This window comes from Trifolium pratense, linkage group LG2 (genome assembly GCF_020283565.1).
Source record: "Trifolium pratense cultivar HEN17-A07 linkage group LG2, ARS_RC_1.1, whole genome shotgun sequence".
Lineage (NCBI taxonomy): Eukaryota > Viridiplantae > Streptophyta > Magnoliopsida > Fabales > Fabaceae > Trifolium > Trifolium pratense.
The window spans coordinates 72,333,247-72,405,335 of record NC_060060.1 but is presented as its reverse complement, the minus strand read 5'-3'; the positions used below and the strand labels follow the sequence as shown (position 1 = coordinate 72,405,335).

The window sequence follows — 72,089 nt, the reverse complement described above, 5'->3', positions numbered from 1 at the left end:
CCATCATCCTCATAATTGAATCATTAATAGCTCCATTGAAAGAATAAGAACTGAATTTTCTATTGAAGAAAATGGACGGATGTAAAATGAATAAGTATGTGGATGTCATTCTTGAATGATCGTAATGTTCTCCCATTTATAAGAATGTTCACCATTGGAAGGAGCCATGGTATATGAAGACAACTTGTACACTCCTGTTCAAATAAGAAGAAATGAGTTGATCCAAGAAATGTTCATTGAAAGCTGAGATTATTAAAGGAGTACAATCTGAGAACGTTCTTGCTGCTATGGTAACAATTGCCAAAGGAAAAGGACCTCTTGTTGGGCGTACTGAATCTTAGTCTAAGTCTATTCCCTTTGTGGACCTTAATGCATGCATCACTGCATTTTGACTCAAGTAAAGACATTGGTGTTGATCTCACTCCATCACAAAGCTTTTACAAGAGTTCTTGGAGATTTTTCAACCATACCTCATCCTTTTGACCACTCTTTATTTTTTCCCATCTGAGAATCACTATCAAAGATCTTTTGATTCAATTTTTAGCTCTGAATTCCTAAACCAAAAATTGCTCAAAATACCAAGCCCAAAAACCCCAGAATATTTGTTTCCATATTCTCTACAACCGCTGCACCAGTTTGAGATGAAGCAAACATTAGGCCTAAGCGTTTTAAGATGGGACTTTGAAAAAGAAAGCAACTTGGATGAGTTACTTTATATTGTGCTGGATCCAGTAGATTAATCTTAGAACGTTCTTCCTGCCAAGTCAACAAGTGAAAAGGCAAAGAAGATACTTGAGAGATGATGAATTTACTCAACATTGGAGAATGCTCTAAAAGATAAAACTTTTCTCCTCAATCGTCAACCAAGTGTTCTATATATTTACAATGACGAGCATGTGGTGAAATTTCAAACAATTGAGACGCTCTCATCATTGAATCTCAAGTGAGGAAATCCATTATATAAGGTACACAAAATTCTAGATCTTATAACATTTGCATTATATTAAGCTTGAATACATTTATGCAATGTTATTATGTGATTGATTTGATGATCTTGAAATCTAGAATTCAGTATGAAATTTTCTCTATGCAAGTATATGACTTTAAAAGCTTAAATTGCATATCATTGCTTGTTAATGACTAATATGTGCATATGCTTAATTCATATCTTTAATGCACTCTTTGTTCTTACACTTTTTCATGATTTTTGTTCATATTATGTAAAATCATCTCTTTCAAAATATCATGCTAAGTGTTAAATGAATGAACATTGTTGCTATGCAAAATCATCTTTCTACACCTTTGTAAGCAATACTTTTTCAAAAATGCTATACTCATATTGCTATCAAAGTTTTTGTTATATTTTATAAAGTTAGATTTTCTCCATATGTCTTAGTCACATTTTTCAATGATCAATTTTATTTTGACATACCAAAAGACAATTTTATTTTAAATTAACACTTGTCTTAATTTATTTTCATGATCTCGTAATAAATATTTTAAAAGTTCATGATCACATTGTTGATAAATATTTTTAAAATACAAGTCATGTTATGTGCTTAATGAAAAATTATCCTTAATTATCAATGAATAATTTTTGGAGTTAGTCTCTTAATTATCCTTCGTGATAGACCAAAACTTTTAGAAAAAAAAAAATGACAAAAACTCATAATTTTGATAATCAATTATATGTCATATTTTGTTCTTACATAAGTCTGACTTATAGTATACTTTTTATGAAAAACATTTTTTCTATAAGTCTTTTATATGTGCACCGCTCTCAATATAAAACTTTGGATGAATCCATTTTTGTTGCACATCTTGATTAAGCCTATAGTTTGCTTAATTGATAATTAAGTAGAACTTTTTGAACATGGCTTCTCAAAAATTGAGATTTTGTTATAACTTATGTAAAAGATCATCCTTCAAAGGTTTTAAATGAATATCCATTTTTTGTTGGATTTATTATTTGAAGGATTTTAACAAGAGAACATATGATTGGTCTTCATGAGAATAATTTGTGTGTCTACTCTCCATAAAATTAGAATTTGGTCTAAGAATAATAATTCTTGAACATTATGTTCATAAACTCATATTTGACTTTTTCTCAACATGAAAGAATTTTTTCTACACTTATGTGTTATGATAGAAATACGATCAGATGTTTTAACATAAGATCCTATTGAATATTTTGCTATAAAAAGGAAACATCTTCATCATAGAAGTATTTGGAAAAGAGAGAAATTTATTTTTGAGATATTGTCAATTTACTCTGATTTCAAAGTTTTTCATATGCGCAATTTTCTCTCTAATTTCAAAGTTTTTGGACAATTCTAAATTATATTTTATTGTTAAAATGACCACAACATAGTCTTGTCCATCATTTTTTTTTGGAATGATCATGTTTTAAAAGAAAAAAGTTACCTCTACCCAAATTATTTTGAAACTTTTAGAGAATATTCATCTCATAAGATTTAGGGAGAGTTTTTCTAAATTTTGAGAATATTTGTTTCTTTAGAACTTGCAATATCTTTGAGGTCAAAATCCTTTTTTAAATTGAGAATGTATAACATTATCTTTTAAAATCAAATATGTTTACATGTGATTTAATCATTATTCATGTTGTGATTGCAATATTTGATGATCATACATGCTATGTGCTTTAATGTTTAAATGCAAACTTGATAAGTTTGATATATGAATGAACTTCTCAACTTCATGTATGCAATGTTTATTACATTTGAATCCTATCATTGCACTTCATATTTAAAATTACTCCCAATACTTTTTGATAGATGACAAAAGGGGGAGATATATATATATGATGGGAGAGAAATGTTAGATGAAACTAATTAATGAAGAATGTTATGAATTAACCTCTTGCATGAATTTAGGGGGAGTTTAATTAGAATGATAAGAATTAAACCCTTGCATGTGTTTAGGGGGAGCTTAATTGCATATCTACGAACATTCTTGCATTTGTTATTATTTCCATCCATAAAACATAAGATTTATTCAAAAGGTTTGTCATCATCAAAAAGGGGGAGATTGTTGAGGCAAAATCCATTTTAGTGTTTTAATGACAACAAACCTTATGGAATAAATGTTAAGTTTTATGAATGGTGATCTACTGATGTTTGCACTTGAGTTTTTGTTGAAAGATAGGTAATGATAAAAGTGGACAAGCTAGAAGCCACTCACATCAACAAGTGCATTTTATATACTCAAACAATGAAAGAATCGGAGTAGCATCAGATGATCATAACAATAGCATCACAAGCTTCATGAAGATTTTTAAAGGATGTTGTTTGAATCATAAGAGGTTTCATTTGAAGATTCAAACAAGAAAGCAAGTTTCATGGTTAATAGTCTTCCTCATCACCACAAGGTTCACAATGAGTATTAAAGATTCAAGGAAGAATATGAAGATCATAGTTGATGGAAATACTTGCATCACGAGCTATAGAAGAACATATTTGATGTTATCATGTCAAAGCTCACATTGAGTTTTGTTACATGCTTTGAGAATTTACTACTACAATTAACATCAATGCAAATGATGCATATGTTGAAGATCTTCAAAACCTACTCAAAGTTTCATCTTAGCTTCTCAAGACAAGAATGATCTAAGAATGATTTTCCATGAATTTACAAAGGAGTTTATGCACCACAAGGCATAAAAGTTTCAATCATTGTCTAAGCTAGAAAATGATAATCCTCATGATGAGTACTCCCATGCCTCCACTAAAAGCATCTCAAAGTATTCAATGAACAAGCAACAATGTGTGCAAAACATCAAGAGGAATTGTGGAAAGTTTTGCAGCAACATGAAGATCCCTCCTTAAGAAAATCTTGAGATACTGTTTCAAGAATGATATGAGAACATTCTTAACAGACAGACTGCACTTTTGAATATAAGCACATTTTGGATTAAGTGCTTTCTGATTTTATAAGTCAACTTTGGACAAAACAAATAAGCACTTTACAAAGGAAATACGGATCAAATCTCTACAGAAGATAATATCTTTTTGGATCAACACTTTTGATGGAAAATGAGCATATACCTTTCCTAGTCATAATTCATGCAATGAATTATAAGTTTGATCTTTTATGATCTTTTATGGTATTGATCATCCAATGAAAATACCTGATCATATATCATAGGCCAATCAGATTGCAACAACACATTATGAACTATGAGTTGTGATGTACTTGCAAAATGACTATGTTGGAACATTCTTCAATGGTGTTGTCATACAAGTACATTTTTGTCTCACATGCCTTTGTACTAATCCAGCTGGTTTATTCCCAAGCTAAGGCTATCTCTGAGTTGTCCTTGAGCCTACTGAACAGCTGCATATCACAAAGGAAATAGAGATGAAGCTTCATCACACTTGCTGATGCAGTCAAGACTGGTTCAAGACTGATTCAAGAATAATCCTGCACACAGTTTTTCAAAACCATTTCCAACTGTCATGAGTCCTTTTACTGAGGTTCCAAACGGCTATATCTGACCTCTGACATTTGAAGGAAGCAGGAAACAACTCATTTGTACTTGCCAACAGCTCACACTTCTTTGGCTCTTGTGGATCAAAGCAAAATTCAGTTCAAGACTGTTTCAAGAATGAGCAGAGAATCTGGCAATTTTGCAGCAGCTGTCTAAAGCATCTTTGGCACTGAGTAACAGCTATAATTTGCTCTCTAACTGATATACTTGAAGGCCAAGACTCACACATAAGGTTGCATCTATAAAAGGCAAGCAAATCCAAGAGAAAGAGCGAGAGTTCAAGCTACAAATCATCAATTACTTGTTTTTGTCTACAAGTCCTAAAACTCTTCTTTCATCACTCAAACTCAGGCTCTTCATTCACATCATACTTCTGAGTTTATTGAGTGTTTCTATTTGCTTCTCAAACAACCTTTGAGTTTCTACAAGTAAATTTCTCAAGAGACCACTTTTAAACATAACCCACTTTTAAGTGGTTATATCTTTGTCTCTCAATTTTACCACTCACACTCCAGCTCTCTATCAACCTATTGGATCACAATATTACTGAGTGTATTGAGTGTATTTTGTATAAGCTTCTCAAACTAGTTTTGAGTTTTTGTATAAGCTTAGATCCAGAACAACTTCCCTTTGTAAAAAGAAGATTGGCTCAAGTCAATACGTAACTATTGATTGAGTGACACCTCTGTAAGGCTGAGGTAGATCAAGCTTGTAGGGATTGGAGGTTTCTGATCGTGGTTTAGATCAAAGAAGATTTGTATTTGAGATCGGTAGTATCTCGAGATCATAGTGGAAAACTCACAGGCGTGGGGACTGGACTAGCCCAGGATTTGGGTGAACCAGTATAATTTTTGTGTGTGAATCTCTCTTACCTTTAACTATTTATTTACTGCAAACACACATCACACAAACCACTTAATCTACATTCACTTTGAATTCTCACGCAGCAGAAAACATTCTCAGAACAAGCTCACGCAGCAGAGAACATTCTCAGAACAAGCTGTTTTATATTCCACTAACATTTATCCAAGTATACACTTGAGATTAATTTTGTAGAGTGCAGGATTAATTTTAAAAGGGTCACAATTCAAACCCCCCCCCCCCCCCCCCTTCTTGTGACTATTTCTTCCACTTCAGATCATTGTGATCATTATATGAAGATCACTTGTGATATAGTTTTTGAAGAACTAAAACTTTAATATTATAATAGATTGCTCAAAGAATATAAATTTCTTTAACCACCGTTAATGAAAAATGATTTGTATAGTTCTTGTAGAACTTAAAATTCAATATTAAAGCATTCTTGTAGTATCGCTCAAAAATAATTTTTCATAATCAATTAATGTTTATGAATATACTAGAGGTATACTTTTTGAAGAACTACTGATTTAAACATTCATGAAAGATTGTAAAATTCTGATTCTCCAGCCATTCTAAATAGAGATTTGTTGGTGAGATCCTGAAGAACTAAATTTTTACAACACGATTAAAGTCCATATGATTCATTTGATCTTAGTATAAGTGGGACTAAAATTAAAGGAAATTAAAATGATGCTCAAATGAGTGAGTTCGAAATTTCAAGAAGCTTACCAATTGGAGAAAGTCCAATGCCCCTTCAAATGATGTTTCGAGATGAGAAAATGATACCTTTAGCTTCCTTGATTTCCCAAATCCCAGGCATGTAATGGTATAGCCACTTTTAGGGGTGCATAAAATAACCGATTATAGTGATTAATCTATAACTATATCCAAATTCAAAACCAAAAAACCGGTTAATTCTAAAATGAAATTAACCGGTTTATTGATATATGGTTGAGTTATCCAAATATAAAAACCGATTATTTAACCGGATATCCATATCCAAAACCAATACTTTTTTTTGTTTTTGTCAAAGCAATTTTTTTGCTCTTGTTCAATTTTCTTACACTAATTCCTAGTTTAATTTTTTTGTCAAACCACACATAATCTTTTTTTACAATTAGTTAAATTAATCTCTATAAATTTGTGTCAAAATCAAAATTCCTAATTTAATTTCATATTTCCTAAATGTCAATTTTTCAAAAGATCCAAATAGTCCATTTTTCAAACAAATTAAAGCCCAATTTTTAAAATTTATTAAATTATTTATATAAGTTAAATTATTAATATTTTGCTATTTTATATTTTAATAATTATTATGATTTTATTTAAAAAACTTTCTTATTTTAAAAATAATTAAAAAAGACAGATTTTTTATTTTTTAAAAAAAAAATCAAATCAGTATTTTTTTTCTATAATAAATATCAGTATTTTTTGTATATAAAATTAAGTTTTTTAATATTTTATTTAAAAAAATATTTTTCAAATAATTAAAAAAAACCGATTTTTTAATGTTTTTATTTTTTTAAAAAAATCAAATCAGTATTTTTTGATATTTTTTCCTATAATAAATATCAGTATTTTTTGTACATAAAATTAATTCAAGCAAATAGAATTTATTTTCAAAATTAATCATTTTAAAATGAGAGGTAATCAAATTTAAAATGAAATTTCGAAAATATCTGGTTTTAAATCTAATTTGATAAATATCCAATTTAAAGTCCGGTTTATAATTCTAACCAGTTATATAACCATAACTAAATTTTATAACCAGTTTAATAACCAATTTTTAAAAAAATGAATTTAGTTTTGGATCCTAATCCAAATAAATGATTTATGAATGGATATGGTTTGGTTTGGATATGATTTGGACCATAAACACCCTAGCCACTTTGCCTTGAAACCTTCTGAATTGTTATACCCAACTCAAGTAAAAAGCGACAAAAAATGGAAATTGGGAGATGATGATAGAGGTGTTTCAGTTGGTGTTTAATGTAACGACCCAAATTTATTATTCACTATTTAAGTGTTTAATTATTTGGTGACGTGGTTTTTAAGTAAGATAGTAACTTTAAGTTATTTATCGAGAGTTTTAGTTAACGCGCAAGTTAGTGAGAGTTAATGCGAGTTGGGCCAAGCTATTGGGCTTGAGGCCCAATGGGCCTTGGACTTAAGGTGAGAGGGGCGCTATATGAAGCCCATTAGAGAGAGAAATATCATTATTTCTCTTGTTCTTGTGAAGTAGAGAGAAGGAAGAGAAGAGGAGAACTAGGGCAAGAGCTTGGAGGAGAGATTCGAGGAGCAATCGTCGAACTTTCGTCGGATCTAAGGTAAGAGAGTAGATTTCATATTCGTGGGTGACTCGAGGAAGGGGAGAATGTCGATTTCTCCTCACCCGAACTTCCTCCACCCCATTTTCGTTTTAGTTTTGGATGGATTTTCTTAATGGAAATCGATTCTAAGGTTCATAACATGCTTAATATGCTTTTAACATGATGTATGAATGAATTTAATGGATTTTCCTTTTGTGTTTATATACATGTTATATGCGTGAAAACAAACTTATTTGGGATTTGGAACATCAAAAATGGGATTTTTGGGTGGATTTATGCTCAAACCCGAAAACAGAGCACCTGTGGCTGGCGTACTGGCTGGGCCAGCCTTGCAGCGAGGTCTGGCTTTCTCTGGCTGAAGCCAGGAAGCCACGGGTTCCTGCTAGCTTTCTCTGGCTTTCTTTCGCTCAGCCACCATGACAGACTAAAACTTATTTTGCTGATGTTTCTAAGTGCAATTAAAGGTTTGTAACATGTGATTAGAGTATTAACATACAATTAGGTGTTTATAACCATGATTAATTGTATTGTGATGATGTGTCGATGAATTGTTGATTATATGTGTGGAATATAATTGTTATTGATTGTGTTGATGATGTTTGTTTAAATATCAAAGAAGTATATTAAGGTGTTAATCAACTTAATAAAGAAGGATATTAGAGTATGTTATTCTAATAAAGAAGTATATCGAATTATGTTATTCGATAAAGACGTATATTAAGGTATAGTGTTATCTTAATAAAGACGAAATGTCGGATAGTGTTCCACATTATAAATGACGAGCAAAATGCTAATTGTGTGAGTGTGAATTCATGAATTATATACATGCATTCATGAATTGTTGTTGTATATTGGATATTCCAATAAAGACGGATATCGGATTATATTTATCCGATAAAGACGAATATTAGAGGTGAGATACTCTAATAAAGACGATGGTACCACATGGATTAGATATGTCTAGGGGACATAGCATGAAGATTGTGGCATTAGATTGCATTAGGATATGTGTACATTATTTGATATTTGATATGTGACACATATGTTTGGAATTTGTGATAATTGTCTATGTGTGTTAGACTTGATGTATGTGTTGATTGGCCGATGATTTTTAAATGTAATTGGCTTCAATATCTTGTGAATTATGATTGATATTTGGTTATAACCTTTCGTAGCTTATGATTGAATGAGATTAATGATGTATGCTTGTAAATGAAGAATATGCATGAATGATGGTGATGTATATGTATAATGTATGATTATGCATGTTTTTATGAAGAAGTGTTTAAGTACCATTTACTTACACTTGTATATTTTGAGTATGTTGTCTAACTCTCTTTTATGTGTTATGTGCTGGACCGTTGGGGGTCCAGATTCACAGGTTTTGTGGTATTCGATGTCGAGTCGTCGGTGAAGCTCTGCTCTGATTGTGACACGGGAAAGGGTTGTATTTAGACTATAGAGTCTTTATGGCTTTCGATATTTATTTGTAAAACTATACATTTTGATAAATGATTATTTTATATAAACACTGTTTTTACTAATTAATTACATTAGTATTATTATGATTGAAGAATGTAATGTTCGAACCATGACTTTTATAATAATAAACTTTGATTTTCCGTCGTGTATTTTGAAATAGATTTATAAAGGTAGAATTACTTAAATAATGGGTTCGGGTGTTACATTTAATGCATACAATAGCTTAGTTATGATGTATGGATGGTTTTTTAATGAAAAAACAACAAGAACTTGAAGGATTTAAGGAATTCAAAAATTTGGTTTTTGAGCTTCTTTAATGGAGTTTTTTGTTTTAGAGATTTTTGTGTGTATGATCTGAGTGTTGAGATTGAGTGTGATCAGAAGAAACAATTACAAAGCTCAATGCTTGAGTTGTTGGATAAAAGTAAACTTTAATGGAACTTTTATGCAAAAGTGTTCCATAAAGGACATTTCACTTGGACAATGTCTCAATCACTTAAGTAATGCACCAAAGGTTTGTGTAAAACATAAGTTTTTTTGAGGTTTAGAAGCAAAATAGGCATGTAATCACTGATCACAAGGTTTGGGTTTGTTTTGAGCAAGAACTTGACATGGTTTTTTGACCCATAAATCTGCTTCATCATAGCTATTTCTCCTCTTCGAACCTTGCTTCTCAAGAAAAATAAATTCATTTTCTTGGTGCCAATGGAAATAGCGCATGGCATGATACAACGCTTATGTTTAACACCTGAGCTGAATCAACTTGGATCATATAGAAAACTGGCCATCCAAAATCAAACTTGTCACTGAAAAACACTTTGAAAAAATTTCCAAGTTCCTGACCCCATAAATCAGTTTCATCAGGGCCATTTCTCCTCTTCGGACCTTGTTTATCAAGAAAAAGACATTACCGATCTTGGTAAAAATGAAAAGAGGGCATGACATACTACAACTGTAATGTTGAATCAATTGTAAAATTGTCACTGAAAAACACTTAGAAAAAATCTGGCCATTTTCACAACTTTGAAACCTCAACTTTGTCACTTCATATCTTCCGATTCCCAAGAGCTTTAGATTCAATCTTTCCACAATAATGAAGCATGTCATGTCATCTTCAAATAAATCCCTCCGGTATGAAACATTATTACTTGTATTGATCACAAATTGGCCATAAACTCATGCACTTGGTAAGGACAAAACACTTAAAAAAATCCTGAGTGTCAACAACGTGCCCATGAGACAAAACACTATAATGATCCTTTCAACCTCCGATCGTTTCACCATATTTAAGTATGCCATGAGACCTTGAGATAGAGCCCTTGTTTGCAAAATTTAATGACTTGAGGAGCAAGCTACAACCATGAAAAGTCACATCCATGAACTTGAAATTTTGTAACTTGGAAAAAATTTCAAAATGATCAAAGTTGCCCCTTTTGCAAGTTATCGGAAAAAATTTCAAATGATCAAATTAAGTTGCCCCTTTTGCATGTTATCTTGAAATTCGTGTTTTAACTTGATCAAATCCACCCATAAGCAATGTTTTTCATGAAATTTGACTTGATATGATCATGGTTGACCAAAAACCTCAAAAGTCAAAGGTTGATTTTTGCAGTTGAACCCAATGACTTCCAACCAATTGAAACCTTGTGATCATGAAGTAATGTTGAACACCTTGAGATCTTTTGAATACCATAAAATGATGACCTTGATGAAGTCAAACCCTAACCTTGATTTTATCTGATGAATCTATTGGTGAAACCCTAGCACTTTGATGATCATGATGATGACAAACCCTTCTCCTTTTAAATGGAAAACCCAAATCACAAGTAAATATGTGATCCCATACCTTATGTGCATGATATGAAATTATTGACCTAATGGATAGATGCAAATGAATGCAAAGCATAAGTCAAATATGATTGCAATCAAAAGGGCAAATTTTGGGGTGCAACAAAATTAGTATATAGTATTTACATATAAAGTTAACATACGAATAATTAAAAATGAAACTTCCTTCTATATGTTATATGAGGTCAGTATTTTATTTCTCTTACAATAGAAAAATGTTACTCCCTCTCTCCAGTTCCTTTTTAATTATTTTTTTTTGGCTTAAATGCAGTTTTGCCTCAAGTTTTGATTAAATCGGAATTTTACCCCCTGTTTTAAAACGCGGACTTTTACCCCCTTGTTTTATAATTTTTTAGATTTTGGCCCCATAAAATTCTGCTTTCGAGTCACAACTTCAAAGTTTCGCACACAACTCAATTTGAATCAATAATTCACCAAAAGGATACCGAAATGACCATAATCGAGTTATCTTTCCACATAATCAAACCCCACTGAATTTGGAGTTACAAAGAGAGATTAATTACCGTTTTAGTGAAAGTATGTCTCCCAAAATTCTGCAAAAAATCTGTTTTTGAGTCACAACTTCAAAGCTTCGCACACAACTCAATTTGGATCAATAATACACCAAACCGATACCGAAATGACCTTAATCGAGTTAGCTTTCCACAGAATCAAACCCCACTAAATTTGGAGTTACAAAGAGAGATTAATTACCGTTTTAGTGAAGGTCTTTCCAATTACTAATTTTGTAGAAATGTACTTCTGACCTTCAAATTCAACATCGTCTACCAAACATCATCGTAACTCCAAATTTGAGGAAATTTAAATGACAACAAGGGTGCTTTTATTTTATTTTTTTTCTTCCTATTTCTATGAGTATAGATTTTTCTGTTTTGTTTCTATCTATAATTTCTTTTGTTCCTATTTTTATGCATAACATTTTTTTTTGTATTTATATTTTTTTCTTTCTATATATTTGTTTTTTGTATTTATCTTATATTTTTTTCTATATTTTTTTAATATTTTTTTTAGTGAAATTACAATGAAGAATATAAAACTTGCAACGTGGTTAAAAGCAATAATAATAATTTAGGAACTTTGGTGGTAATTGATTTTAATATATTAGTAATAGATTAAAGTTTCAACAAACTATGACTTCATCTTATTTATTGAATTTTAACTTTTCATGGTACTATTATTATATGTAATAAAATTTTGTTTAAATTTGAATATAACAAGAAAAAAAATTGTTTTTTAAAAAAAAAAACTTTGTTTAAAAAAAACTTTAAGAATGCTAAATCCGTCGTTTTCAATTTAAATAAATCTAAATAAATCTTCATTCAATTTACCAAAAAAAAAAAAAAACTTCATTCATAAATCCTAACGTGACAAACTATGGTATCTTTATTTTGAGAAAACGTACTGCTATATAATTTAGGAGGAGAATCTGTTTCATAGATATGCTTTGATTTATATATAATATATATGTCATTGTGATAGGCAAATTTATATGAATTTGTTTTAGCTCTACAATTCGGATCTTCATCGTGAACATTCTTGTGTTTTTTTTTTCACTCATCTCTCCAACTGGGTCTAAGTTAGCAAGGTGCACCTTTTCAGTTGGACCAAAATACCCATTCTTTTTAATTAATTAACCAAATTACCATCAATGGACGCGGATCCAGTGTCGCGCGCGTACCGCAGGACCATGGTTACAGGCCGTTGATTTCCATCAGACAGCCAAGCTCTGATCTCATCAACACTGTCTGATCAATCAGACAGCCCAGATCATCCGAATCCATCAGATTCCAGCGCATGCACCACACTGGATTACACACTGGAGAGAGAATAATCTACTTTTTAAAAGCAGGACACGTGTCGCTGTCTGATTGGCTGGGCGTGATTTTTTTCCATTTAATACTTTGAACTCAATTATTTCGTTGTAAATTAATTTTTTATTTTTTATTTTTATACCAAAATTCATAATTTTTTTTTCTCTACAAATAGAGACTTGGTTCGTTTGATTTGAACACAGAAAAAAAACCCAATTTTTCACTACCTTAATCTCATTTTTCACTACCTTACATCAACTCACTGAAACCATTCTACCAGGAAAATGGTTTCAGAGTACAAATCTCTGAAACCATTCTACCAGCTAAATGGTTTCAGAAGCAAATAACTAAGAATCAACTTACTGAAACCATTCTACCAGCAAAATGGTTTCAGAAGCAAACACAATTAATAAATTACTCACTGAAACCATTCTACCAGTAAAATAGTTTCAGAGTACAACTATGTGCAACCATTCTACAAGCTAAATGGTTTCAGAAGCAAATAACTAATAATCAACTTACTGAAACCATTCTACCAGCAAAATGGTTTCAGATTACAACTCTCTGAAACCATTGTACTAGATAAATGGTTTCAGAAGCAAACACAATTAATAAATTACTCATTGAAACCATTCTACCAGTAAAATGGTTTCAGAATACAACTATGTGCAACCATTCTACCAGTAAAATGGTTTCAGAAGCAAACATTAGTTTTTAATTACCGTTTTATCTCATTTAATTAACTAAAAATAGTTTCAGGTCTTCAAAAATTTCATAAAATATACCAAAAGTTCCAGAATATTATCTACTATTTTCCTGGTATAATGGTTTTAGTGAGTTGGTTGAGTGGTGCGTGTTAAATTACAACACACAAGTAACGTATTTAGTAGACAAAAAATGAGATTAAGGTAGTGAAAAATTGCATTTTTTTTTCGGTGTCCAAATCAAACGAACCAAGTCTCTATTTGTAGAACAAAAAAAGTTATGAATTTTGGTATAAAAATAAAAAAATAAAAAATTAATTTACAACGAAATAATTGAGTTCAAAGTATTAAATGAACAAAAATCACGTCCAGCCAACCATTGTGTGACACGTGTCCTACTTTTAAAAAGCAAATTTTTCTCTCTCCAGGTTATAATCCAGTGTGGCGCACGCGCTGGAATCTGATGGATCAGGATGACCTCGGCTGTCGGATTGATCAGACAATCTTGATGAGATCAGATCTTGGCTGTCTGATGGAAATCAACGGTCTGTAACCATGGTCCTTCAGTACGCGCCCGACACTGGATCCGCGTCTATTCATGGGTATTTTGGTTAATTAATTAAAAAGACTGGGTATTTTGGTCCAATTGAAAAGGTGCACCTTGCTAACTTAGACCTAACTAGGGTCTAAGTTAGAAAACCCCTATATATATATATATATATATATATATATATATATATATATATATATATATAGGTTATATCATCACAACACTTAGTATCACATCCCATAAAAAAAAAACAACAACAATGACAACAGTAGAGGAACGGTTTTTGCCAGAAGAATGTTGGGAATGTATATTGAAAAGATTCCTCAATGAATGCGATGACTACAACCGTTATTTACAACCTCTCTCCATTCTCTCTAAACAGTTTCTCTCTGTAACCGACCGTTTTCGATTGTATCTCATAATCTCTAATGAAACCATCCCTCTTCTTCCTCGGCTCCTCCAAAGATGCACCAACCTCACTTCCCTCAACCTGACGCGCTTCCAAGGTGACCTTGACCGGCTTCTTTGCCAAATTTCCTGTTTCCCATTGAACTTCACATCGCTTAACCTCTCCAACCAACATACGATTCCCGCTCATGGGTTACGAGAGTTTTCTAAAAAGATTACAACTTTGACCTCTCTCACATGTTCCAACATTGTTTCTCTCCACAACAATGACTTGGTTCTTATTTCTGATTGTTTCCCTTTCCTTGAAGAACTTGACCTTAGTAACCATAAAAATATTCATGGTAAGGTAAATTTTATGTTTTTGGTGCTTCCTAAACTCCGCAAGGTTAATCTATCTGGTTGTTACTCTATAAACGACCGAATGCTTTTACATTTGTGTAAGAATTGTGAGTTTCTCCAAGAGATTGTGATACCGAACAATTTATTCGTAAACCCCAATGGCATTGCTTTTGCCATTCGCCAGAGACCAGGTTTGAGGTCTTTAACCTTTTCGGGTACTCCCGGAAGGGTAATCCTTGTAACCAACTTTCCTCAACATTTCATTGACTCATTGGTTAGTTTGAAGGGTTTGACTTGTCTTGAATTGTCGTGTTTGCATATCCCAGATGATCTACTCTATTCAATTGCAATGGAAGGTCTTCCTTTGAAGAGGCTTGTGCTCGGCCATTGCACCGGCTTTACTTCTGATGGAATTCATCATTTGTTATCAAAGTGTCAATGTATACAACATTTAGATCTTCAAAAAGCTACGTTCCAGGATAGTTTCGTATATCACAAGTTATCTTTGTGTCTTGGTAATTTAGTGTCTATAAATCTTAGTCATTGTTACCATCTCACTGAAATTACCTTGTTTACACTTGTTGGGAGGTGTCCTTTGCTCAATGAGATCTATATGGAAAACACATGTATTGGACAAATGGTTTTACAATTACATAAATATAGTTCTTTGTTGAATTTTGTTATAAACCCTCAAATGAAGTCTCTCCATTTGGCTTCCAATACATTGCTGTATGACAACATCAACAATATTTTTGCTTCAATGTGCCCAAATTTGGAGCTGGTTGACTTGAGTAATTGTGTCTGCATATCTAAAGGTATTGTTCAAGTTTTAAGACATTGTAAAATTATGCATTTGAATTTAAGTTCTTGTCCAAAAGTGAACCTACTTGGGATGAACTTTGAAGTTCCTAAATTGGAGGTGTTGAACTTGTCAATGACAAACATTGATGATAAAACACTCTATGTGATCTCAAAGAATTGCTCAGGGCTACTACAATTGGATTTGGAAAAATGTTATAATATCACAGAGAAGGGAGTAAAGCAAGTGGTAAAAAAGTGCACACGACTGAAAGAGATAAATTTGCGGCATTGTTGCAAAGTATCTACTGATGTTGCTTTATGGATGGAGATGGTATTGTCAAGTCTATCATTGAGAAAGATTAAGACTCCCCCTCATTTTTGTCCTAGTCATAGGAAGTGGAAACCCTTATTGAATCATGGTCATGGATGCATTCTTTGTTAGTATTTGGAAAGTGCCAAAGCAACTATTGGTGATTTTATCCTTATCCTTATTATTACAACGATTCAATCTTTATTTGTCCCTAAACTTTATTTCTATGACATCTGAGTGAGAGTAAAATTCCTACCTGCTCATGTATATATTTTCCCTTTTTTTTAACAATAAGCACACATTCTAGTTTTGATGTTTTTCTTTTGTAGTTTCTCTGAGCTTAATCTATTTGTAACCATCCATCTCAATTTAGTTTCCAACAATGAAAACTTCATCTCCTTCTTGTGCTTTGCATTTGCAATTTAATATGGCTATTGTTAAAAGTAATATTATTATGAAGACAATTTAATAAAAAATTTCCACCATGAAGCACAAATCATTGTTTTTCAAAATACAGTACCTCATTTTAATATATGTCAATGCTTGAATACAAACAAAGTAGTAACTTTGTGTAAGGATTGTTAGATAAAATAATATTTAGAAATTGACATATAATACATGAGCTCTACAGTTTGTTTAACGCCTAGTAAAAATAACTATGAAGTCGATATAGTGATGGAGTAAGGTTCGATAGTTTTGAATAGATTAAACTATACTCTGTTAATTGTAATGACATGTGAAGCTTCCAGATCAAGTTTTAATTTTCATAATTATTAGGAAATAAAGAGTCAAATAGCTGTTCAACTACATAGGCATCTGTTATGTTTTGAATAGCAGTTTTTATGTTCTTTGGTCTTCTTATTGCTCTTTAAATATGTATGATGAGCAATTCAATAAAATATAACCTTCCACAAAAATAAAACTATGTGTTCTCTCTTGTTCTATACATCTACATTCCTTTTAATAACCAACATACTCCAAGTAGTTAATACTCATCTTTATCACTTCGATAAGTTGTCATTTAAGGATTTCGATACAGAGGAATAAAATAATCATCCATGTTACATGAGATTAGCAGCCAATTTTTTACTATTTGAAACAAATCAGATAGAACACTTTGATTGTATGTTATTCACAGGAATTAATTCACTTTATACTATACAATGAAGCACCAAAATTCAGACAAAACACAAATACTAGTTCTGTGTAAGATTGTAAGACAAATTTAGATCAATTTTATTTTTGACTAAAATTTAGATCAAATTTTGGTTTAGCTTTATTCTTCCAATTTTATTATTCATTTAAAAACTCTTATTTTATTTTTATAAGAAACTAATTTAGAGACCCGTGAATCCACACTGTCCATCCACTGTTATTCGATATTTAAATTTATCTTTATATTAAAGGTAGAAAATTTATTTAAAAAGAAATATTTAAAAAATTTGTTATAAAATATTGTTAAAATATAATGAAACTCTTGTGATCTTTCTTGTAAACTTTTTCAAATCAATAAATTTATTTTATTAAACATATTGTCTCGTGTATATTTTTAAAAAATTAAAATTAATATATTCTAATTATTGGAATTTTTATTTTGAAGATATCAAAAAGTTAATAAATTTACCTTTTTCTTTTTTTTTTTTTTTATAAATGCATGTCCGGTAATAAATTATTATTATCAATGACAAATATTTATTCAATTTTATATATGTTCAAGTGATAAATATTTGTTCCGTATATTTTTTATATATATTTATCATCAATGAGAACTAATTCTCTGTTGCTTAAAAAAATTATTTGTTAATGCACAGACCTTTGATATTTTTTCTTTTGATATTTAAGTTTTTTTTTAAGGTAAAAAGATATTATTAATTAAGAGGAGATTACATAGTCCATATCTTTTTGGATAATGCAGAGAATACATTGAGGAGCTGAATGGGGCCAAAACTTGTTGGGCTCTTGCTCAGCCCAAGAAGCTAACACACGAGCTGCTTGGTTACAACTCCTACGAACCCAATCAATACTAGATCTAGGGTTTGTTCTAAGAAAACTCAATCACCACCTGCAAAATCCTTAACTCTTCAAGGCAGTCCAAAGTTGCGTTCAAACCCATAGCTTCCCCCATGAGAACATCAGCTGATCGAGTCAGAGCGCGAGTCGCAGCTCCAAAAGTGCTACCGTCTGAGAAGCATTCCTGAAAACCAATGGCCAACACTGCTTAGGTGAGCATCCACATTGATTTTGTGGGTGCCCCTAAGCGGTGGAGTCCAACGATTATTCACTACTAGAAAAGCTGTTTTTAGCGTCGGACGAAAACCCACTCTAAAGGGCTAAAAACCGACGCTAACACTCCTTTAGAGTCGAATTAGCGTCGGTGTCGGGTTGAGGCTAAACTCTTGAAGCTAAATCGTAGCGTCGAAAAACTGCCATCCGACTCTATATTAGAGTCGGCTTAGCCGATTCAAAGCCCGACTCTATTACTATCCGGCTTATAATATTCATTTCTGAAAAGTCAATAAAATCATGTAGCCTCGGACAGGCCGACTCTAAAGTCAACATATTAAAAGTCAACAAATTTCGTAGAGTCGGATTAAGCCTACGCTAAACTGCATAATTTCGTAGAGTCAGATGAAAGTCCTGACTTTTTCATTGCGATAAAATTGAATCTGAACATGAACAATGAAGAAGAGTAATAGCAATAGGGTTGAGAGCTTCGGTTAGTTGGAAATGGAATATAAAGGTGTAAATAAGGACATCAATAAGAGTACATGATTTTAAGGCACTAAAAAGATATCATTGAACTTATATGTGTAAATAAGGACATCAATCTTTCAACAATATGAGATCAGTCAACTAAAGAGATTATAATGATCCCTCAGTCAAAAATATAATCTCACATTACAACAAGTCAATGTTATATTACTAATTTTAGAACAAAATATGATTAAAGAATCAATGATATAATTTTTCTTACCCAAGTATTTTTCGATCTATGATTGACCCAAGGGGAGTCCTTCTTGGTGTGTATTTATACGAAGACCTTATGCAACATGGGGTCTCTACCCGACTCTTCAGCCTTTCGTAAGCATAAAAACAAGACAAAATTTAGTTTTGTGCCAACCGCTTAACTTATTTTAAAACACTTGATGTAATTAAACTCGGGATTAAGAGAACATTCTAATTCTAATTCTAATTAACCAATAAAGTCAATCAGTAAATCATACAAACTCATAATTAATTCAATCAATAAAGTCATACAAACTCATAATTCATAAGTTCTTTCAAAATAACTTCCATCTTAAAAAGGGTCACTATATTAGTGCTTTTAAAATTCCAATTCACTCATCCTATAAACTTTGAATCAGGTTCTACTCCTGGTTGTAAGTGCCTACAAACTTTCTTATAAAATAAAGAGAAACCTTTCGGTTATTATATATTCATGAAACTTTGCCAAATATTTGTTTTAGGCAATCTCAATATATTGACTCTAGGTTCAGTTTTCATTTCTATCAAGGTAATTTGAGCCAATAATAAAACATGATTCAATCAAAATTGCTTAGAGAAACAAAAACAACCAATAGTTTAATCAAAAGCAGAAGAAACAACAAGCTAGGTAATAACAAACTCAGATAAACTAATTCCATCATAATATATACATGACTTCCTGTCAAAAAAAGAACTTTGGAACCATGTATTAAACCACTTACAAGTATTATCAAAATCAACCATAAGCCAAATGAAAGAGCTTTGGAACCTTGTATTTACCCTTAAGCTTGTAGAAAAGTTCTTCATATACAAGTGCCCCAAATTCAAAGTAGTCCATAAGCCAAATTAAAGAGCTTTGGAACCTTGTATTTACCCTTAAGCTTGTAGGAAAGTTCTTCATATACAAGTGCCCCAAATTCAAAGTAGTGTCTAGTGGAAATAGATTTACATAAAAGCACTCCTGGAACCAATATCCAAATGTCAAATTCACTGCAAAAATCAAAGTACTATACATGCAAGATGCACAAATTAAATGAGCCAAGTTTCTAAAGTACTAGAACATAAATTTGACACAATTTCTTACTTCAATAAAATTTGACAACAACTTATATGGTTAACATTCTTATTCCAATCACATTAATAACTTCTTAGTTTCGTACATCAACAAGTATCTTAAACAAGCTTTAATTGTAGTTGCAGCTGTAGGTGCCACCATTAAAACAAATCAAAATCATGATTAAAACTAACTCAAATAAGTTAAGCACAAAAGTATAATGTTATGTAATAGGGAAGCAATTCATAAGTAAAAAATGCATAACGACATTCAATCTAAGGTATGGAAGTTAACAATATTTTTAAGATCCAAAAATAAGACAAAAAATCAGTAGGTACAATTAGGTGGCAAATTTAGTATCATTAACCTATTTCAAACTTGAATAAAAGTATGAGCCAATGACATACCAGAGCATAAACACATACTTTCCTACCTAATATCTTAGTCCTTGTCTTTCCATTGCCTCATCCAAACAAGCAACCATATATATTCAAATAGTGTATAGCTAATGAGTGCCATAAATATATACTGCCAAAACAGAGGACCTCAATTTTAAGCATATACCTTATCAATGTTGTTGTTAGAACAATTAGACTCGAATTCCGAGAGCCGATTTAAGCCAAATAAGAGGTATGTTATTCTTCAACTTTGAAAGCTATAAGATAAGCAGCCTATAACTCCTTTCAAAATTCTGAGTGTGACAATTAGCTCCCATTAACTTCAAATTTGTACCTAACATGCTTAAACTTTCAACAAGGCACTTTAAATTTAGAAGGAAATTGGATTAATTTAGTATACATGTTAAATTTGATTCAACAAGTGTGTTTCAAGATTACATGGGGCTATTTGCTAGATAGTCAAAGTAGAAGGGGTTACTTGCATTTTAATGAAAGGCTGTAACACAAAATCACTCCAAAATGTATTTCAATTATGTACCTGAGATATCATTAATGCCAAAATGAAAGTTCTTCATTTGTCTCGACCGCAAAGCTCTTACACTAGCATCATCAGTTTAAGCCTGGAGCATCATACAAGGAAAATTATAAAACAAATTATGAGATGGTTCTCACCAGTTTGAATGAGTACACACTTCCATTTCTAGAGCATATAAACAACTACGGTGGGATAAAAGAATAATTAATAAGCCAATGATATAGCAGTTCTAGGAAAAGATTATCATATTGCAATATCCAGAGTTATGTTATTGATAAGCCAATGACCATCACACATAATGGAGCATTGGCCTTAATTAGAAGAAAGTTTTGAAAGAGAAAATAAGCTTCAGAATCCCCGCACAACCAGTTTGAGCCCCAAAACACACACACACACACACACACACACACACACACCAGACTATTATTCTTAATTTGATACAACATGATTTTAACTCAAACAAGGGTCCTCCCTGACAAGCATTGTTTCAGAAAGAACTCACTTTCCAATTTGATAGCAAGTTAAACACGTTTTCGGACACATATAAGATATTCACTAGAATAAATCGTTCTAATATTGCAGCAACTATAAGTTGAATCATAGACCAAATATTAGTAATTGTTACAAAACATACCTTTGGCAATTCTTGAAGTGTCGGATAGGCTTTATTCTTAGTACAATAATGGCAAGTGCATATATTATTCTATCAAATCTCAATCATCAACTAATCCGCATAAACACCAGGTCCTAACAAAACAACCACCACATCCCTTAATCATCAACTAATACAAATATCACTAAAATAAATAATCAAGTAACTTCAACTAATTCAAGGTTAAAGGCAAGAAAGATCCGGAAGCATTGCCTCCTCAAATTCCCATATACACCTTTCCAAATCGATCAACATCCTCAATTCTGAACACAAATCCATCTTTAGGCCTAATAAAGAAAAGTTTGGAGTATACAAAAAACACAGAATAACTTAGGTGTCAAATGAAACTAAGAATCTTGTCTCATTTTAGAAAATGTTCATCTTACGAGAGCTAATGTGGGCAACAATAGAAAATGTTCAGCCATGAACCACCTAACCAAATAACTAGATACCAATTAACTATTATACAAAGTGGCAAGGGACACATGATCAACTAATATAGAAACCTTACCATATGAAAACAATAGTGTTCCTACCTCTATAAACTCATTAAAGGCACAACAGACTAACTTGTCCTTAAATAGAATGAACTCAAGGACTAGTATCTTAGTTAATAACACAGAAATTATTGAGCACAACCATAACAACATAAAGACCGTACAAAACAGGGAAACAATTATTAATACTAAAATTATTGAAGAAAGAAAATCATAAAACTCCAAAAGAATTGAAAAATGACAAAAGGAACAAAAACATGCCTAGACAAATGTAATCAAGAGTTAATTATAACTGCAAAGTTCTAGTATATCAATCACCTACAATAAAACTCACATAAAACATCAACAAATACCTTAAAAAGAGAGTTGAAACCAGAAACATTAACAATTCCACAATTAAATTAAGTAGTAAGTTGTTAATTTCACTCTCAACATGTAATTCAAGTCATAAAACATTAATCATATATTTATATATCACACTAACAACATTCCACAACCATGACTGACAAAAGAAATCAAATATCTAAGTCAATCCCCACTTATTGAAATTTTACCAAACACCAAATATGCATAATAGTTCTTGAATGACAACACAATCATCTCATTAGCTTGAACAAAATGAAACTTCTAATAGCCTAATACACTAACATAAAAAAAGGATGAATGAATACTAATAAACTAGCAGTGCGAAAATAATAAGCTTATTTCAAAGGTATGGAAAAAAAATTCACTAAAACCCAAACTTATATTTCTCACTAAAAACCTGGCAATAGAGTTTAATAACCAAAAAACTGGGAAATACGAAAGATCTTTGAATCGGAATCAGAAGGATAAGACGAATTGCTAGACTGATGTAGTGATGTGGTTGATGGTGGTGGCTAGGCAAGGTCGGACTTGAGCGAAACAGATAGGGTGTTGAGGTACAATGAAGATGACACGATTTAAAGATGGTGGGGTTGAGGTTCTTACAGACACGGTGGTGTGTATTGGTTCTCCGGCTCTGGAACGCTATCGGCGGCGAGCTTTTGTGATGGATGTGAGAGTGGAGGCGTATAAAGAGAAAGAGAGATGTGAATATCTCTGATGGATGAGTTTAACTTTTAGGAATTAGGTTTGAGTTAAGATATATTCTTTTTTAATTTAAAGATATAGAGTCGGCTGGGCCGATGCTATACGTGTCATTCCTCAAAAAAGAATAGTTTTTAATCAGGAGAATGTAAGAATTTCCCAAAAAATAAAATAAAATCACTAGTGTGGGCTCAATCGACGCTAATCCGACGCTAATAGCGTCAGGGTCCGCCGCTAAATTCCAACTCTAAAAAGCTGATTTCTAGTAGTGATTGTTACTGCAAGAGCTCGACGCAAAGGGTAGGTTTGGTAGGGAAGGTAGCTTACCAAAGCATTGAAACTCTTGAAGCAGCTGGAGGGCAGTGTTACAAGCATCAATGGGAGGTATGTATTTATTCTGAAATATGATTAAGTTGCGAGCATTCCATATGCCATAGATGATAGCTAGGACTTGTTCCATGCATTGTTTGTCAGTGTTGTTGAAAAGATAGAGAATCCAATCATTCAGGGATAGGAACTTGTTTTGGTCTAGATTAATAGACACAAGTGATGCAAACCACACCTGTTTCACCCATTCGCATTCTAAGAACACATGCTTAGCTGTTTCCACATGGTTTAAGCATCTTGGGCATAGGGGGTCACATTTAACCCCTTTTTTTTTAACAGGTTCCTTTCCTTTCCACAGGGATCACATTTTTAAGTACTCTCCATATCAGATGGTTGTGTTTAGGGGGAACATTAAGTTTCCATATCTTAGTCCAAATGTCTTCAATGTTGCTGGAAGAGGTGGCCATATCTTGATTAGAGTGTTGCCCCCAATCCATAATGGCATTGTAGCCTGCTTTTACTGAGTAATGGCCATCAGTAGTATCATCCCAAGTAATAATGTCAGGTTGATTTCTATCAGTGATAGGAATTTGACGGATCATCTAGGCTTCTATAGGAATGAACAGCTGGTTTATGAGGCTAGTATTCCAACCATTAGCATTGTCTAACATGAGGTCTTTTACCACCTAGTAGTTTGTAGAATTAGGCTTAGTACTCCAAGTATGTGAGTTAGTTTTTTGTTGAATCTAAATGTCCTCCCAGATGTCAATATCATTGCCAGACCCAATGGTCCAGAAGCAACCCTTCTTGAGGACCCAACTAGAGTGAAGGATACTCCTCCAAGTGTAGCTCATTTGCTACTTTGGTTTAGCTTTTAAAAATTGCTCCTTAGGATAGTATTTGGCCTTGAGAACTTGGGCTACTAGAGAGTTTGGGTGAGTTATGAGTCTCCACCCTTGTTTGGTCAGTAGAGCTTCATTAAATGCTCTGAGATTTCTTAAACCAATTCCCCCCTCTATCTTTATGAGAGCAGACAGTGGACCAATTGACCCAGTGGATTTTTCTAGTGTTAGTGGAGCTGCCCCACCAAAATTTACAAATCATCTTTTCCAGTTGTTCACACACCCCTTTGGGAATAAGAAAGCTACTCATTAAGTAAGTTGGTATAGCTTGGGCTACAACTTTAATGAGAGTGCTTCTCCCAGCAAAAGAGAGATTCTTCTCTTTCCATCCTTTAAGTTTCTACCATATCTTATCTTGGATGAAGTGAAAAATCTGCTTCTTTGACCTACCCATGGCAGTAGATAGACCTAGGTATTTGGTGAAGTGAGGTAGAACTTTCATAGGAAGGATGTGGGCAATGTCCCTTTGGGTAGCTGCAGATACCCCTTTGCTGAATACCATCTCAAATTTAGAGAAGTTAACTAATTGACCGGAAGCCTCTTGATATACTTGAATGATATGCTGAATAGTGTTAGCTTCTTTAGTATTAGCCCTACAGAGGATCAAGCTGTCATCAGCAAATAAGAGGTGACTAATTTCAGGAGCTGTTGGGGCTATTTTAATCCCATGAAGGAGGTTTTCCCTCTGAGCTTTAGAGATTAGTCCATATAGAACATCAACACAGATAATAAAGAGATAAGGAGATAAAGGGTCACCCTGTCTAAGGCCCCTATGAGGGAAGAAATCATGAGCGGGGTGACCATTTATAAGGATAGAAAATTTAACAATAGTGACACATTTCATGATGGTTTGAACCATTGGCCTTGGGAAACCCATAATATTCATGGTGGCTTGAAGGAATTCCCATTCTACTCTGTCATAAGCCTTAGCCATATCAGTTTTGATGCCTACAAAACCTGTTTTCCTCTTAGTGTGAGCAAGATAGTGAAAAATGTCAGCTGCAATCAAAGTATTATCATTTATGAGTCTTCCCTTGATGAATGCACTCTGGTTAGGGCTGATGATGTCAGGGAGGATATTTTTAATTCTATTAGCTATGGTTTTGGTGATGATTTTGAGTGATACATTACAGAGGGAGATGGGACATAAGTCACTAGGGGCAGATGGGTTATTGATCTTAGGAATAAGGCAGATGTAGGTGGAATTAAGATGGCTAGGGTCCCCTTGATTGTTGAGCACATTTAGCACCATGTGGAGGATATCATCCCCAATAATGTCCTAGTAGTTGTGATAGAATTGAGCTGGGAGACCATCAGGCGCAAGGGCAGCAAGGGCCTTCAAGTCCTTCATAGCTTGATACACCTCTTCCTTAGTATAATTTTCACTAAGAGCCATATACATATCCTGGGTTATCTTGCCTTCCACCACCTTAATCACCTCAGGAATGTTGTTGGTAGTCTGGTGAGAGAAAAGGGTTTTGAAGTGATCAATTAACACTTGTTCAATCTTATCTTCCTCATAGTGCACCTGTCCTTGGAGGTCCCTTATCCTTTCAATCTTGTTCTTATTTTTCCTTATATTGGCTTTTGAGTGAAAATATTTTGTGTTCTTATATCCATGCTGGAGCCATAGGGATCTAGATCTTTGTAGCCACCACATCTCTTCACATTCTAGAATATCATCCAACTCCTTTTCCTTTTTTTGATCTTCTCTTTCCCTTGTTGCTGAGAGTTTTGGTCACTTAACTGTTTTAATTCATTATGCAGGGTTTTTATTCTTTTAGGGATGATGCCAAAACGTTTATTGCCCCAGTTGTGAAGGGCAGTGAGGGTGCTTCCCAGCTTCTGATGAGTAGGGCCTCTGCAATTGCTCCAAGATCTGCTGACAATTTGCAAATGTAAGTCATCTCTAGTCCATAATTGCTCATATCTGATAGGTTTAGGTCTGGAAGGTTTCTGAGTTTGAGTAGGGCGCTTGTTAAAATCCAATAAGATAGGGGCATGGTCAGATTTGTATCTAAGGAGGTGGGAGTTTGTATAGTGGGGGAACATGGAAATCCAATTAGGGTTAGCCAGGAATCTGTCTAATCTAGCTTTGATTAGGTTGGTCTGTTGTCTGTTGGTCCAAGTAAAAGTATCTCCATTATACCCTAGGTCCTGTAAATCAGATAAAGTTAGTGTGGTTTTAAACAGAGTAGTAATGTTAGAGTCATAGGGTTTCCCCCTAATTTTTCAGAATCATTAAGAGTCATATTCAAGTCACCAAAAATGAGCCAATTGGTGTTAAAAGTAGTGTCACTTAAAGTTTTAAGGAGAGAACAAGTGAGGTGCTTGTTCTGGTGTTGTGGATAGCCATAAACACCAGTAGCTCTCCAAGTGTCAGAATTAAGTAAGTTAGTAACACAGATGTCAATATAGTTGAAATCCATATCCTTAATATCTATATGGCAAGTACAGTGATTCCAAAGCAAGATAAGACCCCCAGATTTACCCCTATTCCCATTTAAAGTACATAGAGAAAAAACTGTAAGTAGCAGCAAACTTATCCCTTATGTGACTGGTATTGTTGTGCATATTTGTTTCCATGAGAAAAGCAATGTCAGGCTTGTGTTGAGCAATGAGCTTTTGAAGGGCTCTGACTGTCTTGGGGTTGCCAAGTCCCTGGCAGTTCCATGATATGATTTTCATTGCTTCTGGCCAGCCTGTGTTCCCAGGCCTGCCAATGATTGTATGTCCATGTTGCTTCTGCTGTCTGTGTTAGAGTCATAAGCCAATTTCAACCTTTTTACTTGGTGATTTTCTTCAATGTTGATTTTTCCAGCATTTTCTGAGTTCTGAATGTTTTCACTGTTTTGCCGTAGTTTCCTGTCTAGAACCAGTTGTTGATTTGTGTTTTTAGCCATTTCATTATAGCTTGTTTCCTCTTGGTGTTGTACCTCCCTGTTCTGGGCTCGATTGTTATTCATAGTGGGTTGGGTTTGTAGATTCATAGCAGCTAGTTGTGCTAGTAAGGCTGCTGGCACAGGAGGACTGTATTTACCAAAGCTTGGAGAGTGTGATGGATTACTATTGAATTTTCTGCCTTTTTCATCTATCTTCCTTCTTCCATATTGAGTGGATCTGATCCAAGGTCCCAGTGGGGCTATAGTATCAATATTAAGAGCACTATTTCTGCATAGTTTTGCTTCATGACCCACAAGACCACAGTTAAAGCAAGTTTGTGGCAATTTTTCATACCTGTAGTCAATCCAATAGGTGCCATCAGTTGGGTTTCCAACATGGATTCCTGAAGATATAGGCTTATGGATATTAATGGCCACTTTAATCTTGATGATGGTTTGCTTCCCAGGGTATTCATAGATCTCAGAGGCCTCTACCTCTCCCATTAGAGACCCTAGATGATTTCCCATAGCCTTTGTTTTGCAGTGAGGATCCATATAGGTACATGATCAAAATCCATAGTTCTAGGATCAGTTTCTATATCCCAAGGTTTCACAATTAGCCAAGAGTTTCTAAATATCCATGGGTTTCCATGTAGGATTCGATCTTGATCCTCAACATTATTCACGAAGAATTAAAGAAATTTACCTTCGAATCTTGAACCCAGGTGGAGAGCCCCAGATGTTCTCTAGCCCAATCTGAATAGAACTAGCAAAGATAGGCTTATTTGTGGTGATTTTGCCCAAGATGCTGAATTGACAAGCCTTCAAACCATCTTCTATGATTTGTTCTGGATAGTAGCTAAAGTGAGGCATATTTGTTTGAGTATTTGTTCCACTAGTTTCTGGTATATCACTATGGGCATAGGGGTGATTTGGATCCAGGTTCAGGGAGGTTCTTTGAGCAGTTTGGGTAGGATTCTTGATTGGAGAATCTGTTAAGAAGTTTTGGTTTGTTGTTAGATTGTATGTATTGTTAGGGATCTCCATAGTCATAGAGTAGTTTGGTTGGAGGATTATAAGACTGTTATTTGATTTATCACTTGGTATTTGAATGTAGGTTATGGGATTGTTTCTTGGGGTTTGAGGTATATTGCTAGAGTTTATGGAATTATCGTTTGTTGAGAGGGTTATGTTATGTGCTGAATTTGCAGGTGCTTTGTTTGTGGGTCGTTTTGAGGCCATGGTGAAAGGGGATGAGAAAGAAAAGAGAAAAAAGAAGAAGCAGAGAATAGAAGAAAAGCAAAGTGTTGAGAGGGCACACAAGAATCTTACCCAAGGTAGAAGAGATGAACCAGATTGATGTAGATATTAGAAATAAGGGCATAAGTTATGGTGCATAAGCCTCCATATTGCTTAGCACACCCCCCAAGATTGCTTATCGCCCCCCAGTTTACTTAGAGCGCCCCCCAAATTGCTTAGTGCGCCCACAAATTGCTTTGCGCGCGCCCCCCACCCCCAACATAAATAACACACAAAACCATTCCACAAGCAGAATGGTTTTAGATTACAACCCTCTAAAACCATTCAACAGTAAAAATGATTTTGGCATTATAAGTACATCTAATGTGAAACCATTCTACAACAAAAATGGTTTTGGGGGGCACGCGAGAAAATTTGAGTGGGGCGAGGAAAAAATTGGGGGCACGCGAGAAAATCTCGGGATGCGCTAAGTATATGGGGGGGCGCTAAGCAATTTGGGGGGTGCGTTAAGCAATTTTTATTATTTATGCAAGGTGCGTAAGGAAAAAGTTTATGCACCATAACCACTCCCAAAAATAAGCCTATGGAATCCAGATGCATAGGGAAGATCTCTTTACATCCACAAGGGAGATGACAACAATAACAACACAAAAAAGAGCTATGACAGATGAAAGTATTGGAATAAGAAGAAGAATCTTGGAGCATTCTTGAAGCATGTAATTGGGCTTTTGGATCAATTTTTCTCTCCTTTGATATTTAAGTTTGATATTATACTAAAGTAAAATATTTATATAGAATAAAGTATATTTTTAAAATATAAGTGAAATTATTGAGCAATTTCATGTAAAATCTAATAAAAGAATAAATTTGTTTATATTTAATTTAAAATGGATATTATTACTAGTATTTAAGATTTATATTTCTGTGGAGAATTTTAAGGATATATTTAGATATATAGTTTGTTATTTTAAAAATATGATTTATTTTTATGTAACTCTATATAGAGTCACATAGTTATGATTTATGAATATATTCTCCACATATCAAAATCATTCATCTCTCCGTATAAATATATTCAACCAAATTTCGCAATAAAAAAAAAATTAAATCATGAATTCTATAATGAAAGGCAAACGGATAAAATACAAGTTTGCATTGAATTACACCTTCTGATGTAGCAAAAAATAAAAATATTAAATCCTAAATAATATTTTTTTGGATATATTCATGTAGGAGCCATACAAATTTTAATTAAAGCACCTTTCAAGATGGGACCAATTCACCAATAAAACTAATTATTATGAATCATAAAATCACAGATAAATATGATGTAGTTTTAGGAATTATGGATGCAAATATTACTTGCTCCCAAATAAAATTTGCAGTCTACCAAATAGCGGAAATTAGCAACCCTATATATATATATATGGGGTTTGCTAATTTAGACCCACATAAAAACATGAAGGTCTAAATTAGCAAGGTGCACCTTTTCACTTTGGACAAAAAACTCAATCATATTTATTATTTAAAACTAGTAACTTGAGGGATAGTTAGGTAATTTTCATTTAAAGTATTACTTACAGTATTATTATATAAAAGGGACAGTTCGGTGCTTCTGCTTCCTTTTCCATCTTCAACCTTCCATCGCCATCCCACCACCACATCTGACACCACAATCGACACCGACCACCACCAAATCTGACCACCACCGCTATTTTGTTTATATCCACCGTCGATACACCAACGTTGCTGTTTTCACCCACTTCCATTTGCAACCGGCCTTCATCTTTGTCACCACCGCCTTCGTTCTACAGGCTACCGTCGTCTTTCCGTCATCCGTTGTCGGCTCACCGTGGTTGTAGCAAATTCACCGTTTCTGGTTGTTATTGCATCGCAAATCCACCGTGGTTGTTATTGCATCGCTATTGCACCGTTTCTGGTTGTTATTGCAGCATACGGGTGATGGAGCAGCAGACAACGGAAGGTGGTAGAACGACGGTGCACAAGAAGTTTCGAGCGCCAGTCATGGAAAGGGAGATAAATGGGTCGTGCTGGTTCTGTTTGATGATGATAACATGCTAACAGCTTTTCTAAAAGAAATAAAAACAAATGTTAGACACGTGGCAAGATATAGTGTGTTAGATTGATCCAATAGATCAGATTATGCCACCAAGCACTGCATCATCAACCAATTGCACAACATTTAATAAAAGTTACCTAACTAACCCTCAATATTCTGAGTGCAGCTTTGCTCCTTTTCTTGAAGCTCCTTTTATTCCTTTTCACTACGCAGATCATTGACATATGGCAAAAATATATCAAATGGCTGAGATCAAAAGATAGCAAGAATCAAAACTACAGAAAAGCAAAACTACAGAAATTGGGAACTGGGCAAAAACACGCTCCATCTTCTTCTTTCTCCTCGACGCCTCTCCAATTTCTCTCGATGCACCGGCCGCCGTCGTAGCGTATCTTCGCCGCAGATTCTCGTCACCGCCGTGTCTCGCCGTCATCTACAAATTGCGCGAGACAAAATTAATCTCTGAAAATCGTATTGCTCTCTCTCAACCTTCGTCTCTCTTCATCTCGCGCCCCTCTTTTTCAATTGTAGGACTCAACATATGGTAGATGTAATCAATTGTTGAAGGATGCAGAATAAAAAATCTGGTCATGGAATTTAACATTAGTGAATTGAAGTGGTGTTTATGTTGTTCTTTTTCATACAAAATAGATTTGTGGAGTAGAGTGTATTGTTTGGTATTGTAAGATTGTGTGTGTCTGCGTGACTAACTAAAATTGGGAAGCCGTTCTCAAATTAAATTTTCAAATAATCATTTCAAAGTTCTTCAAAAAGGATTGGAAGAAAATTGAATCAAGAACAAAGAAGAGGACTAAGAACAAATATTGTAGTCCTGAAAATCTTGTCTTTTTCGATCTGTTCCTTGAGAGAGAGAGAGAGAGAGAGGAGAACAACTGAACAAGAACGCAGTTGTGCTGGAGGCACTGTGACGGAGCGGTGGACATGACGGTGGTGGGAGCGTCGGTTCAACAGGGATAGTTTTTTTTTTTACCAGCGTAAGTTGGATACCAGCATAACACTGTTGTGAGGTTTGTAATCACAACCATTGAATATTTATGTGCCACATGTCAATCATCTATGCAAGGGAAAGGAATAAAAGGAGCCTATGGAAAAGGAGCAAAGCTGCACTCCAATATTCTGGTGTAAAATAACTAAATGTCAAGGATCTTTTTGTCCAGATGAAAATATGCACCTTGCTAATTTAGACCTTCATGTTTTTAGGTGGGTCTAAATTAGCAAACCCATATATATATATATATATATATATATATATATATATATATATATATATATATATATATAGAGTTAGGATCCGTTGACACCAGGTGTCAAAATTTAGTTTGACACCAAATCTCCACCCTTCATTTTATTTAATCTAAAAGTCTAAAATAATCATTAAAATAATTCATAAATTTTTTAATTCATAAATTCAAAGATCATATAATTAGTTTCACAATCTTTTCCTAAAATATTTCATATATCTTTCCTAAAATAAAAGATTATGCATTATCATTAATTTTATTTATTTTTTCCAATTTCTGTCCCAAAAGGAATCAAGATTATTGTTCTAACATTATAATTCGCCAATCACCGCAAAAATATCTATTACAAATCTCTCTGCAATTTTATCCCAGCACTATATTTTAACACCACTCTCAGGTAACATTTGTACATTTGTTCTATCATCGATGTGTTAATTTTTTTTATATCTTATATTTGAAACTTAAGACATTCTTGTTAATTAAAAGTTTTTGTACAAACAATACACAAAGAGGTCAAGACAGAAACAAAGAGAACCCGCCAGAAAAACAAAAGAGAAAGCAACAACACTAAAACTCATCACCTCCCCAAAACAAAAGCAGCTAAACAAACTAGAGTAGAGAAGCAAAAAAAATAGGCCGAGAAAGCTCCAAAACAGTAGCGAAACCAACCGCAGCCAGAACCAGAATTTTGCACCGAAAATTCAGCAATCAATTTCCACAACAAAAAACTGACAGGCATGGATGCTGATACAAAATTAGAGGAAACAACCAAAGAACGGTGATGATAATGAATTTTGTGTAGGTAATAGATAAAGAGAGACGGAGCAAATCAAATATGCTATTTAGGGAAAGATTGTGAGACTATTCACATGATCTTTGAATTTATGAATTATTTTAATGATTGTTTTAGGCCTTTAGATTAAATGAAATGAAGGGTGGAGATTTGGTCTCAAATTAAATTTTGACACCTGGTGAGCTGGGTATGCGGGCAAGCCCGCCCCGTTTAACCCGCCCCGCATAAACCCGCATATTAAACGGGGCGAACAAGCCCGTCGGCAAATATAAACGAGTTATAATATTAAGCCCGAGTCCGGTCCGCATAAGTCAGCGGGTTAAACGGTTAACCCGCGGACTATTACCAAAAAAAATAAAAAATCACTTTTTTTTAAAAAAAAACTAAATTAGTAAAATATTGATATAATGAAAGCTTAAAAATATATATTATTAATAATTTTATGTTATAACATATAAATTGTAACTAACAAATAAAAATAAATAAAGTTTGTGATATAATTGAGTTTATCTATCTTTTCTTTGTAAGTAATGCAACTAAAATCAAATTCAACTGATTCTTATCGTCATTTTTTTCCGTCCATTAGTGAGAAAAACTTTCTACATGTACCCAAAAAAACATAAAAAGATTAACAGATTCAACTTAACTAAATCACATCAAGGTAACCAAATTATTCAAAACATAATAGCGGAAAATACCCCCAAGAAAAATAACTACCCATTTGGACATATATCTTTTAAATACTAGCAAATGTATATACAGCTAAGACAAAGTAAAAGATAGTGAAAAAGAACAAAAGATTATAAGTAGAAGAACGTGCTTAAATCCTGATGTTTTGTGTTGTTGTTTACTTGATTAAAATTGGAGTGTGTTGTTGCTTTTTATAATTAGGGTTTAGACTAAGTTTTTTTTTTTTGTGGTTAAAAAAATTGAATTTGGACATGGAGCAAGTTATTTATATCTGATAAATTTTGTAATTAATTATATATAAAAAAGAAGGCGGGCCACGGGCTAACCCGCGAACCCGCGGATTTAACCCGCATAACCCGCGGTTTTAACGGTCCAACCCAGACGGGCAAAAATGTAAACGGGCCAAAAAAATTGGTCTTAAGTCCGTGCGGGCTGCGGGTTAAACGGGTCGGCCCGCGGACCTTGGTCTGTATACCCAGCTCTACCTGGTGTCAATGGATCCTGACTCATATATATATATATATATATTAAGAAGATATTACAAGTGTTTCAGATTTTTTTACGAAAAATCACTTTAAAAGAAATTAGGATTTTCTATCTGTTTGGTTTAGTGTTTGGAAGTAAATCAGAATCTGAAGAAATTGGATTATAATTCAAAGCTATTCTTAGTAGCTCGAGAGATAGTCTAATTTTAATAAGTGTGGTAAATGAAAGAGAATGTTAAGAAATGTATTTTTATTGATTGTAACCAAACACAAAATTAGCATCCTCTTCACATAAAATTCTCTAAGTATATTCCCTCATCATGTTCAAGCTCTTCCTCATCATTATCATGTGCAAATTTTTTCAGTGTTGGTTGAGACAGAGATAATGACATGACAGAGGGGCACTGTTGGCAAAAAGTTGCATAGAACAGGGGAGCAGCAGAAAGGGTGAAGGAGAAAGCTCGCACGAATTTGCCAAGAATGAGAAGTCATGCAGATTTGCAGAGGAGAAAGGTCGCATGGAGTTGCAGAGAAGGAGAAAGGTCCTTTTATAAAAAAAAACCAGGGCACAGTTAAAACAGAGGATAGCTGTAGAAGAAAGGTCATGAGGGTGATGGAAGGTCACCCACTTAAAGCACTGTTGCGGCGGCTTCTCTGCGATTTTTCCCACTATTGCACCACGAAGAAAAGCAAAACAGGCGCAACCCTAACCTGCACTGCTTTGTCGTATTGCGCAGTACTGAACAGCCACAACTACCACCGTGATTGTGGCCGCAACAGCCAAATGAGTACAGGGGCAACACTAATCTAAATCATCAAATGCACTAAATACTATCAAAATCCTTGTGTCCTAGGTAATTATGTAATCAAACATGCTTGTCTTTAAACATAAAAATGATTGCAAGTGCACATACCCTACAAGTATAGAAGGAAATGGAACAGCAATGAGTGTAGGTCTGAGCCGGGAACACAGGTGCTGCTTTGATTCTGAATTGCACATATCTTGACCAGATCTGCTTTGGGAATCATCCGCCTTGGCAATATCCATCATGCTAGAAACTGCAGTAACATTCAAATTTTATTAGTAGACCAAAACAAGGCTTCCATCACTTATGTAAAAGCAGACTTCTACCTTTAAAACTGGATGATCCACAAACAGATGATTGGGATGGACTCAATGGTTCCGACGTGTAGAAAATAATAAGTGAATATTGTTGTATGTTATTCCTCAGCTCAAGGCTGGTTTAAATAGGAAGAGTACAAACATAAAAGGAAATAATAGATAAGCTTAGAATCTCCTAGAAATAACAAACTAGGAAACTAAATATTTTCCAACACCCCCCCTCAAGTTGGTGCATAGATATCTATCATGCCCAACTTGTCGATCAAATGCTCAAAGGTGGGTCTTGCTAAGCTTTTGGTCAAGATATCTGCAGTTTGCTGACTCGAAGTTACAAAAGGTAGACATATGATTCCGGCATCTAACTTCTCTTTTATGAAATGTCGATCGATCTCAATATGCTTGGTTCTGTCATGTTGAACTGGGTTATGAGCTATGCTAATAGCGGCTTTACTGTCAGAGTATAATTTCAATGGAAGCTCAATTTTCATCTTAAGCTCTTCTAGGACTCTGTGGATCCATAATCCTTCACAAATACCTTGAGCCATAGCTCTAAACTCAGCTTCTGCACTACTTCTTGCTACAACTCCTTGTTTCTTGCTCCTCCATGTCACAAGATTACCCCAAACATAGGTACAATATCCGGAGGTTGATCTTCTGTCAGTGACTGAACCTGCCCAATCAGCATCGGTAAAGATAGACACATTTCTTTCATTAGTCTTCTTAAAAAATAATCCCTTTCCAGGATTTGCTTTCAAATATCGCAGTATCCTATAGACTGCCTCAAGATGTTCCTCAAAAGGAGAATGCATAAACTGACTTACTACACTAACCGAGAAAGCAATGTCAGGTCTAGTGTGTGACAAATAAATCAGTTTCCCAACCAATCTCTGGTACCTTCCAGTATCAACAGGAACACTACCTTCTTCCCAAAGTTTTGCATTAGGATCCATGGGAGTATCTGCTGGTCGACATCCACTCATTCCTGTTTCTTTCAATAAATCTAGAATGTATTTTTGCTGGGAAACTACAATACCATCTTTTGATCGAGCAACCTCCATACCAAGAAAATATCTCATGGATCCCAAGTCCTTGATTTCAAAGTCTAATGCTAATTTCTCTTTTACTCTTGCCATTTCAACTATATCATCTCCAGTAAGGACGATATCATCAACATAAACAATTAGGACAACAATTTTTCCATCTTGGGAGAACTTTGTGAACAAGGTGTGGTCAGCTTGTCCTTGAATGTACCCTTGTTTCTTCATGGAATAAGTGAACTTTTCAAACCAAGCTCTAGGAGACTGCTTTAATCCATACAAAGACTTATTTAGTTTGCATACATTTGATCCAAACTTGTCTTCAAAGCCAGGAGGAATGTCCATATATACTTCTTCTTCTAAATCACCATTGAGAAAAGCATTCTTAACATCCAACTGATGTAGGGGCCAATCTAAGTTAGCAGCAAGAGACAAGAGAATTCTGACAGTGTTCAATTTTGCAACAGGAGCAAAAGTCTCTGAGTAGTCTATACCATAAGTTTGAGTAAAACCCTTAGCCACCAATCGAGCCTTGTACCTTTCGATTGACCCATCTGAATTATACTTCACAGTAAAAACCCATTTGCATCCAACCGTCTTCTTGCCATCCGGTAGTGTCATAACACTCCAGGTTTTGTTCTTTTCAAGAGCTTTCATCTCCTCAAGTACAGCTTCCCTCCACTTTGGAACTTCTAGGGCAACCTGTACATTTTTTGGAATCTCTACACTAGACAATTTTGAGGTAAAGGCAGAAAAAGACGAAGACAAATTTGAATATGATATAAAATTGGACAATGGGTATTTAGTGCAAGATCTAACAGGTTTTCTAACAGCCACAGGATCATCGATATCGGGATACAAAATACGACTCTCAGAAACAGAGATAGACTTACCTTTTCTTTTTTTAGGAAGTTGATCATCCCCCGGTTCAGATTCATGACAGTGTTGAGATGTGGACTCATCACTTTCTTTGTGATTCTTTCTCACAAAAACCTTTCCTTTCCAAGTCTTGTTTCCTGCTTCAAACCTATTATCTTTATATGACTCATTATTTTGTGGCATTTCAATTAGATCATCATTATCATTGTTTTCAAGATTCTCATTGTTTTCTTCATGAGAAAATGTAGGCTCGGATTCACCAAGCTCACTACTCATAACAGGAGTAGGATTAGATAAAGAATCATGGCCATTTTTCGTTGGTGCAAAAGTATAAGTCTTAGAACTTTGTGATACCGGCAAAGATAAATTATTAAAAAAACTCATGTCCTCAGTTTGAAACGAGTTAAAAAAACTCATGTCCTCAGTTTGAGACGAATCTTCATTTAAATTTCCCCCCTGAAGATGCGTGTCAAAAAAATGTTTGTTTTCAAAGAATGTAACATCCATGGTGACAAACATTTTCTGATTTTTTGGATCAAAACATTTATATCCCTTCTGGGTTGGAGAATACCCAACAAAAACACATTTTATAGCACGCGGTTCAAGTTTGCTAATATTCTTATGTTCATGAACAAATGCAGTGCAACCAAAGATTTTTAAGGTCAAATCGTTTGAAACACGATCATTAGGAAAACATTCTTTGAAAATATGAATTGGAGTTTGAAAATTAAGAACTTTGGAGGGCACTCTGTTAATTAAGTATGCAGCAGTTAAAACTGCTTCACCCCACAAATATTTTGGTACTTTACTTGCGAAAAGTAAAGCTCTAGCCACCTCCAACAAGTGCCTATTTTTCCTTTCCGCAACTCCATTTTGTTGGGGAGTGTTAGGACATGAACTTTGATGCACAATTCCATTTTCACGAAAAAAATCGCTCAACATTGTGTTAAAATATTCTTTGCCGTTATCACTTCTAAATACTTGAATATTTGTTTGAAATTGATTTTGCACCATTTTAACAAAATCTTTTACAGCCTGACAAACGTCAGATTTCCCCTTTAACAAGTACACCCAACAAACTCTTGAGTGATCATCTATAAATGTGATAAACCATTTTTTATGAGAAAGTGTACTCGTTCGGTTAGGGCCCCAAACATCACTGTGAATAACAGAAAAAGGTTTTGATGGTTTGTAGGGCTGTAATGGAAAATGAGAACGATGATGTTTTGCAAATTCACATGCTTCACATTTAAACAAAGACAAATCCTTATTACGAAATAACTCAGGAAATAAGTGTTTTAAATAAGGAAAACTAGGATGACCTAATCGTGAATGCCATAACATAACATCATCATTATTATTATTCAGAACTAAAAAAGATTCAAAGCATGAACTTATTGGTTTGGAAGGTAGTTGTGATTCAGGTTCAATGTCGAAGTAGTAGAGTCCTCCACTCTCCTTAGCACTACCAATCATCTTCCCCGAGTTCAAATCCTGAAAAACACAATGAGTACGGAAAAAATTAGTTTGACAATTTCTATCTTGGGCTAATTTACTGACAGACATGAGACTACAAGATAGATTTGGGACATGAAGGACATCTTTAAGGGTTAGACTTGGAGACAACACAACCGAACCTTTACCCGCAATGGCTGAAAAGGATCCATCCGCAATTTTTATTTTATGGTTACCTGCACATGGACTATAAGAAGAAAACAGAGTAGAATCACCTGTCATGTGATCACTTGCACCCGAATCTACTATCCAAGCACGACTGGGACTGACACTAAAAAGGGCAGAAGTACCTTTGGGGGCAACAGAGCCAGAAAGAGTGTTAGATTCAAGAATTTTGTACAGTCTGTCTAGTTGTTCCATCGTGAATGAAAGCTGAATTGAAGAAGACTGATGCTCTTGATCAGAATTACTGGCTTGGAATGTATGACCCTCACCTCCACCTTTATTCTTCTGATTTGAAGGTCGCGGAAGACCATGTAATTTCCAACATTGAAAAATAGTATGTCCCAAACGATGACAATATTTGCATTCACGACGGTATTTGAAAGTGGATGATCGTCGTCGAGAATAAAAAAACGTCATAATTAATAATCTTAGCCAAGTATTACTGGAAGCAGCAAAGAAAAATTAACACTGGTGAACAGTACTCGCGAACAGTACGCGTGTACAGTACTGCCGTGAACAGTACTTGTGAATGAACAGTGTGTATGAACAGTACCACGGGTGAACAGTGCCGCACACAAAATCAGTTGTCGTGGTCAGATTGTAAACACGACGGCGGCTAGGGTTTTGCGGAAGCGAGACCCCCAAAATCGGGAGCTCTGATACCATGTAGAAAATAATAAGTGAATATTGTTGTATGTTATTCCTCAGCTCAAGGCTGGTTTAAATAGGAAGAGTACAAACATAAAAGGAAATAATAGATAAGCTTAGAATCTCCTAGAAATAACAAACTAGGAAACTAAATATTTTCCAACACGACGAATCCCTACATTCACTAATGCTGGATTCAGCAGAAAGTATCACCTAATTGGTTGCGTCCTTTGCACCAACCAGTCACAGATAAGGGTCCTTCTAAATTGGAGAATGCCGACTTTAAAGCTGTTTTTATGTCAGATTGCAACAAACTGATCACAGTAGAAGCATGAACCTGAAAATTCAGAATACTGCTAAGTTAAGTATAACATGAAAAATAAATCAATAAACACCACCATTGCTGCTGTCATGAACAAAGCATCCTAAAAGCTTAAGCTTTTAGATAAAGACACACAAATGGATATATAATATATTTCTAATAACACCCACTCATACAAAAGCTTTATGGGCTTGGAGCATGAGCAATACCATTGGCCACCTACATTGTCCTAAAATTCAATTCATGAATACAATTTAGATGAATAGAGACAGCAGTGACCGAATTCTAGACCACTTGGTCATAAAGGCTAGATACCATGTCATGAACCAACTATCCCAAAAGCTTAATCTGTTAGATGAAGACACGTGAATGAGGTTTATATTGTATTTCTAACAGGTTCAAGTATCATATGCTTGAAATTGGTCACCCAAAAAGACTACCAAAAGCAACAACGTCCACAAAGTAATGTGAGTTTTTTATTCGCTAAACAACTCAGAAAAACATTATCGCTGAGAAGATTACACAAAAGTGTCACTGTTAAGTATAGAACAGAAAATTGTTAGACAAGACATCCTAAATAAGAGAGGATTGGCATGTTATCTTAATTAATATGAAAGGTAATCTAACATGAAAATCTGAACATGTGGCATTCATGTTGTGAGTCATAGGCCAACTAGAATAGCAATGCATAAGGAAAATTCATGCAATATTTCTCAAGATACACAAATTTACTTCTACTTGGTTTCAAATATGCAACATTAACTGCTAAATTCAGTGTTTATGTTGGACAAGCAATGCAATATCATCAAGAAGCTCCTGAAGGGGTTTTCTTTGAACATAAGAAAGGATGCCTTCTTCATTGAATGAATTATGGGAAAAGGAAGGACCAACGTCCATGTTTGGTGAATTGGAAGATTTTACGACTTTTGAAGCTCCTACAGAGCGCCAAACACCAACAGCTGCAGGTGCATTAAGATCCCATCAAGCACTCCATCAATATCACCTGCAATCCTAACCGGTATATTTTCTTTCTTTTTCACCTCGTACTTCCCAGATATGTTGTCTGTGGTGGTAGTCGGGTCAGTAGGAAGCTGATTAGAAAATGTAACCCTGGTGGATCTATTCAAACCAACAGGAATAAGGTTGTTACCAGAAGATAAGAGTGTGTCGTGACCTGCACATGGAAGCTTGCAACATAGCAAAGGTAACATCAGTTGCCAATAAAGTTTTTGTAGATAGAGTGAAATGCTCTGCGTCCTTTGTGCCTTCAGTCATCTTCCTTAAAACGGACTTGACAGAGGCATTAGAACCAATATTCGAGAACGGAGGTTGTACTGTCCCCTCAGATTTAGCAATGCTGTTAACAATACATGCAACTGGTTTTTTGTCATTTATGTCTTTCCTACTCTCCACAAAAGTATAGTAATTTTTTGAGTGGAGTCATACTTGTATCATGTTTTCCAGAACATGTTGTATTAATAACCAGTCCGTTCTTCCCATCTGATCCTTCAATATAGGGAGAAGAAGGTGGCTCTGCACCATACAGGTAATTGTTTGAACAAAAATTTGAACTCTCTGCTTTTCGAGAACTTGGAAAATATGGGCTTCTGAATAATGCTGTGGATAACCCACTAGTAGGGGCCTCAACAGCCCCAAATTCAGGTGCAAATGTCATAATTGCTTCAGCTTTGATTATATGATCAAACTCCCCTGTATACAACATTTGAGTTTGATTAGTTGGATCCATTGACATGGAGTTATTCAAGTTATCTTGATCTTTGTTAAGATATTCCTCCATGACTGCTGGAGGAGTTGGATTAAAGCTCTCAAAGGAAGAAAACCCAACAGGCAAAAGAATTTGATCTGAAACATCCATCACATTGGCACCAACTGGACTGCTGTTGAAATCTCCACAATCCGGGGCAGACAACACAAGTGCCTGAGATTCAGCAGTTCCTGGGGCTATGCCAGAAAATTGATTGTACAATTAGAAGAAAAAAAAAAACCAGAGAGAAAGAATTATAATAATAGAATTATGAAAAAAAGCTTATAAATCTCGCAGCAATCATGATTTAAGGAATAAGATTTAGAGTAAACTTTGAAAATAGCACAACTCATTTAATCAAACCAAAGGACAACCTTAAATCTAAATTCTCATTTAAAAATAGGATATCACAAAGAAATAAAGTTAAATACGGTTCATTACTGTTAACAAGTCCCACATCAGTTGCGAGATGGCCTGAATATGTGTTTATAAACTAGAGGCAATCCTCACCATACAAGCCGGTTTTGTAAGGATTAGTTAGGCCCAAAAACTTAATTCTGAGAATTACTATATAGGTATACCTAAATCAGAAAGAAAGACAAGGCATAATAAATTAAGAACATGCCTTCCACTCCCCCTAAATTAAGAAAGACAATTTAAGACTTCAAATGTGTTACACAACAGTTTAAACAGGGTTAGCGTAATTTAATAGCCCTCTTTATTATAGAGAGAAAAAAGTGGATATCAAAAGAAGGAATCCTGTGAATATAGTACTATAAATATTCAGGTACCTCTCCAAAAGGCAATTTTTCATTTTCAAAGAAGTCACCAAACTCGGATAAAAGAGCTCCAATATCCATTACCATGCCTAATTCTCCTCATCATTATCACCCCAGTCCCAGTAAGACCCAATTGGCTCATCAAAACTTGTAATGACAGAATTGTTAACTTCCATGGAACCAAAATCAGACATGTATGCATCTTGCCCAGGAATATTTGTAGCCCTACTTAATAACTGTTTTGAGACCGCTTAGAGCCCTGCACAGCAATAACAGTCGCTATTAACGCCCAATTGTACAAAAGTCAAGATTGGTCAAATAGAAAACAAACTAATCATGTTTTTAAGAAAAGAAATACAATAATCATTTTTCTCAATTTATTTTATAAGCGGTAAGTTAGCCATCTTCATGTGCATACAGCAAAATAAGCAGGCAACTTATGACGTAGCAAGCATGTATGCTACTGTGTTGTAGGAATACTGCTAAACTATAGGTACCTGTATAGTAACTCCTAAACTTATGGAGACCATGTGCTCAACCTGAATATATTATTACTACTCTCACCAATATCAGAGTAAACATATGCATTCAAACATTAAACTTGAGAAAAACGCTACACCATTATTATGCTTCCTTTTGATCCAAAGAAAAGCCATCACTGCCAATAGCCTCAAGAATAGGGGAATTTTTTGTGACTAGCTTTTGCAGTTTTGGAATTAGGCTCTGTTTGGCAAAAATAGCGGATAGCTGATAAGCTAGCTTATAGCTTATAGCTAATGGCTTATGGCTGATAGCTTATAGTTGACAGTTTATGGAAGCTAATTAAAGTGTTTGGTAAAATTAGCGGTTCAACTAGCTAATAAACATAAAATGACATAAAAGGGTATTCTTAATATTTAAGATACTTACAACTTAGTATCTAAAATTTATAAATTTAATATATAACAATATAGATATAATAATAATAATAATAACATTGTGCAGATTATCAAAAAGAAAATAATAACATTGTACCTTTTTTTATAATAATAACATTGTTTGTACATTAAATAAAAAATTAGGATAACCTTTATATATAAAATAATAAAAATAAAGATAATTTGCATAATTATTATAAACAGAATACAAAACGAAACATTCTTCTAACTATTATTGCAGACAAATATTATTTTTAACATGATCATATTTATCGGTAAAGCAACAATATTTTGAATTTTTGTTTCACTAATATACTTTTTAATAAACTAATTAAATTGATCGTTGGGTCAATAAGTTATAACACAACAATTTAAATCAACTAATTCTTTCTGTTTATAAAATTAATTTCGTTGAAACCAACTTCTTAACGCGCGTGCAACGCGCCGAAGACACCTTACGACCTAACGCCCCGACGCAATATAACGCGCGTCCCGTGCGTACGCACGGGTATGTACCTAGTTTTTTTTATAAATTAAGAGCATCTAGACATCAAGGTAGGGACACAAATTCCAACTTTGTTGGCATCCCTATCCTTCCCTGTCCTCCACCTATAGCTCATATTATTATTATTATTATTAAAAAAAGAAAATAAAATATATACAAAAACTGGGGGGGACATAGACCTAGATTTATCACGCTGCAATATATGGAAGGAAAGAATTTGTTCCAGAAAAATAAAACGAGCGGAAAAGACAATACGTAATTACATATGCATGCTTATTTTGCAGCAATAAATTATAAAGGGCAAACATGGATTTTGGATAAAACAATACAGGTAAAAATGGAAGAAAAAATGATAAGCTATAAGTTCATAAGCTACTTGAAATAGCATCTGGAAAATAAGCTATAAGTCAGTAAAATAAGCTATAAGCTCTTTCTAAAAAGACTGTTACCAAATATCTTTTAGCTTATAAGTTATAAGACATAAGCTATAAGCAAGCTTTTTGGCCTTGCCAAACAGAACCTCAGTGATTAGTAGAGGAGCCAAATTTTATGGCAATGTGCAGTGTAAATTGTTAAATTTTTCATTTGGTCAAAGAGTAACTGTTGGATATTCCGCCTTCATTACGGTCCGCCCCCATCCGCCTAATTGCGGCATTTGAGTTGCCTTCATTGCAGCCTCCAACACCTTCATTGTGTTGGGTGTGAAAGGGTGGATTTAGTCCCACATTGCTAAGAGATATGGCCTGTGTAGTGTTTATAAGCAAGTCCTAACCTTACAAGCCGGTTTTGTAGGGATGAGTTAGGCCCAATATAAAATCTAAGAGTAACATTTGTATGTTTGCTCATGAAAGCCATTAGGTAATTGGCTTCTATTTGGTGTAAAAAGTAGATGGCTTTTTCAAGGGGTCCCTAGCAGATATGCAGAGTGATTTGGTGGCTTTGTTCAATTAATGTTTATTTTCTCTTCCATTCTTGCTTTATTATTCCTTTTGTTCTTTATAGATAATCAATTATCCTCCAAGTTCTTTGTCATTTTCTTTTACTCATCTTGATAAATTTTCTTGTTGGAAAAATAAAAAATACTTTCTCAGAAATAGATAACAACATACCAATTTGGGGCCATCACTTCCCAACCGATCGGCGGAAGACATCATAGACTGTCTACATGCTAAAGAATCAGCATCTGCCTCTAGTTCATTTGGTCCTGTAATCTTGTAATCACTATCGTTAGAGCTGGCACTTAAGCTACTGATACTGCTATTGTTGCTATTGCTGCTACTATCATAACTATTTTGAGTTCGGGATCCATTGTATTCATTCCAAGGATCGTCAGTAGATTCCACATTACCAGCACTGCAAAAGGCAGAAGAAAATTTAAGACGCCAAGATATGAAAATTTAAGCTTTAACCAAAACAAGAGCAAATTGAGCAATTTTTATGTGTTCAAAAAATTAACAAAAATATTTGTAGGGGTAATATTTGCTTAAGGAATATATGTGAGAGAAAGATTCATCAATACGTGTCAAGTCAACGATGTTTTTTGAAAAGATAGAAAGAAGAAAAAAAAAACTAAGGAGAGAATAAGATATGCACAAACACAAAATTCTAGATAAAGAAATGTGAGGAAAAATGCAACAAGACCGCCTACTTTCTCTGTATACCACATATAGGAACTCTCATGAATGAAACAGCCATGAGCTCGCATAAAGGGCTCACAACTAACCTCAATAATAAAAAATGTAATAATGCAAGCAAAAAATACAAAGATGGAGAGCAACAAACCAGTGAATAAAGGATGAGGAACCAGTCAGGGATGGACCCATCCAATTCTGCAGCCAAAACCTGTATGTTCACATTAATAGAGTAAGAATCAAAGTTCTTTTAGGAATTGAAGTGCACTGGTTCATATACCAGGGCATTCACATTGCACATGTAGGTATCTAACATATCTGTCTAATCTAATGAAAAAATTAAAGTTGCTGCAGTCCAAGTAGCATCAATAACCGTAGCTGAAGATAGAAGTAGCAGCAATTAAGAGCAAGAATTTGCATCCCAAAAAAGTAAAAATTAAAGGAAGTAAAGATGCATGTACTGCATGTGAAACAGAGGAAGCCTTTGGAAACATAAAATTCTCTAAAAAAGAGATGATAGCGGCTTAAGCCTATCTATTAGACTTTGGGTTCTGGCCGGTGGATGATGAGTTCTCCAGCTAGTGAGTGGACCGTATACGACAAAACTTCTCACCATCCCACTGCAACATTTTTTTATATCATTATCTCTCTAAATTTCTGTCTCTTACTCTTTCTCATATTTTTTCTCTTTCCTCCCACTCTCATTTATCCTTGTTTGAGAGGATCCAAATCCCTCCAACTAGGGTCCACTTAGAAAATAAGATCAGCACCAGATGGAGGACGGGTTCTGATCAGCTGCAATCAGAACTGTAATAATGGTCGCATGGCTACCAAGCACTATTGCCAAACTCTACCACAGTGAGGAAATGCTTCATACATGCATTTGGGAGTAAGGAGGTTGTGCACTACTCCACTGCACTACCATTAACTACTCTTGAGTGATTCATGCTTCTATTTGGTGCACTTTGATTGGAGCTTACGCTAGTATTTTTAAGGAGATTAACTTAGCTAAGGAGCTGATTCAAATAAGACTAGGTCACTGGATTCTATTAGGAGTAACATGGATTTTTTAAGAAGGGTTCATAAGTAATTGAGCATCTTTCCTCCAGTGACATTTTCTCTATTCCTTTGTTGCTATGTTTTCCATTTTCTTTATGCACAACCCCTTATTGTCTAATTCCCATGTTATTTTTGTCTTAATGACTATTCAAAAACATTACATTGCATCAAAAAAGAATCAAACAGGAAAACAAGTTTGACCAGATTGTCTTAAAAGCCACATAAAGCTCTTCAGTGAAGAAAAGGAAAAAAATGTAAGAATTGGAAAGAAAAAAAAAAGTACCTTCTCAAAGAAGACCTAGCTAACGATGTTTGAAAAACTGGTACAAGAACTGACTCAGCTGGATAGAGAAATGTTTTCTCATTATCTGACAAATGATCTGGTGATCCCTTGTGGTCACTGTGTCCCATGACAGGAGATTTGGGTAAATTCCTACCAAGATTTTTGTTTGACTGCAATGCCTTGTCAGTTTCAGATCTAGGGAAGCCGAGGCTCACTTCAACAAAACGATTCTGCCCCCTCAGCTGGCAACCAACACCCTGGGAAATGTGATACGGGAGACCTATAACTCCATTTGACCCCCTAAATTTGGAAGAACTGCTATAGAATTAAAAACATGGAATTCAGTCAGTGGGGATATCTTCATACACCAATTATACACATAAAGGGTTATAAAAAAGGACCTGAAATAACTTTGCTTGACAAGATCACTTGCTGAACAGCCAGTCAGGCTGCCACGTATTCCATGAGGAGAAACAATCACTGCCACATAATAATGTAAAATAATTTCAAATACGGTGCCAACAAAAGCCATGTGGAGAACTAAAATGAAATTGGTAACCCTTTGGATATTAGTAAGTAGTAAGTACTAAGTACGGATACACATATATTAACATATGAAACACGATGATATGATATGACACATAAAGACAGAGAAAGTCAATGGCAGATATATTGACAATAACTCAACATAAAGGTGGATGGAGAAAGAAAAGAATAACTCCCTTTTGCAATAGAAAAGAAATTAATTAATTTGGAAGAAAATATTTCTTCAAAAAAATTTGGAAGAAAATAATAAAGATAAACAAGTGGGGGATGCATGTCCCACTGACTCATCTATATCAGTAACAGATTCTCTAACAAACAAAACTCAGTACATCCCTCTGAACATCTAAAATAAACTAACAATACCTTAAACAAATAAGAAAAGGCATTTAAAAGCAAAATGATATTGAAAGGAACGGAGTCCCCATAAACCAATCCTTGAAAATCCAACCATTGCTCATATCATTGCACACCAAACAAAAGCAAGAATAACTCAAATATTTTATGCCACCAAGGACAGATGAATAGCATATCAAAGAATAGTAATTCTAAGAGAGCAAACAAAAAATCATTTACAAAGATCACGCCAACCTGGATGTCTATATGTTGTCTCCGTAGAATGTTTCGATAGTTTTCTAGAACACTGGTGGAAAGCATCCGGATATTCCTGATAAAAAAGGGAACAACGGGTAAATATTGCAAGCTAAACTATAGGCCATCTAAAAAATCTAGCACCATCATACTTTGAGGACACTATGACATGTATAAAGATTGCCTCCTCCGTTGCAGCAAAGACAAACTCAAATGCAGGGTGTCCTCTCCTGTAAATATTAAAAAATATGCAATAGCAGAGTTACAGTCAAACGCAGTAGAGAGGCAAAACAACACAGAATGCAGATAACGGTCCAGTCAATCAGCTATGGTGGGAATTGGATTTGGCAATTTTGTTTGAGGTCAATGCAAACGACCTAAATCTACAAATTTACAGTCTGCAGGGAAAGAAGCCTGTTATGGTGCATTTTACAGTTGTGAAAGTTGTTCCAACATAAAATATGTTCCGGTAGTTAGTTAGGTGTAGCTAGTTATCCTAACTCACACTATACAGTTGAATCATGCTACTATTAAACTGAAGGCTGCTGCTAACACCTTATTCTTACAGTAAAAACAGAAGGATAAGACAAACCTAACAAACACGCACATCCAAACCTATGAAAACACGGGTACTCCAAAATTAAAGCTGTATGCATATCAGATGCTTACAAGTTTATACTCGTGAGTACATACTGGGAATATATATATGAAAAATAAAAAAAAGGAAGAAAAAAAAAATAGGCAATCAGTTAGGGTATACATGGACAGGGCTGGCCCCGAGTATTTGGAGGCCCGGCTTGAATATTAAAATTAGGCCTATAATAGTAAAAAAAAAAAAAAACACACAATTTTATAGCACATAACATAGGGATAGGATCAAATGACACCGAATCCAATCCCTCTATTTCAATTCAATCAAAGGCTCGCATTAGTTTACTTAAATCTATCACGTGACCATATCTATCCATGTTCATGTGATACTTGCCCTCTTTCGTTTTCGTTACCTTGTTGCCATGACTTAGAGTGAGTTAGTGAAACTCCAAAAATATCAATCTCCTTCGTCTGGCACCAAGGAGATATTTGAGCTGGTGCTAATGGGTTGTGGGGTCATGGGATTGTACAACCAGTTTGGCTCAGCTTTTCAATGATAGAGGCTACTGGGTTGAACTCTGAGAACAGAGAGAGCAAAAAACCACAAGGGCGTGAATCAGGAACGAGAGTGGTACATGATTGGTTAAGTGAATCTATACTAGCCGTTAGATTAAATTAAATCAATGGATATCAATTGGTGTCAACTAAACTTTGACACCTTGGAGTTAATTGATCTTATCCCATATATATATATATATATATAGAGTCAGGATCCGTTGACACCAACTAATTTGACACCAAATGTTACACCTCTCAATAACGTTTTAACCGATATAAATTTTATAAAATCCACCGTTGGATTGAAAGTTTACATCATATAGATCATTTGTGTAAAATTTCAAATAAATCCAAAATCATTTGATATGTTATTGAGATACATCAAAATTAACGGTTTTTGTATTTTTTTAAATGCCGTTAATCTTTATGTGTACCAATAGCATATCAAATGATTTTGGATTTGTCTGAAATTTTACACAAATGATCTATATGATGTAAACTTTCAATCCAACGGTGGATTTTATAAAATTTATATCGGTTAAAACGTTATTGAGAGGTGTAACATTTGGTGTCAAACTAGTTGGTGTCAACGGATCCTGACTCATATATATATATGGGATAAGATCAATTAACTCCAAGGTGTCAAAGTTTAGTTGACACCAATTGATATCCATTGATTTAATTTAATCTAACGGCTAGTATAGATTCACTTAACCAATCATGTTTAAAAGGAAAATCAACAGAAGGAGATTAAAAAACAGATGTGCATGCCCCTAACTCCCAAACCAGAACCGAGGGGGGGGGCAATAGAAATCAGAGTGCACCTCCGCCAAAGAACATGGTCGCAAGAGAGGAAAAGGATCCTGGGAAAAAACTTGGTCGCAAGCTTTGGATCGCAAGAGAAAAGAAGAACATCCGATTTACCAAGGTTTGTAGAAAAAAATAGGGCTCACCAGTTTTAACAAATAAGTTGCATGCTTTTAAAATCAGAATCCTGTGCTTTAAGTAAACATACTGCAAAGCTGACCCGGAAACTAAGCACGCTAAAAACCGCAGATTCTGACCGATTTCACGATTTTGAGCTGTGGCCCTACCAATATTGGCGAAAAGTGAGTTTGCGCAGGAACGGGATTGCAAAGGGCTGAAAAATCATAAATCGTAAAATCACATGATTTCAAAATAGCCGCTATCCGCTATTTTACTATAGCATTTTTAGGGTTGATCGCTATCTGGGATTTTAAATTTATAATAACACTGTCAGGAACAAATTGAAGCAACAATTTGAAAAACAACTTCATCTACCGATTCATTGAATTTTTGTTTTAGTTATGACTCTGTATTGGTTCAGGGGAACTGTAGCCAGCCTTGTAATTATGGGATTTGGAACATACATATCGCCAAAGATCATTTTTAAGCGGGTTACACAAGACTATTTATTATAATTTTTTAGATTTTAAACTGACACACATCATTTGTTGGTCTATCACTAGTTAATATATTCTATACTGTTGATTGCAATCAGACCTTTTTAAAAATAAAAAAATAAAAAAAGGCGGATTTTGTTATTATTAGCTTTCCTAGTTCCCTTAGGAATAATTGATTTGATCCCAAAATTATAGGATTTGTGTTTCCTTTTCAGATTATATTTCACGTGTACATGTGTGTGTATAACCCTATAAACATTAGTGCAATATTCAGATTTAATTTAGCCAATAAGTGCTAAATCTAAATATAGTGAAAACATGCCTGAGCAGTTCTTCACTTTGAAATTGATGGACATCTCCAAATCTCATGTAATAATAAAGCCCAAGCAGTGCTCTGCCGAATTCATTAAGATAAAATGGCAAGATATGACCAAAATTAACATCACTTTGAAGAATGGGACTTTGCTGTTCAAAATTAAACGTTGAAGAATGGGAGGGGAAAAAACCTTTTCTGAATCCCCAGGAGCAACCCAGAGCCCAGATGCAACAACTTCATCAAAAAAAAGTTTCCCAGAGTATTTTCAGAAAACGCAAAAGTATAAAAGCTCCAAAGCCAATATTTGAAGAAACAAATGTATATTGTAACATCCCGATTTATATAAATGGGGATATTATATTAACAAGGTGTTACAAATATGCCCAACACAACAGTTCTGTTAAGCGTGATACCTCTTAATCCAGATAAGATAATGCTGGCTGAGCAGTTTCAGAAACTGATGAATGACGCCCTGGAAGAAAAAGCCACAGCTTAATCTTTTCATCTGCATGTTAGGTACAGAAAGCAGAAATTTAGGTAACTAGAAAATAGATAACCATAACCGTTCTTTTCTTCTAGTACAAAAACAAAAATTGCAATTAATCACAAATGGCAAAACCACCGAGTCAGCAATATCTCTACCAGGATTATGTAAACCCTGAGATGGATCCCAGGGTCCAACAAAGGAATTTGGCCCATGCACTGAGAATACCTTCCTTCTATAGTTGCAGGTGTGATGAAAGCACCAGCAACATTGCAGCATCCTTCTGGTCCACTTTTACACTGTTTGAACAGAAGGTTGCCCAGTAACATTAAAACAGTGACCCATAACGAAAGAGAAAAGTAAGAAGTATATATCCTAACCTTTTGTCAGGTAGAGGGTTCACATCAGGTTCGTGAGGTAGAAACTGAAACCATGATATCTGATGCAGACTACCCTGTAGAATTTCAAACAATGTATACAGAGTTATATACATATGAAGACAACCAAGCAAATTCTATACAAAAATAGAGCAGCTGGAGATGTACATTAATTACATTAATTTCTGGTAAAAGCTAACAAAAAATGCAGCGTTGAGGTTTAACCTTTTTGCACCCATTCCTAAGAATGATGTTGCTCTTGGAGAAGGGACATTCGACCTTGAAATCTCTCGTTAGACTAACAGGCCATTTTTCTTTTATTTGATACTTCCTCTATTCTTTATTATAAGCAAAAAAATCACTTTTTAAGTTCATTGGATAACTTAATATAGACCAGATACATCAGTTATTCAACGAACCTAAAAAGTGATTTTTTTACTTATAATAAGGAATGGAGGGAGTATATCCTAGTGTTGTCAACCGCAGATCGTGGAAAATAGTGGTTTGTTCAAACTCGGTTATGCTATAGCCGCTATTTGACAACACTTTGTATTAAATCACGTATTGCGCACTAATAATAGTTTGTTAAAACTCCGCTATTCTACAGCGCCGTTATTTGACAATACTGTTATCTCCCACAATAGCAACAAATTTTAAGTATTTCTGCTTTCTTTTTGGGAAAAAAAAAAGGCGAGCCAAGACTGAAGTTGGCATCAATCCACGCCATTAATTGACATGATTGAGCAATTAAAAAAAAAATTTGTATGAACATTCAAAAGAACCTCTATTTTATTGTTCTGCTAATCTATTTACTACTTATTTTTAATAATAAAAAGAATGGTTGGATAGGACACATGTAACCTCCTAGCAATTTCGTCACCCGTCCAACACCTTTCTTTGCATATCCGTATTATTACACGGGTTTTCATTGCTACTAGAACAGATCAAAAAGAAAAGGAAACATCTTATACATAAGCCGAATTTAGATCAGGCTCAAATACCAACTAGGGTTATATTATATAGGTAACTCACGGATAAAGTGATGCAGTTTCATTAAACATAATCCAATAGAATCAATACCTAACATAATTATAAACACGGCCAGATACCGAAACTATTCTTCCACTTAGGACGGAGACTAAAAGTCAAAAATGTATTACTATCATCAGTGTTTCATCCCATATCACCCAAATGCCCAACAACAAAGTTACTTAGCAAAGAAGTATTCGCTGGTAAACCTTATAAATGCTTGACTTGAAAAAAACACAATTTCAGTATATGATCAAATAGGGCAAATTTAAACATCCACAGACCAAATCTAACTAAAACAAAACAAACAACTTTTATCAAATAAAAGTAGATAATTTATAGTTCTTAAACACGTTCGCCTACTTATTATGAAATTAATCACAATACAGACAAAATAATTAATAAATCAAAGTGTGTAAACGAAATTCAACCCTAAATTAACAATAATCCAGCTCATCACACAAAGTTATTATATAACAAAGAGTATTAATTAACATGTAGAAGAAGGAAAAAAACCTACAATTTTGAAAACGTTCGTCCACATAGCTGATGAACGTGAACCCTTGGATGCTGATCTTTGGCAAGAAGCTATAAATGATGAGATGGATTCTCTTGAATCCAACAAGACATGGCACTTAGTAGACTTGCCACCAGGCTGCAAACCAATTGGTTGTAAATGGATTTTGAAAAAGAAACTAAAACCTGATGGTACTGTTGATAAATACAAGGCTCGCCTTGTAGCCAAGGGTTTTAGACAAAGAGAAAATATAGATTTCTTCGACACTTTTTCTCCTGTCACGAGAATTACATCCATTCGAGTACTTATTTCAATTGCTGCGATTTATAACTTAGAAGTACATCAAATGGATGTTAAAACTGCTTTTTTAAATGGTGACTTAGAAGAAGAAATCTATATGGAACAACCTGAAGGGTTTGTAGTACATGGCCAAGAAACTAAGGTCTGTAAATTAGAAAAATCTCTGTATGGTCTCAAGCAAGCACCGAAGCAATGGCATGAAAAGTTTGATAATTTAATGGTATCGAATGGGTTTAAACTCAACGAAAGTGACAAATGTATTTATTACAAGTCAGATAATAACATTTGTACAATGATATGTCTCTATGTGGATGACATGCTCATATTTGGATCAAACCTTTCTGCCGTAAATGCTGTGAAATCATTGTTGTGCAACAACTTTGATATGAAAGACCTTGGTGAAGCGAGTGTGATTCTAGGAATCAAAATCACTCGTTCTGAAAAAGGGATTTCCTTAGACCAATCTCACTATGTGGAAAAGGTTCTAAAGAAATATGGATACTTCGACTGTAAAACTGCGAATACTCCTTGTGACGCCAGTGTAAAATTATTTAAGAACACTGGTGATAGTATTAGACAGTCTGAGTATGCGAGCGTCATTGGCAGTCTTAGATATGTCACTGATTGCACTAGACCCGACATTGCATATGCCGTGGGACAGCTTTGCCGGTTTACCAGTAGACCTGGTAATGAGCACTGGGAAGCTATAAATAGAGTCATGGGATATCTTAAAAAGACCATGAACCTCGGATTACATTATCTGAGATTTCCTGCTGTACTTGAAGGGTACAGTGATGCTGATTGGAACACTTTGTCAGATGATTCCAAAGCAACGAGTGGCTTCATTTTTAGTATAGCCGGAGGAGCTGTATCATGGAAGTCTAAGAAACAGACCATCTTGGCACAGTCCACTATGGAGTCTGAGATGATAGCACTAGCAACTGCTAGTGAAGAAGCAAGCTGGTTGAGATGCTTGCTATCCGAGATTCCCCTATGGGAAAAGCCAATGCCAGCTGTGTTGATCCATTGTGATAGTACCGCGGCTATCGCAAAAATTGAGAACCGTTATTACAACGGTAAAAGACGTCAAATAAGACGAAAGCACAGCACCGTGAGAGACTTGCTCACTAAAGGTGCTGTTAGAGTGGATCATGTACGCACTGATGATAACTTAGCCGATCCTTTGACGAAAGGACTAGCTAGAGAGAAAGTCTACAATACATCTGTTAAGATGGGACTAATGCCTACTGTGAATTACTTATGATGGTAACCCAACCTAAAAGACTGGAGATCCCAAGAATTAGGTTTCAATGGGTAAACAACAAGTCATGAGTAATAGGGAATGAACATGCAAGTATAAGAAGCATGTATCCTGAAGTGAAAAAGGATGAGTTAATAAAACTCTTAATGAAATCTATTCTCTGTGTCAGAGGAGTACCACACTTCAGGGGTACTTTAGATAGACTCACCTATATGAATGTGGAACTGAGGCCGGTTCCTATGGAGTTTATGGGGCGAACTCCTAGAACGTTCATGAAACTGGGATATACGTGCAGGGCCAGAAATGCACGGGCTGAGAAAACACCTTAGGAAAAGGTTATGTGCGGGTTTGAGAAAAATCTGAGATAGAGTTCAAGACAAGCGTCACTCTTGTTAAATCGGGCTCTTACTCGCTATGTAAAGGTTCAAGACAAGCGTCACCTTTGCTTATGCATAATCTTAAAGAAACGTTTATCGTTACTTCTGAAACAACTTTTTTAAATTCAAGTGGGGGATTGTTGGAACATTGTTGAACAAGTTAGCAACTTAGCTACTTGTATGATGAACTTGGCATAGATGTAAGCACAAGTGAAAGAACTAAAGGTGTGAATTTGAAAAAGTTCACTTTTAAGTCCCACATTGGATGGGTCACTACCTTTAGTAGTGTTTATATACCACAAAGTGGCAACCAAGGGTGTGCCCTTGGGGTACCCACTTTTGTAAGAAAGGGAGACCGCACACAATGTCGAATATCACACACGCGCGCGCGCGCGCCGCCGCCGCCGCCGTCCGTCCGTCCGGCCGGCTCGGTTCGGTTCGGGCCGGGCTTGGGCTTGGTGATATCTTAATTTTTTAATACTCAGAAGTGATAAAATTAATTAATAATTAATTTTCACTAAGTGTGACCGGTTCAACAAAAACGCACATGTTTTTTGTGCTTAATGTCAAGTCAAACGGAATTGTTACCGTTATTATTTTGAACTCAGTCATAACTGAGATTCCTGAAATCATGGCCACGTTTTTTGATGTGCTGGCCCTGATTCTCTCCCACTTCTTGCTCCACATCAGTTGCATTCTTTCCCTATAAATACACATCAGTTCTCACAATTAATTTTTACGTTCAAAAACTGCAACTCTCTCTTCTCTCTCTCAATATTATTCTTACTTCAAATTAATTTTTCTTGTTGTTTCAGAGAAAGTGGTTTACCACTTCGAATTGATATTTGCATATCAATCTAGACTGGTTCGTAGTAACCATCGGAGGTGTTTTCTGACCGTTTTCTACAGTGCAGTAGTTAACGGTATTTCGCTTGAATTGGCTGTTTTATCCTGGGGACTTCACGGTTGATAGTCTACCTTGCACAATTTGGGTAGTGCCGTGAAACGTCTTAAAGAGAGCGTATCGAACCGCGACTCGGCCGATAAATTCACAGTTGCTATTATTTTCAAAAACGATTTTTCAACAATTGAAAAATAACAATCTGATTGAAAATGCAACGACACTGAGTTTGATTTGATCTTTGCCGCAACCACCGAAAAGCAATTACGGAATCAGCACCGCCTATATATGAATGATGAAAATCGGTGCATTCAGCATTCCCGCAAAAAACACTCGAGTAGGGTTTTTTTATTTTTTTTGTTTCTACCGATGGAGTTGAATTTTGAGACCGCTTAACTCAGTTCCAATTCCAAATTTTGCGGGGATGCATGATACAATGAAAAGACGAGTAAACTATATCATATACTTACTTTGGAAATAGGTAAATAACTCCCGAAATTTTAAAAAGTCAATCAAATTGCTCTCTAAAATTTGATTGACTTTTTAAAATTTTAGAAGATATTTGCCTATTTTCAAATTTCAGGGGTTATTTACTCATGAAAAGACTAATCTTTTTTTATAAGCGAAAAAGACCAATTATTAGTTGGTTCAGTGGTAATTGGCGCTGAACTTAGTAGGGAGGACCACAGATCAATCACCGCAACTGCGATCAGAAGGGAGCTGAAACCACTTGATGTCAGAACTGACTCCAAACCAAATTAATCTGATGGTGAAAAGAAAAAAAAATATGTAATGAAAAGAAACATTTCTTCACATTTTCTCCCCAAGAATGACGAGAGTGGGAAAGGGAATGGGTCCACTAATTTTACATATCACCTCCGTCTTAAAATATAAACAAAAGTTGGTCAACAAAATCTTTAACTAAATATATCAAGTTTATTTGACTCACTTTTGCTTATATTTTGGGATGAAGGAGTATTTACAAAGAGTTTAATGAATATGCTCTGTCAGTGTATATTAATTTTAGACCGACTTCCAATAGAAATTAAACATTTCTCCATGTCATATAATTGTTTTGGATATAGTTGGATATTTCGTGATCCATATTAGAGAATGTGCTCTTCAAGATTGTCTATTTGCCAACAATAACAAAATTTGAACATGTTAAAAAAATTATAAACCAACTTATTCAGTTTCTTTCTAAGCTGCTGTGAGTAATATTTGTAACTGAAACTATAGAAAATCCAAACAGCTCACAAATTAAGCAACTATTTATCTATGTTTGAAATCATCATTTCAACATCATAAAATTTATTATGTAACTTATATATATATATATATATATATATATATATATATATATATATATATGACGAAATTCAAATGCAAATGTAGTAAATTAATGAATCATTAGTTCAAGTTTTTAGAAAGAGTAATGAGTCAAAAAACTACCGAACCACAACTACACACCTCATTAGGAATTCGAAGACACATAATAGTATTCCCATAAATATAGCATTCGGGCATACACCAAAGTCTATCTCCATCCTATATTTTCAAATTCAACAAAACATCCATCGTAAGTTGGGATAAAATAAACAAAAATTGGTGATATGAATGAAATAAATAAAGAAAAAAAAATTACCTTAGAAGTACAAATGACTCCTCTAAGATGAATGTTCATCAGTGCATTGGAATCAACCAAATCCCCATTATATGTCTCTCCATTTGTCAATTCTACTGACTGTTACAACATGTCACATAAAAACACACACGAAAGTCACAAATCAAATATATAAAATAGTTATAAACAAGGTAAAATAAAGAAAAGTTCCTTGACTCACAATTGGTTGTCCTCGAGCACTCTTGAGAAGAGAAAGTGGCAGCTGCAAAGAAACACATTAAAAATTTAAATTTTGACCAAAAGTTCCCCTACGGATCTCTCTCATGTTCTCTTTCAACCTGATCTCTCTCTATCTCTCTTTCTCATTGTTCTCTCTTTATTGGTTATTGATTAATGTTCATGAATTTTTTGTTTTGGTAAAGAATGCAGACTTTCCTTGAGTTATTTGGATAGCTAAAATTAATTTTTCACTAATTCCTTAACATCTTTAGCATTATAATATGAGAATACAAGGTCAAATAATTTAGACAACCTAAACTAAGTTTCTTAATCTTTTAGATTACAATTTCCAAAGATGACACTGTCATTCTTGACGGTGCCGGTGATAAGAAAGCTATCAAGGAAAGATGCGAGCAGATTTGTTTGAATCTCCTATTCAATTTGATTTTACCATTTTCATATAGAAATAGGTCTGGTTTTTCATTGATGTTACTTATGAAGTGTTTCACGTGATTGGTTTTGTTTGCAGATTAGGTCGACGGTTGAAAATAGTACTTCATATTATGACAAGGAGAAATTGCAGGAAAGATTGGCCAAGCTTTTTGGTGGTGTTAGGGATGGTAAGATTACTAAAATGGTCGTTGTTGAGCTTCCTAATCATAGGTAAATGTTATTTATAATGTAATCATCACGAATTTTATTTTGCAGTATTATAATTTTTGACTAAAAAATTATAATACTGGTAAGTGTGATAAATAGTGGTAAGTGTGAATGTGCTTTGTTTGGTGATTACGTTGACGAGTTGAACAAGAAAATGGGAAAATCTTGCAAAAGTTAAATTTTTTAAAGGTAATGTATTATTTTTTGAAGAAGCTAAACTAACCCACCTAAATTGACACCAGAGTGAATCGAATCTGAGACCTTAAGGAGAAGCACACTCTCAGGTCCCAAGCCAATACCCACCTAAATTTTTTAGAGGTAATGTATTATTATATTTGAAATAGTAACTTCTCAAATTTTCCACGGATTGAATTAGTTGTGTCCAGACAAAGCATCCATCCAAAATGTCATTAACACTACAAGGATATTGATTAATCCAGATATACCTGGGGTTGAAGCATTCAAGAACAGGTTTGTTTCATTTCTAATAAATTATTGATGTTGAGTGATCATGTAGCTATTTTTCCGTCTTTGATAAAGATGTTCAGGATTTGGTTGTGGAGACTTGTCCTCTTTTGTTATCAATGGTGGGTTGTGAAATCTTAATTTTTATGGTTATAGTTGTTCATATTTAAAACATTGTATAATGTGTTTTGCAGGGAGAGAGATCTTCCTTATATCCAGATGAGATGGAGGGCTTTTACGGTGATGCATATCTTTATAAAGTTGAAAAAGGGGATCCTATTGATTTCGAGAATTTACTTGCATTTAAAGTTATATCTATTTACCTGCATTTGATAAATTCTCTTTTAGCCTCTACCCCTATTATCTACTTGTCATTCATGAAGATGTCGGTGAAAGTATGGAAGAAATTAGTATCAATACAAAGAAATTTTCTTGGGTAAAGTGGATCGATATCTGTCTTTCAAAGGAAAGAGGTGGCTTAGGGGTTAGAAACCTAAGATTGGTTAATATCTCTCTATTAGCAAAATGGCGGTGGCGGCCGAATGATCTCTGGGCTCGAACTCTATTAGCAAAATACGGAGATATTGGGGGGGCTACGTTCGGATTTGTCGGTTTTTGCTAACTGTAAATTTGCATCCGTTTGGTGGAAAGATATGAGTCGGCTGGGAGTGATTCATGGGGACGGTGGGGGAGATTGGTGTCAGGATACAATGGTGAGAAAACTGGGCAGTTGTAATGTTATAATTTTTGGAATGATATTTGGTTGGATACAAAGCCTTTTAGCATTGTTTTCCCAAGGTTATTCTCAATGTCGACTCAAACGGAGTGTATTGTCAACCAAATGGGTCGTTGGAGACGGAATCCTTTGCGTGGGAAGAAGATTTGATCGCCCAACTGTTGAGAATGGTCTCAAGGATGAAAGTTCGGTCTTGTGAAGATTCTTGGACCTCGTTGATTGGTGACCACGGAATATATACGGTAAAGGCAGGGTACTAGTTCCTCAGTTAGAATTTTTTCCCTGATACCAACCTAAATGAAGGGGCCTGCAATATATTGAAGAATTTGTGGATTTCACTGGCTCCAAAAAAGGTCGTTTTTTCGTGGCAATTAATGTATCAACATCTGCCTACTAGAATGAACCTATATCGTAGAAGAATTCTCGCGCCAGAATCGGCGATAACTTGTGTTTGGTGTGGTGAGGAAAGGGAATCGGAAGAACATCTATTCTTGAAATGCACCGTCGCGGTTCAAATATAGATTGAAATTCATCGGTGGATTGGATTACAGACGGCGAATCTGGGCTCGCCTCACACATTTTTGAGTCTTTCGGTTTTCCTTTTAACTGTCGAAAGAGGAGGCAAGGGCTGCATATGATTTGGCAAGCGACGTGCTGGGCTGTTTGGAAGGCTAGAAATTCGATGGTGTTTGAAGGGATACCTCCGTCTGTTAGGGAAATTGTGGAAGCAATTAAGCGAACAACGTTACAGTGGCTTACTGCTAAACGATCTTGGGTTGTTTGTTTGGCTTATGAATGGCAAAAATCCCCACTTGATTGCCTACTGAGATAAAAATTAGTGTGTATTCTGTCTTTTTGGTGGTGTTTCCTTGATAATTATTAACGCTAGGAAATTTTTTGGGGTGTGTTATTTTGAAATTTTGGGTTGTGTCCCACTTGTACTTCTCAACTAGTAGTTGGTTTAGTACTTCTTTGTACTTTGTACCATGTTTTCAATCCTAATGATCTCAAGTAGTTTTTATGGTTTAGTAGTGTGTTAGTATTATGAATCCAATTGTACCATATTTTCTATGTTCACTTTGCATAATTCTATACCAAATTAACTTTCAATTTAGTTTATTTTCTATGTGAAATGCTTTTTGTTAGAGTGGGGGTGTTAGTATTCTAATAAATTTATTTGATATTTGGGCCTTTGTAGTATAATTCTTTATGAATTTGCTAATTGGGCTATTCATTATATTAAATGGGACATATCAATTTTATTTGCTTAAACCCCTGTTCGGATCAAGAGTTTTTTTTTTTAAATGCAGGATTAAAGAGTTAGTAAGTGTTAACATTGTCATGAAATTGTCTTGATTAATTTTGTTATACTATAATGTTAAATTTAAATTTCCAGTGTCAACAAAAAAAATAATAATAAATTAAGAGTTACTGAATCAAAAATAAAATAAAAGTAAGAATTACGAAACAAAGATAATTCTTACCTTTGAACCAGTATCAACGGGTTGAATCTCCTCATCCATATTAGAGAATGTCCACTTCAAGATTGTCTATTTGCAAAAAATAACAAAATAAACATGTTAAAAAAATTATAAACCAACTTATTCAGTTTCTTTCTAGAACTATATAAAATCAAACAGCTCACAAATTAAACAATAATTTAACTATTTACATATTCAGCAATTTTTTAGAGTGATGAACATGCATCTGATGAAAAGTGAAAACGTGAAACAAAATTTCAAGATTCGAGCTATCGAGGAAAGATGCGAGCAGGTTTGTTTGAATCTCCTATTCAATTTGATTTTACCATTTTCATATAGAAATAGGTCTGGTTTTTCATTGATGTTACTTATGAAGTGTTTCACGTGATTGGTTTTGTTAGCAGATTAGGTCGGCGGTTGAAAATAGTACTTCATATTATGACAAGGAGAAATTGCAGGAAAGATTGGCCAAGCTTTTTGGTGGTGTTAGGGATGGTAAGATTACTAAAATGGTCGTTGTTGAGCTTCCTAATCATAGGTAAATGTTAATAAAGTTGAAAAAAGGGATCCTATTGATTTTGAGAATTTACCTGCATTTAAAGTTATATCTATTTACCTGCATTTGATAAATTATGTTTTAGCCTCTACCCCTATTTTCTACCTGTCATTCATGAAGATGTCGGTGAAAGTATGGAAGAAATTAGTATCAATACAAAGAAATTTTCTTGGGTAAAGTGGATCGATATCTGTCTTTCAAAGGAAAGAGGTGGCTTAGGGGTTAGAAACCTAAGATTGATTAATATCTCTCTATTAGCGAAATGGCAGAGATAGGGGGGCTAAGTTCGGATTTGTCGGTTTTTGCTAAACGTAAATTTGCATCCGTTTGGTGGAAAGATATGTGTCGGCTGGGAGTAATTCATGGGGACGGTGGAGGAGATTGGTGTCAGGATACAATGGTGAGAAAACTGGGCAGTGGTAATGTTATAATTTTTGGAATGATATTTGGTTGGATACAAAGCCTCTTAGCATTGTTTTCCCAAGGTTATTCTCAATGTCGACTCAAACGGAGTGTACTGTCAATCAAATGGGTCGCAGGGAAAACGATGTGTGGTATTGGGAGTTCTCTTAGAGACGAAATCCTTTTGCGTGGGAAGAAGATTTGATCGCCCAACTATTGAGAATGGTCTCAAGGATGAAAGTTCGATCTTGCGAAGATTCTTGGACCTCGTTGATTGGTGACCACAGAATATATACGGTAAAGGCAGGGTACCAATTCCTCAGTCAGAATTTTTTCCCTGATACCAACCTAAATGAAGGGGCCTGCAATATATTGAAGAATTTGTAGATTTCACTAGCTCCACAAAAGGTCTTTTTTCGTGGCAATTAATGTATCAACGTCTGCCTACTAGAATGAACCTATATCGTAGAAGAATTCTCGCGCCGGAATCGGCGATAACTTATGTTTGGTGTGGTGAGGAAATGGAATCGGAAGAACATCTATTCTTGAAATGCACCGTCGTGGTTCAAATATAGATTGAAATTCATCGGTGGATTGGATTACAGACGGCGAATCCGGGCTCGCCTCACACATCTTTTGAGTCTTTCGGTTTTCCTTTTAACTGTCGAAAGAGGAGGCAAGGGCTGCATATGATTTGGCAAGCGACGTGCTGGGCTGTTTGGAAGGCTAGGAATTCGATGGTGTTTGAAGGGATACCTCCGTCTGTTAGCGAAATTGTGGAATCAATTAAGCGAACATCGTTACGGTGGCTGACTGCTAAACGATCTTGGGCTGTTTGTTTGGCTTATGAATGGCAAAAATCCCCACTTGATTGCCTACTGAGATAAAAATCAGTGTGTATTCTGTCATTTTGGTGGTGTTTCCTTGATAATTATTAACCCCGAGAAACTTTTTGGGGTGTTATTTTGAAATTTTGGGTAGTGTCCCACTTGTACTTCTCAACTAGTAGTGCGTTTAGTACTTCTTTGTACTTTGTACCATGTTTTCAATCCTAATGATCTCAAGTAGTTTTTATGGTTTAGTAGTGTGTTAGTATTCTGAATCCAATTGTACCATGTTTTCTATGTTCACTTTGCATAATTCTATACTAAATTAACTTTCAATTTAGTTTATTTTCTAGGTGAAATATTTTTTGTTAGAGTGGGGGTGTTAGTATTCTAATAAATTTATTTGATATTTGGGCCTTTGTAGTATAATTCTTTATGAATTTGCTATTTGGGCTATTCATTATATTAAATGGGTCATATCAATTTTACTTGCCTAAACCCCTGTTCGGATCAAGAGTTTTTTTTTTTAAATGCAGGATCAAAGAGTTAGTAAGACCATTTCTAATGGTGGTTCTTATTTTTTTTAAGTACTAGTACCTAATAGGTACTCTCATTGGAGTAAAATCAAAATAGTACCTAATATGTACTAGTTCTAAAATAAGACTTGGTACCTATATCATTTTTTGTGGGACCAATTTATAATGATGTAACGTTATTGGTTAGATGTGTTATTGGTGAGACCTATTTAAAACATTTTAAGAATTGTTGGGTTGGAGGGATTAAATACTTATTAGGTACTACTATTAAAAAATTATAAAAGAGTGATGTGTACACGTGGGGCCCGATTAAGTACCAAAAATTGGGGAGCTCCATTGTGGATGCTCTAAGTGTTAACATTGTCATGAAATTGTTTTGATTAATTTTGTTATACTATAGTGTTAAATTTAAATTTCCAGTGTCAACAAAAAAAAATTATAATAAATTAAGAGTTACTGAATCAAAAATAAAATAAAAGTAAGAATTACGAAACAAAGATAATTCTTACCTTTGAACTAGTATCAACGGGTTGAATCTCCTCATCCATCCATATTAGAGAATGTCCACTTCAAGATTGTCTATTTTCAAAAAATAACAAAATAAACATGTTAAAAAAATTATAAACCAACTTATTCAGTTTCTTTCTAGAACTATATAAAATCAAACAGCTCACAAATTAAACAATAATTTATCTATTTACATATTCAGCAATTTTTCAGAGTGATGAACATGCATATGATGAAAAGTGAAAACGTGAAACAAAATTTCAAGATTCCATTCATATACCGTGTAACACCGAAACAAAACATCACCTTTCTTTCTTATCACACCATAGCCAACACAACAAGATCTTCCTCGTTTCTCAATTTTTTAGCTTATTTTAGCAACATTAAATGAACACAAAGGTTGAAAAATTATATAAAATCCAAGCAGAGCATGAAATTTGTGGTGAAAGAAAGAAAGTGTAAAAGCGATTTTGTTATGTTCTACTCAAAAGTTGAAAAAAATATGCACAATCCAAACAGAGCACAAAAGTTAAACAAGTAAACATCATTTCAACATATGAATAATTAGTTCAAGTTTTCATAGTGATGAACATGCATATATATGATAAAACGTGAAACAAAATTTCATGATTCCATTCATATACCGTGAAACACCGAAACAAAACATACATCACCTTTCTTCTCACACCATAGCCAACCCAACAAGATCTTCCTCGTTTCTCAATTTTTGAGCTTATTTTAGCAAAACTATATAAAATCCAAACAAGCACAAAAGTTGTGGTGAAAGAAAGAAAGAAAGTGTAAAAGCGATTCTACTATATATGTTCTACTCAAAAGTTGAAAAAAATAATGTAAAATCCAAACAGAGCACAAAAGTTAAACAAGTAAACATCATTTCAACATCAAATAATGTAGTTCAAGTTTTCAGAAATTGAGCAAGAACATGCATTGAGAGAAAATTCAAATGCAGATAAAACGTGAAACTCAGTACCTGCTGTGTGAGGAAAAAATGTAGCTATGGAGTCAGAATCTTGCAATAACCGTCCGTAATGTGTGGGAAAATTTGGAGAAAGTTGAAGAAAATCTCTCAGAGAAAGAAAGAATGAAAGAAAGTGTGAAGCGAGTCTGTTATGTTATAAGCACCCAAATGCAACAATTGTTATCCACTACATGAGAGTGCAGGGAGGTTATTTGCGATATCAATAAGGATCAGAGTCCTTTGTAGTTGTTCACGGTTTAGATTTAATAGGTTTTAGTGCAGTAGGGTAGCAGCTTTGTTTGTGGTGTAGAGGATTTGTGTTTTGGTGATTTAGTGGGCCACAATAAATATTCGATTTCATTCTCGTTCACTACTGGTAGTACTATGTCGTTGCGCTGCGGGGAAATTGGAGTGACGATTTTCAAATCATACATGAGTTTTTGTCTTTTTGTGATTGGTATTTTTTTTTTTTTGAGAAGAGGTTGTCGTAATTCATAGTTCGACTGGGAAAAAATTATTCTTACTAAAAATCGAACTCGATTTTTCAAACGATTCGTCCTATACAAGTTCAATAACTATTTAAGCTCAATATCTTGGTTGTCATTGGTTTTTATGAATCTCTTTTTTTTTCGACAATATCTTGTTATGAAGTTTCCACCACTGTTAACGACGATTAATTTCCGCCAAAAAATTTGTATGTCACATAAAGTGAGTTCTTGTCTCTCAACTAAATTTTTTTCCAATACACAAGAGCTAAAAATTGAACTTCTAACCACCTATTTAATAGACTCAAAACTCTTACAACTTAGACCAAATCATTGTATTGTTTTCATTATTAATTGGCAGTTGCACAATTCATGTTATTAAATCGAATATTGTAAGTTTGTTAACCTATTCATCCATTTTCATTTTTTGCAATGCTTAATTTATATTTGTTTTTTATGTACTCAGCCAATCTATATATATATATATATATATATATATATATATATATATATATATATATATATATATATAAATCCTAAATAGTTATCCTATTAGTTCTCTAAATTCTAATCCACTTAAACCAATGAAATTTTCATTTAGCCATGTCATCCACTTACAATGTGTCACATCATTTCTCCTTACATTATTGTCATATTGATCAACTTTTCATATACCTACATTTATATGTGTAATGATGTATTAATATATCAAAAAAAAACTACCCAATTATATTAAAAAAAAAACTGTCTGATTATATGTTTATATAAGAAAAAAACGTATGGACTAATGGAAGCAAATAGTCACTATAATGATTGAATATATCTAATCAAAAGGAAATAAAATAGTCATTAAATCATCATATTTTGCTAAACAATTGTTTAAACAATTATCACTAAATCATCATATTTTGTTTAAATTCTATAATCTATTGTTTCTTTATTATGTATTGAGAATTCTTTTGTCATGATGTCATACTGAATGTGAATGATGATGAAAATTTTTTTTTTTGTTGAACGATCTGAGGATGTGACTTCTTGATCAATATTAGGTGATCAACTAGCTATTGGTCTGTTCATTTTTCATTTGGGGCGTCGAAGACGGTAAACCATTTACACACCATCTGTTAAAAACTTGAAACTCTCTCTTGATTATATACTCTTAAAAACTTGAAACTCTCTCTTGATCATATACACACTTTTTGTTAATTCTAATAATTATTTTTACACAATTATTGGTTTGATTATTATTATTATTATTAATTATTATTATTATTATTATTATTATTATTATTATTTTAATAATATTTATTGTTTCAATTTTTCCACGTTATAATATAAAATAACGCATCACACCGTGCATCGCACGAATAAAGGTCTAGTTTATAATAATTAATAAATATCATTTTTTTATGAAGAGGATGGCAATTCAGGTAACTCGATCACATCTTTTATGAAGAAGAAATCAAGAAGTTTGGGATGATGACAGTACGTTTTAAAAGTTGGTGAAAGGATGGAGATTAAACTTAGAGTTTTGAAGGTGGTGTTTTTTTGAAGCATGTCTCCTCCAAAATACTCAAACCACCTAAATTGGATTCAGTTATGTTTTCTACAATATATACTAATATCAATTTGACTTTCTCTTCAATGTTTAACATATTCTAATCTTATTTTAAGTACACATTTAGTGCAACATTCTAATTTTACCACACTGATTTTACTCTCATCTTGGTTTTTAACTAACTAACACTTTAATTTGTTTCACGCAACATCGTTGATTTTATAATTTTATGAAATTTTTTACCTTTTACCTTTAGTTTCAGTGATACATTTTTATCACAAAATATTCCGATCCTTCCCTTATTTCATCTCTTCTTCAATAAGCGAAAGTTATATATATGCTTTTAAAATTTGTCACCAAGTTTCCAACCTCTCATTTATATCTCTCAAATCTCTAAATAAGACTATATCATCACTAAAAAAGCATGCATCTCAATGTTGGTTGTACATTTAAAAATACGATACAAATATAAAAATTGAAATAGCTATCAAGAAAATTAACGTGGTTCAACCTAAATTTTCACGATAGTCGTGATTCCACATACATATTTTTTATAACTTTAATATAGGGCTTTCCATGAATCATGCATTTATGTTTTATTGCAAATTTATACTATGGTCTTAAACTCATATAAAATGGGAGGGTTCTGGGGTTGGGTTAGATAGTTCAATATTGTTTTAAAAACCAATTGTTGATCCCCCAATTTTCATTTTCTCAAGTTTTGATCCCCCACTCTATTTCAAGGTCAATTTTGATGAAGTGACCTTATTACTAATGATGTGGCAGTGTCCAGGTGGTTAAACTTAATACCCATGTCATTCCTAATTTATTTAATTCAATATAAAATGCTTTAATTATTAAAATAATATATATTAATTATTAAATTAAAATTAGAAACCCTTTTAATTTTCTACTAGAACCTGGTTTACGGTGTTCTTTCTTCTTCATCATCCCCCAAATCCTAAATCACTTGCAATTCACACACAAAAAAGCAAATTTTACAAAATTCTCCTTCGTTCTTTCATCCTCATCTGCTCTACCTTACACAGTTCATTGCACTACCACAGTACACACAATACAATCATCATATGGAAAATGACAGAGAATGGAATAGAGATTTGAAATCTCCATGTGTGGAAAGACAATGGTCAAAGATGAATTGTTTGGACTTGAAAGAGAGTACCTGACATGGAAGATTAAGCATTACCAATGCTATGTGATAGAGATGGATCCCAATTTGGGAATTTAGGTTTTGATTTTATTTATTTCAAATTATATTATTATTAATTATTTATTTATTTATTTTCATATTTTACAAACTTAATTATTGAAATAAAAGAAAATAATAATTACATGGATAATCTTTTGGCCAAATGTATAATGCCACATAATTAATGAGTTTGACGCATAAGTAAAAATATCACTAAATTGAGGTGTTATGAACTATTTCTAAAGAATAGCAAGAATATAGAAGGAGAAGAGAAAGAGAGAAGAGAAAGGAATAGACCATTGTTATTATTCTATTCACAAGTGTGTATTACATTGTAACAAAGGGGTCCTATTTATAGGACACAATTAGGGGACAAAAAAACCTACACAATAATGGACATTCATTACATATTATTCATAACACTCCCCCTTGAATGTCCATGAAGGATATTCTTTCTCTAAAAAAAACCCTAGTGAAGGAAAAAGAGTACATCATCATTTGTGTGTGAACTGCCTCATTAAAAACCTTACCAGGAAAACCCAGTGGGACAAAACCACGGTGAAGGGAAAAAGAGTGCAGAACATATTTATATCTCCCCCTCATAAAGACAATTATTATACATGAGATGAAAAATCAAATAATTTTCTGTACTAGCTGCTCCAAGGTTTTACTAAAAGTTGACTCTGTAGAAAAATCTGTCATATCTTCTTTATTATACTCTTCTCTAAATTAGCATTGCGTCTGATATTATCTTTATGTTGAGTTGTTGCAGGAACCATCATTTTGTAATAAAACAACGAATTTCTTGTATGTGTTGAATTACAATCCTCAACAAAAATATCTTCTCAGCTTGCTTGATGTAGTGCTAAAATCTTCACATGATTGGATGATATTGTTGTTTCTTTAAAGTATAAATAATTCTATGTTTTGCTTTACTTCAATATTTGGGTTGGATGAATAGGCAAAAATAAAATACTACGAAATTATAGCAAATATATTAGTGAGCTTAATTGAATTAAGATATGGTACTTCAGGACCAATTCAAATTGTTGATCATTTTCTTGAGGCATGACACATCAAATGACATTGCAACCATTTTTAGTATACAACAAATTAGATATGTCAATGTCAAAGTGTTTTAACACTTTTGCTATATAATCTTATTTAAATTATAAATTTAAATGAGAATATCTCATAAGCTCTTCGGGAGTCTAGATGATATTTTATCATTAATATAAGCCTCGGATATAAATAATTCATTGTCAAATATAACTAAATCCTTCAGGGATCATCATTATCAAGTGAGCCAGTAAAATACGTTAAAACACATATTTCACATGAATTGAGTATTTCAGATGCTACTCAACTTAATTAATTTTTGAATTCACTTCAGGTGAATATGCTTCTTGAAAATCAATGATTGACATTTATCAATATACTTGAATAACAATTCAAATTCTAAACATTTTGTTTTTATTATTTTTCTCTTGAAAACTTATTCATATCGATTTATCTCCATCTGCAGATGAAATGGACTACTGGTCCAAAAACATTTCGCTTTGCAAAGCTAGTTTAATTTTGTATCAATTGCGTCTATCTTATTTAGTCAATCATTTCATTGTCTATAATCCTTAATAGACTTTGATTTATGATCCTCATTGTCATTTATCACATATATAGCGCTTTATTATGTGCAAAAATATTGTCAACGTTGACTTCATCTCGGTTCCATCGTATTCCATTCATGACATAGTTTGTCGAGATCTCTATATTTTCGTAAATTACAGGTACCTGATAAGTTCTTCTGGAACTGGAAAATTAATTATGTCAAATACTATTTTCATATCCTCACTCGGGTCATCTTTGTTTTTAGCTCCTTTTCAATATTAGGAGGATTTTTATCTTTGGAACCGATTTGCTTACCATGCTTCACGCGTGGTTAGGAATCATTTGCAATATTAGATTGTCCAACAGGGACATTCATTTTTATTGGAGCATTAGCAGCTGTTGATTGATTTCATAAACTTTGCAAATGAGTTATCTTTTGAACTTCTGGTTCATATTGATTTCTAAGAGGATCAAAATAACAATTATTAATTTATTTCAAAACATTTCAATTGAACTTCTAGTTCATATTTTTAGCTGCTTATTATCTCCCCCTAATATTGGGAAAACTAATTCACCAATTGATAATCAGCCCATAAAGCTGTAAAAAAATCTCCAATTATTGGCTCACTTTGGAGATTCATATAAAAATTATTTTCCCAATATTCTTTTACTACCCATTTAAATGCATTATATTGGAGCAATTGAGACGTACCCAACACATCCAAAAATGTTTATATGGGAAAATAGGTTTATAAACTAAAATTCAAATAAATTAGGGGAGAGCTTATGTATATAATAATTTGTTGGCATGATGCTATTCAATATCTCAACATACATGTTTGAGTGTTCCCAACTATAACTTAGAATGAATCTTCAGGTCCATTATTTTTTGTTTGTATGAACATATTTCACAAGATGTTTGGTATAAATTTCAATTAACATATGATATTTATCAAATATTTTCTAGAATAATATATATAAAACGATCTCTTAAAAATAATCTCACAAACTTCTGGTTGTGAGTTTATAACAAACATACATGTGACCATTTAGTTGATGCATCAATTAAAATTTTAGGAATCTAATCGGTCCACATGATCGGTGTATTGATTTACAAATATCACCTTATATATATTCTAAAAAATAAAATATGCTCATTTACTTAATTTATCAACTTCCTTCGGGAACTAGTAACACATAAAAATTATTAAATTGAAGAAACTTCAGGCCCTTCAATTCATATAAAATTATTTTATATTTCACATCATAATAGATTCGGGATGACCCATCCGATCTTGCCAATTACAAACTTAATATATTTTAAATTGTAAACTTCTGATTTACTTAAACATGTGCTTAAGTTGCACTAATATCATAAGTACACCACAAACTAGAGATAAAAGTTGATAATATGTCTCGTAATATAGAGATAAAATATCTCTGTCGTTTCTTGTTTCAATATGATATTCATTTATGTGAATATCCTTCGGTACAAATTTCTTTAAGACTTAAAATATAAAATACATTAGCAAAGTGCAACTTTGTTTCTCGATATAACAATGCATTGACTCTTCTGGAGTCTTCAATAATTTTCGTACTACCAAATATAAATTTTATGTGGATTTCAGTAGAATTAGAAATTAAAATATAGTAACAATTAAAAGATTTTAAAATTAAAATCAATCAATTGATTTAAATATGTAACCGGAATAATTAAAATCAGTTTATATTTACAAACTGTAACCGAATTATAATTATAAGTAATTAAGAAAATAATTGTATTCAAAGCTTAAGAAAACATAATCACCATAAAATAAATTCAAAGTTTAATGTATAAAAAGCTAAATGTAACTTTTTTCTTAGGCATATATTTCATAGGGAATAATAATCGTCTACCTCATAGTAAAATATAAAATAGATAGATAGAGATCTTACTAAGTTGTACATCGAGAAATAAAGTCGAATTATCATGTAAAAACTTTCACATTTCAATTGATAATTATTGAAATTGTACCAATCTAAAATATGATTAATCAAATATTTTTTGAATTTTTTTTCATAAGTTTGCTACTTCAAGAGCATATTCAAGAGACATACATAATTGTTCTTTTAATTTTGGTCCAATTTATACTAAGATCAAATAGATCATATGGACTTTAATCATGTTGTAAACAAAAATTAGTTCTTCAGGAACTCAACAACAAATCTCTATTCAGAATGGCTAGAGAAAAACACAATTTTACAATCTTTCATAATATTGGTTAAGAAAATCCATATTCTTTGAGCAATCCATCAAAGATGCGCCAAATTAAAGCTTTAGCTTTTCAAGAACTATATCACAGGTGATCTTCATATAATGATCATAATAATCTTCATAATTTCTTCAAGAAAATTTTATTCTTTGAGCAATCATTCAAAGATGCTTCAATATCAAGGTTTTCCCTTTTTATTCTTTAATTAGTTCTTCGGGAACTAGCTAATATCACATATATTTTCA

General features: G+C 33.9%; 5 protein-coding genes and 1 pseudogene across 8 annotated transcripts; 2 read left to right on the top strand and 4 right to left on the bottom strand.

Annotated features, from left to right (window-relative positions):
• Positions 1 to 14,373: 14,373 nt before the first annotated feature.
• Positions 14,374 to 16,104, top strand: LOC123905381 (F-box/LRR-repeat protein 2-like). The gene has a single exon (XM_045954985.1). The coding sequence runs from the start codon at positions 14,374 to 14,376 to the stop codon at positions 16,102 to 16,104; it is 1,731 nt and encodes a 576-aa protein (XP_045810941.1).
• A 23,276-nt stretch (positions 16,105 to 39,380) lies between these two features.
• Positions 39,381 to 40,927, bottom strand: LOC123908749 (annotated as a pseudogene).
• On the bottom strand, positions 40,923 to 42,269 carry LOC123905380 (mediator of RNA polymerase II transcription subunit 13-like). Its single transcript, XM_045954984.1, has 2 exons — positions 42,188 to 42,269; positions 40,923 to 41,493 (listed from the first exon to the last, which is right to left on the bottom strand). The coding sequence occupies exons 1-2, from the start codon at positions 42,267 to 42,269 to the stop codon at positions 40,934 to 40,936; spliced, it is 642 nt and encodes a 213-aa protein (XP_045810940.1). The 3' UTR covers positions 40,923 to 40,933.
• LOC123908751 (mediator of RNA polymerase II transcription subunit 13-like) lies at positions 41,356 to 47,789 on the bottom strand. The gene is made up of 8 exons (XM_045959470.1): positions 47,757 to 47,789; positions 47,605 to 47,680; positions 46,872 to 46,950; positions 46,471 to 46,788; positions 45,280 to 45,339; positions 44,607 to 44,850; positions 42,088 to 42,334; positions 41,356 to 41,493 (listed from the first exon to the last, which is right to left on the bottom strand). Exons 4-7 carry the CDS (start codon positions 46,596 to 46,598, stop codon positions 42,305 to 42,307), a joined length of 462 nt encoding a protein of 153 aa, XP_045815426.1. The 5' UTR covers positions 46,599 to 46,788; positions 46,872 to 46,950; positions 47,605 to 47,680; positions 47,757 to 47,789; the 3' UTR covers positions 41,356 to 41,493; positions 42,088 to 42,304.
• Positions 47,790 to 55,442: 7,653 nt separating this feature from the next.
• On the bottom strand, positions 55,443 to 57,950 carry LOC123905379 (sm-like protein LSM4). The gene is made up of 5 exons (XM_045954982.1): positions 57,927 to 57,950; positions 57,584 to 57,625; positions 57,385 to 57,483; positions 57,210 to 57,287; positions 55,443 to 55,541 (listed from the first exon to the last, which is right to left on the bottom strand). The coding sequence occupies exons 1-5, from the start codon at positions 57,948 to 57,950 to the stop codon at positions 55,443 to 55,445; spliced, it is 342 nt and encodes a 113-aa protein (XP_045810938.1).
• Positions 57,951 to 58,107: 157 nt separating this feature from the next.
• On the top strand, positions 58,108 to 59,294 carry LOC123910059. Of its 4 annotated transcripts, none has more exons than XR_006810116.1 (2): positions 58,108 to 58,202; positions 58,629 to 59,294. XR_006810116.1 is itself a non-coding variant. In XM_045961090.1 (2 exons), exons 1-2 carry the CDS (start codon positions 58,146 to 58,148, stop codon positions 59,145 to 59,147), a joined length of 303 nt encoding a protein of 100 aa, XP_045817046.1. In that variant the 5' UTR covers positions 58,114 to 58,145; the 3' UTR covers positions 59,148 to 59,294. The 4 variants fall into 4 exon arrangements, 1 of the variants encoding a protein (XP_045817046.1); XM_045961090.1 differs by having other exon boundaries at positions 58,114 to 58,202; positions 58,902 to 59,294; XR_006810117.1 differs by lacking the exon at positions 58,108 to 58,202 and having other exon boundaries at positions 58,336 to 58,713; positions 58,902 to 59,294.
• Positions 59,295 to 72,089: the final 12,795 nt, after the last annotated feature.

Excerpts from the sequence above, each read along its gene's own strand:
- LOC123905381 (XM_045954985.1), top strand. The coding sequence starts at position 14,374 with ATGACAACAGTAGAGGAACGGTTTTTGCCAGAAGAATGTTGGGAATGT.
- LOC123905380 (XM_045954984.1), bottom strand. The coding sequence starts at position 42,269 with ATGTCTGATTTTGGTTCCATGGAAGTTAACAATTCTGTCATTACAAGT. Across the intron at positions 41,494-42,187 it reads TGGGTCTTACTGGGACTGGG|CCCCAGGAACTGCTGAATCT; the intron begins GTGATAATGATG and ends TTTCTGGCATAG.
- LOC123908751 (XM_045959470.1), bottom strand. The coding sequence starts at position 46,598 with ATGGGACACAGTGACCACAAGGGATCACCAGATCATTTGTCAGATAAT. Across the intron at positions 44,851-45,279 it reads TCCTCATCCTTTATTCACTG|TGCTGGTAATGTGGAATCTA; the intron begins GTTTGTTGCTCT and ends TGCCTTTTGCAG. Across the intron at positions 42,335-44,606 it reads GAAGTGATGGCCCCAAATTG|GGCTCTAAGCGGTCTCAAAA; the intron begins GTATGTTGTTAT and ends ATTGCTGTGCAG.
- LOC123905379 (XM_045954982.1), bottom strand. The coding sequence starts at position 57,950 with ATGACAGTGTCATCTTTGGAAATT. Across the intron at positions 57,626-57,926 it reads CAGTGTCATCTTTGGAAATT|CTGCCACTTTCTCTTCTCAA; the intron begins GTAATCTAAAAG and ends GTTTCTTTGCAG. Across the intron at positions 55,542-57,209 it reads GTCTTCGAATTCCTAATGAG|GGAAAGAATGCAACTGATGT; the intron begins GTGTGTAGTTGT and ends GTGTATTTATAG.
- LOC123910059 (XM_045961090.1), top strand. The coding sequence starts at position 58,146 with ATGACAAGGAGAAATTGCAGGAAAGATTGGCCAAGCTTTTTGGTGGTG. Across the intron at positions 58,203-58,901 it reads TTTTGGTGGTGTTAGGGATG|GGAGAGAGATCTTCCTTATA; the intron begins GTAAGATTACTA and ends TGTGTTTTGCAG.